Below are 71,348 nucleotides of genomic sequence, written 5' to 3'. Positions count from 1 at the left end.
AGACTTTTGTCCTCATGTTGCTTCCCATGAAGGAGCACAAAGTGCCTTTTAAGGCTTGTTTCCATACCTGGAAGTTCAGTACTTGTCTCCATCCCAGAGATGAGCCCACTGACCGGGGGCGTTTTTGTGAAGGTTCTGCAGTGCCTCAGAGAGGAAGGAGGAAAACACAAAATGAGCTCTGTGAATCCTGTGCCAAGCAAAAGCGACTGACATCATTAAAGTTAAAGTCTGTCTCTAGGAAATGATCACTGACATGGGTAAGTAGCAGCTCTTCAGGGTGCTGACCCATCACAAAGGGGAGGATTGGGCAAGGTGTGAATACAGGTGCCTTAAAACATCCCCTGAGCTGGGGAATCCAGGCAGCGGGGCTGGCCAGGGTGTGATCTGTTGGGGTCAGTGTCCACAGCTCCTGCTGAATTGCACGCGAGGGGCTGCTCAAATGTAGATCTAGGTAGGAGAGAACCGAAGGAGTTGCCAGAGGGTGGAATGGACCCCTGCAGCCTATTTCTAAATTTGTGAACTGGCTCTAAACCAGCCTCTAGATAGAGCTGGAGCCCTACAATAGAGTATCTCCAGCTGCTGCACATCTTAGGTGCTTTAGGTTTGTGCATTTACAATCTTTCCCCAAGTCCCTGTCACAAGGACAGTGTTTGTCTTGCCAGAGAGGCGCAGAAGTGCCACGTTTCTGCTCAGGTATTCTGTGCAGCACATTGTGAGCACCGGGAGTCACTCTGCATGCATGGGCTGTGAGCTGCATGCTTAATGCCTCCTAAGTTGCTGCAAGCCCTAGTCTTGCTCTGCAGGTGCTGCAGGGATGAGCTTTACATACCCAGTGGATATGTTCAGGAGTCCTTGACGCAGAACTGCCTGATCAGAGCTGCTGCAGAATCCCCAGAAACTCAGGAAAGTGTATGTGGTCTTCAGTTCTGCTTGGATAAAATCTCTTGGAAGGAAAAACAACAGCAACAACAACCAAAAAATCACATATATCTGAGAGCCTTAGATGAAAGCACAGCTTTGGGGGATTTATTTGGGGGTTTTTGTCAGGTTTTTTTGGGTTTTCATCACTGTGCTGTGCAGTGTCTAGTTTAGGCCTGAATTGTGTCATCCAAGTAAGACAATTTTTAAGAAGTGTGCAAGACTGTCTAAAAGGTTCCTCTCAATTTACTGGCATTATCCTCTAGGAAGTTTTCACCAATTTTAATGGACCTAGACCTCTTCCTGTTCTCAGTAAGCAAATATATGGGCCCATTTTCCAGCTTGATGGTTTCAGGGAGCTAAATTTTGTATGAACTGGCTTTATTATTTTGTTTTTATTTTATTATTTTATTATTTATTTGTATGAACTGGCTTTAATTCCAGAGAGTGAAGTTGTCTGTGAGTGTAAATCCCCTTCCACTTGTAGGAGCTAGCTGTGTATATGTGTATGGGACACAAGGAGGATTCAGCAAGTCTGATCAGAGGAATTTCCTGGGGTGAAGCCTGTTGCTGTTTTTCTGTACAACGACTGGTTCTGCTGGGTTATGACTGGGATCTGAGATACTCCTGCAATGCAGATGATGATAATAAAAATACCCCACATGTCATTAAGTGAGTCAAGGAAAACTCCACCAAAGATACAGTTAAATCTTTATCTGTTCTGATGGTGCAGGTAGGGATTTTTGGCTCCAAAAGCAGGAGTGTGGGGGAAGTTAGGGCAAATTCCACTGAATTCCTGTTTACCTTGGGCTGTTCTGTAGAATGAGATATTGCAAATGCTGTGGCAGGTAGAGATGTGCATTTGTCTCAGCTACTGCAACAGCCCAGAAATACAAATGCTTTCCATGCTGTAATTGTTTTGACTCTGGAGAATTGTTCTCTTTCCTGTGTTCTGGCTCTTCTGGGCTCTGATTGCCTGTCAGCCAAGGAATGTTGCTCAGCAAAGGGGAATGGCTTAGTGCCCATCTTTGTGGCTGAAAGACTATTTTATTAAATCTTTCTGGACAGTGTGTTTCAATTTCTATTGCTCCAGGGCTCTGGAATCTGAGCCACTCAGTGAAACAGGCTTCTGCTCCTCCAAGTGCCAGGAGTGATCTGAGGGGAAATGAGAGTGGTGGCCAAGGCTTGTGTCCCAGGATTCAGCCAGTGATTTTCCCACTGTGGGGGTGTTCAGAGAGACAGAAATCCCCGTGGGGAGATGCTGGGTGGGTCACGTGAGTCACCAGAGAAACACAGCCTCAAAAGACAAGGCAGAAAAGCAAATTGGTTTTCTACAGATGAGTTACCACACAGGGACTTACTAAAGGTGATCTATAAAATTTGCAGGATTTGGTTTACTATTTTATCCATGAAACCATTCTTTTAGTATTCAGCTCTTGCTCATGGGGTGGAAGGGATGTGAAAAGCATCTGCAGCATTATTAGCAGTCTCAGTGTAAAAGGGATCCTTTAGCAAGGTGTTGTGGCCGTCTGTTGTCTCCCTCCTGCTTGAGCCAGCCCCTCCATCCCAGTCTCTTTATTCCCCTGCTTAGTCAGCAGGTTCTAAACCAGGTGAAAGCAAACAGCCCTAAAAATGCTGACTTCTCAAAGTGCTGCACCCTGCCAGTCAGGCACCCAGGAACAGAAGTACTACCAACATCTTCCTCACAGCAGACTTTCATCTCCTTCTAAAGGCAGACACGTAAAAAGGAAAATAATTTACAAACAGTGATGCTAAAATTAAAAGCGTAGAAGAAATAATTCCTTATTCAACCTGAAGTAGGTGGCATACAGAAGAAAGAGGTAAAAAGCAAAACCAGTCTAGTTTTCCCTTCTCTGAATATATTACTTTTTTTAAAGCTTGGATAAATCAGCCTGGTGTATTAACCTTCCAGAGTGGTGGAGGGAGTGCAACTTGCAGCCTGGTTTTTATGTCTCCCTGCACTCGAGAGCCTTTGCTCACAGGTCCCATCTCTCACAGTTTTGTATTCCTGGGCGGAACAAACTGTCAGCCCTTTACAGCTGGAATGGGAATAGGTCTTGAGGAATGGCTTCTGGTACTGTTTTCTCCAGGAATCCCACAGGCATTCCCAGTGATAATACCATACTGCTCCTACTATTTTCCATTCCGTGAGCTGCTCCAGTCCCCTTGGCCTGGGCTCGGGGCAGCCTGGCAGCTCCGTGGTGGAGCAGAGAGGAGATCTGAGGCTGCACATCCTGAATTGGCTTTCCAGGAGTGCTTGGAATCTGTACTTGTACATGGGACACTCAGCTTTCTGGATTTATTCCACGTGAGACTCTTTCCAGCTGCAGACAGAAGTAAAAAAACCTGGTTAATCTTGATTTAACGTCCAGGCTTTTTCTGCCTTTTAGGAAGGCTCTTTCTGTGTAACTCAGCTCCCTCATTTCCCAGAGTAATTTAATTTTAATTGAAGACTCAATTGTACATTTGTACAGGTACAGTTGAGTACAGGTAATACAGTACTAGTCAATGAAAAGGAGCTTTATCAAAGCAGAACAGAATATTGTGGGGTTTTTCTGTTTTATTTGCTTTTGTTTTGCCAGTTGACTGAGGCACCAGGCTTTGCCTTTCCTGCTGCTGCCCTTCTCGCTGTGGGTCAGGGCTATCTATGAACCACTAAATGATGTATCAAGACCACTCTCTCATTTCTCTGCCTTCAGTGCAAGCTTGTCTTTGATGGATCCTAGCTGAATGGGATAAAATAATCCATGTTCACTGTGGAACACTACAGCTCAAGCCAGAAAAGGACCCCAGTAAAAACCCAAACAACAACAAACCCCTTCTTTGAAATTCCCTGATGTTTCTTACCCTCACAACTGCTTGAAGGGCCAAAGCTTTTAAAATCTTGTTTAGAGAAGATACTAATGGCACCTGATTCATCCCATAATGCTTCTTTAAACTGTTTTCCTGTTTTCAATACAAAATCTTGGGGTCCTGTACAAAGCAAGGTCAGCATTCTTCCCTGTTTCAGAGCTGAGGAAACTGAGACGCAGGCTGAGTGGATGACTTATGCAAGATCACACAGAGAGTTCTGAGACAACTACAAGAAGATGTCCTGCTTTTGAGCTAATTGATGCAATCTGAAATCCACATTATTTTCCATAACTGTCCTGGTGTGGGAACTCCAGCCTGTATTGCTGTATTAGTAGAGGAGCTGTTTTTTCCTGTTTTCATGGCGAAGATGAGTCTGGAAGTTCCTGTGGATCTTTGGGGGATGGCAGAGAGCACTTTTTGTAAGAATAAAGCCTTGTCTCACTGTTTCCCCTGGGTGACCTGAGATAGACTCTGCTCAAGGGCTCCAAAAGAAGGCAGGATATGAGCCCTGGACACACAGCTCAGGGTGCCAGAAACCAGTCCTTGCTCTGGGCCTCTGAAAATTGCAGAGGGACTGTCAGGAATGGAGGAATGGCTGGTGTGCAGGGAAGAGAGAGCTGGAATGGTGGGGGACAATGAGAAGGAAGAGGGCAAGAAAAATATGTGAGCACAAGAGGCTCAAAGACATTCTTTGGCTTCTTCTGCCTCCTGTGCTGGCTCAGCCACTGCTGGGGCCATGAAGACCCCTCTTAATCTACATTTCCTTTTCCTCTTTCACTGGGAATGGAAGAGTCATGTGTAGGTGACCCTGCTCGCCCCCTCTTTCCCTCTCCATTTCCTTTCCCAGCAGCGTCTCTCTGGGATACACAGCCATCTGGCTGTTTATTGCAGCATGAGCTGAACTCTTAGATGTGTCCTTTGGAATTTGGTCCTGGTTTAGTGATTTCTCTGTCATTCCTTTGCATTTTCCATACATCTCGTTCACGCCCCCGCAGCCACTGCTGTGTGAGTGCACTTTGTCCTTTTGTATCCCACGTACTTTCATGTTTCCTCTTTCCCCCAGAACTTCTCAACACTTGTTTGGTTTCTATTATTTTTATTTGATTTTTTTCTCATGTTTCTCTGCTTCCTGTTAGCACAGGGAGCACCATCCCACTCTGAAACAGTCAACTGAGTGTAGGCATCAGCCTCCCTCCTCCTCTAGTCCCATCCACCCTGGGTCAAGACACTGACCTCAGAGGCATTGCTGGAGGTGGAAAGGGAAGATGCAAACGATTCCAAAGGAAGTTCAGCTTAAGAAGCTTTTAAAGTTCAGCACTGGGATAATCAGCAAGACTCCTTAGCCCTCTCCCTTTGTGCTATGAGTAAAATGCACAGTACAGTCTGCTTAACTCCTTCACTGCCAGCAGCAAAGATGTTGGTAAAGAGATAGGGAAACAAAAAGGAGCATCTTCCATGGAAAATCCATCTGTTCTGTATTGGTAAGAAAGCACGAGATACTGAGAGTATAATGATGAAGTAGAAGTCTGTCCTGGGTACTTTCATACTCCTCTCCTCTTCCAGTATATCTCACAAGAGAATGTTAGCCCTACAGCTGCTGGAAATTGATTTCTTGATGGATTTCTCATGAACGAATGGATTGATGCTGGGAATGAAATCTTCATATGTGTCTGGTGGTGAGATAAATTATGACTGAACCTTTCTCTCCTCTCACAGATTAATTCTCTGATTCTTAGGGGTGTCCTGTGCAGGGCTAAGAGTTGGATTTGATTATCCTTGTGGGTTCTTTCCAGCTCGTATTCTATGATTCTGTTAGAGTGTTGTTCTAGGCTCTTTCAGTACGTAAGACTTTTTCCTTTTCATTTCATTCCTCTTGCTGTAACAGTGAACTTGCCATGGTTGTTTCCTTGTGCTGGACACCATCAGGGCAGGGCTGAAGGTGAAGCTGATGCTCCTGTGCCATCACACGTGTTCCATGTGATGAGGAGCACGCAGGGCTGGTCTGCTGGGATCTGTGCTGAGGAGGCTGAATGGCCACTTCACAGTGGCAAAGGATATGGACCCAGAATAATTAAACAACTGTGTCTCATTGCAGCTCATGACAGCTTCCAGATGCTGCTGAAAGTGATTCCAGATGTGTTCTTGGGAACCTCTGGCTGTTGAGAGCACCCATGTGTTGGCAGGGTGAGAGCACATCCTCTTTCCGAGATGCACGTGGCATCCCTGCCTTTCTCCCTGAGACATGAGAGGCCGGCAGCACTTAGAAATACCCCCACAGGGCAAAACATTTCCCTGTCCCTCCAGTGCCTCTGTCCTTCCAAGAGCTCACAGATGTGCACTGCTGTGCAGTTGAGCAGGGCACAAAGGGTTGTCTCTGCCTGTCACCTGTAAACCCTTTACCTTACGCACAGTTACTTTTAGGGCCCACTGTGTCCCGCCGTGGAGACATGCAGACCCAAAGTGACCTTAGTGATTCTCTCTTCTAGCAGCACAAGGCAGGAATTTCTCCTGGTTACCCGCATACCCTTGGCTTTCCTGGCCTGATACCTCCCCCTGCTGTTCCCTGTCTTTTTTGGCGCTCTGCATCCAGCTCCGTCCCAGCTCTCCGTCACTCCTGCTGGTACCTCCGGTAACTGCGGAGCTGAGCTCGGACTCTGGCGTGGCAGAGGAGCAGAGGCGGGACAGTGGGTGAGGCTCCCGGAGCGGGAGAGTGTCTTTAAACGGAGATCGTGGGCTTGGCATTCTGAACGAGCTCTGAGTGGGGAAGGACTCAGAAGTCACAGGGGCTCAGCTCTGGAAACCCCAAACTCAGCAGCTGAAGGCCACTCTGCTACTGGCTGCAGGCACTTCTCTGTTTCCCCACCTTTAGGACAACACCACCTCCCCATCTCCCTCCTAATGCTGGCTTTAAGAGATTTCCCAAGCTTTGCATGGTTGATTTTTTTTTTTAATGATAGTTTATGTGCTCAGTCCCAGTGTCATTAAAATTCTTCTTTTGTCCTTCCCAGCATGAACACTTCAAGGCTGAGACTGGTTTATATTTTAGTGGCTTTCAAGTAACAAATATAATGAATTATATAATTATGGGAGAATATAGGGAGGAAGAGGAGTGTTATTGGTGCTCATTCCAGCCCCTTCACTACACCATGCAAACCACCCAGTATGAAGCAGGCAGGCAGCTTTCCCAAGGAGTGTGCAGGGTAACAGTATTCCCTCTGACCTCTGCCCCGGAGGTGACAGGGGAGGAAAGGGGCTTCATCATCTATGACAATGCCCCAGAGAAAAGGAATAACATTAGAGTGTAAAATCTTGGTGAAAGGGACCATTTTTATTGGTTGAATCCCATAGGGATTCAACCTCCCACACAAAGGATGTTCATCCCAACTGGGTGCCAGCCTAGTAAAAGCACTTTTAAAAAGAAACAACTAAATGCACTACGAAGCAAAATAATAAGTAGAATTCGACACATTACAAATAAAACACCAAACAATCTTATTAAATCAGCACTTAGATGCTAGAGCTGAATGCATTCAAATTAGATCTAAAGCTTTGATATTGCAGTCTCAGCAGACGTGTGAATTCCCTGTTACAGGTTCCATCACATGAAGGCTTTTTGGATGGTTTTCTAAAGATGCTGTTTCACCTCAGAATCACCACCCAGAGCAGCCCAAGGACATCTGCATTGAGCCAGTGGATAACTTTATGGTACGTGCCTTGACTCTGTGAATGTGCTGCCATCGCTTGGTAGGAGGGGGACTGGAAAAATGGGATGAGAAGGCTGGGCTGGAGTTCAGATCATGTGGTTTATGCTTCTCTCCATGGCAGGAAGTGGCTGGTGGTTGTTGCATGAGCCTGGGGAGCCCTGTCTGTGGATGTTTGTTTAGAAACACAGTTGCACCAGTAACACCACAGTGCTAGGTCAGTTACAATGGAATTGGCTCCAATGGTTTCCTTTTCAGCTCAAATGTACTGCTCCAAACTGACCTGTCCTCTCAAACCCTAAATCAGGCTGTGCCCACTCAGTGTTTTCCAGTGCTTTTAGGAAAATCATACTTTGACTGATGGAAAGCAAACAGAGCTGAGGAAACCTGTGTGGACTGAAGACCATTAGTGTCTTCCCCTCTTTCTGGGACACAAGAATGTGATTCGTGAGGCTGTTCCTCTCTATGATGAAGAGCTACTCAGAAACAGGACAGTCCTGATAGTGCTGATGGGCAGGAACTGAGGATAAGGCTGGTAGTGACTTAGGAACAGAAGGAAGGAATGACCTAGATTTAGGCAAGATGGTTTCTATAACAAGTATAAAATACTCATCCAGGCTCATTCCCTAGTCTTCTATTCCCCAATTTTCTACGGTAGGTCTGTATTCAACACTGTAACTGTGAGCCTATTGTACCTTAAGTGTTTTCATAACTTCTTTGAGCAGAAGGATGCAGACTTTGGCTGTGATTTTATTTGGTCCAGCTGGTGAACCTGTCCTTGGCTTGTCAGGAGACAAGGGAAAATGCTCTATTTAGATCAGTAGAGATCCTTCAGGGAAGGACTGTGACATAAGACATCTGGTTACACTTGGAATGCTGCCGTGAAAATCACGCTTATTTCCCTAGACAAATCTCATCCTTCATCCTTCCCTCCAATTCCCCACATGTAAAAAAAAGGATAATATTGCCTGATCTGTGGATGTTGGGAAAATGAATCCACAAGTACTTGCAGGGCACTCAAATGCTGTGGAAAAAAGCTCAAAGAAAAGCCAACCAATAAAGAGAGTGATGAAGAACACAGGCCAATGTAAACCATTCCTTGGCCGTGGTACAGCTCCGTTTTAATGACTCATGGTCTCGTGCAGTGTAAAACAACACCTCGCTTTCTGATAGAACAATAGCTTTATGTTGCATCCTGCATCCAGTGCTCCCAGACACGCACAAGGAAAGGCAGTTTTATGTTTTATACATGTTTGCTTTTCAACCTTCAGAAAGATTTAAGGGGGGTTTATTCCAAATCTGCAGCAAAGCCAGTGTTTCTTCCTGAAGATTAGTAATTAGATCCTGTGGCAGCACTTAAATATTTTGGTGATGGGTCCTTTAAAAGCATCTTAGATTAGATAGTCAGATAGGAATGCATGATAATAAACTGAGCAGACAGGGCCATGTGCTGAGTTACTCATTATCACTTCAATCCAGGCTGAATTGTGTGAACATGCCGACACTAAAAAGGCAGAAAAGTAAAGTGGGCTTCTTAAAAATAATGTTATTTTTTGCTCTCCATAATTGATTATATACACATTACTCTAGAACAATCCAGAAGACAGGACAAGGAATATGTCATTTTATGCTTGCCTGTCTTTTGCTGGCTTCCTAAAATATTGGAGGTTTGAATAGACATGATGATACTCTGAAAGTCTAAATTATGTTCTATTAAAAACTTTATAAATGGGCCCTCCATGAAATAGCAGCTCTGATGGCAGCGAGGCAGGCTGTGTTTCAATGGATGTTAGTGGGAGCTCTGCTGCCTCCAAACACAGGATTGGGCACTTGTAGAGTGGAACCTGATCCCAGAAAGGCCCTGCGGGATGCCATTCACAGTTATGATTAGAAATGTCCCAGGAATGTGTGGGGAAGGATGAGTGCACAGCCTGCCTGAGATAGTGCCAGCATGGTCTTCAGCTCTCTCCGGAGGAGCCAGATGGCATTGTCTCTTTTTCCCAGTGATTTTGATTCGATAAGGTTGCCTTTTCCATGTGCTCCCTCAGTCTGGCTGCAAAGGACCTGGGAGAGGGGGAACATCTGACTTTACTCTTTGCTGTGGGATTCTCTCAGAGTTTGCTGCCGACCCCACTCCCCAGTGCTGGCATCCAGTAACCTACTGCAGCACTGCAACAGCACAGGGACACCACGCAGGACCTGCTCAGCCTGACAGCCAAATTTCCATTCCCATCTTTTTCCAGGCTCTCTGGCAGCTAATGAATCTCTACAAGAGGTTTTCCTTCCTTTTGTCGGTGTAATACATTTAAAGCCTTGAGATCACTGTACAAAGACCTAACAACACTGCAGCACTAATAATGTCGTTCTGAGGGCTAAGTCAGCCAACAAGTTACTGGCTGAGTATAATTTCTTTGACTATTTGTCATTATCTCCAAATATGCTTTGATTACTTTTTTCCTTGACATGCAGACTTGGTGATTTGTCTGACATGCTTTGAGCTTTATTTAGAACGAGCCCTGGATTAATTGAATATCTCAATTTTTAATTTAAATCCTGTTTTTAGAAAAGACTTGCAACTGCAAATTTTACCAGAAGGTGGAACTAAAGCTCCATCTCCCAGCAGCTGCTCCAGCATAACTGACAGGCATGTACTTAAAAGCCTTGGATTCAGTTAGTCCTTTCTCTCTTTCTCTCGAGGCAGCTGCTGGAAAGAACTCTGTCTAACATTGCGAGTGGATTAATTATTCTATTAGATCTGTTTAACCAAAATCTAATGTTCTGAACATCATATTGGGTCTGAAGGGACTTTTAGTACTTGTTTAAAATCATGAAGATTTTATTATTCCAGATACTTCCTGAAAAAACCCTTTTTTTGTTCAGTCTTTTGGTGCTTTAGCTTCTCAGCAGTTAGAGTTTATCAGGCAGAGATGTGACTATTTCTAGTAACACAACTCAGGGAGCTGGTACTTTTAGTGGAGTGTTAGTACATTTGGCAATGAATTATTGGGTCATATTATTCCATGAGAGTCCATTCCAGAGGCACTGATCAAGATGCAGGCCCCGCATGTGAGGTTGTTCCTTTTCAGCTGTACACAGAGCTCTCCAGAGAGCTGTTAAAGCAAAGAACAGCAACAAAAAAAGGTGTGTTGCAACTTTCCCGAGGTCACAGTGCTGGCAAGTGGCAAGAATTGCATCCATCTCCTGAAACAGAGTTGTTTTCAGACAGCACTGTGCCTTCCCAGGGCAATTATAATTTACTAATTGTTCAGTTTAGCAACAGATCCATTATCTGTCCCTCCTGTTTTTTCCTTCTCTCTCCCCTCCCTTCACCCAGAATCTCAAACCACAGCCAATTCTGTACCTCTTTTTGGGGAAGAGAAGTACTCAGAGAGACTCATAGCCTTAAATGTAATGGAAACATTTGCTAATGAATGAGCCCTCGTTATGCGTGTTACAAGGAAACACTTAATTGACAGTGGCCACCAGATAACAGGGTTTAATTAATAAATCTATGTGGCGTCACATACACCACAGGAAGGGATTACAGGGGTTAAAGTGTCTGCCTGGTGGACTTTTATGGAAGAGTTGTGTTGCCTGTCTTTTAACATGAATAACCCGCGTGTCTGTGACCCAGCACTTGCAAAGGGAGGGTCAGTTGGTTCTGAGAACACAGCAGCTCCGTCTGGCTGTTTGAACATGGCTTGGATGGCATCTGAAGCGCACCAAAGGCACATTTGTTTTATTGCCTCTCCAGCCAGCATCTGGGTTCCTGTGCTGCTGTCTGTCCTACTGCACACACGGCCCTGAGCAGGACAAACAGGCATCTCAAACTCAGCAGTTAATGACCGGGTCATTAGTGCCTCAGACAGGCTGTCAGCACCCACCTGCCTAGCGGCAGCAAGTTCCCAAAACAGGGACTTGATAACTGTATTGATAAACTGATGAAGCTCTGCTGACCTTCCTCTACTTGTACAGTGACTCCATACCCAATGGGGAGCAAGGCTCCAGAGATCCCACTGCAGTCTGTTAGGGAGGATGGATTACTGTCACTCTGACCTGCAAGGGGTTCTCCACGTTTGCAGTATGATGTGAAAAGGTCACAGAGAGTCCAGAACTCCTGATCAGTCTGGCCTTTGATAATGCTGGAAGGTTCCATGCCAATGGCAGGGGGTGGAACGAGATGGGCGTTTAAGGTCCCTTCCCAACCCAAACCATTCTGTGAGTCTGTAATTGTCATCCTCTTCTATTTGCACCTCATTTTAGACCTGGAAGTGTTTGTTTGTGACAAACAAAGGGGTAACATTCACAACCACCAGCAGCCCAGAAACACTCACCTTTAGCCACTCTGCTCCTGCTTGGATGCACATCACTCTCAGAAATCCCTGCAGAGGGGACAGAAAGCAGCAGCTGCCCACGTGAACCTTTGCCCAGGAGAGCTGAACCTCCCAATATCAGCTGGCCAAGCCCTGTGGAACCAAACAGAACCAGCCTCATTCATCCCAGCCCATGGGCCAGGCAGCACATCTCCTGTTCTTGTGCATGCAAAGTGATAACTGGGCAAGAGGGGAACAAAGGCTCTCTGCCTGAAGTGGTGCCTCAGACACAGAGAGCTCTTTGGGACATGGCAGAGTTGTTTGTTCTCCTGCACACAAGGAGCATCTTGTAGAAATGTGGCCATACCAGTTCTGCTGAGAACAATTAGGGACAGAAAACCCTTTAACCTGCTCTTTGCCTTCCCAGCAACCAGCTGTGGCTTACCAGTACAACCCCAGTCACCATCCTTTGCCTGAATGAAGATGTCATTGTCCTGCCTTTAGTATAGATATTAAAAAATAAATAAATAAATCACACTAAGTTGAAAGGAGCAACTTTTCTCAAGGATGCAGGTCTTTATTGTTAACCAGTTACTTATTCAACTAAGAAAACAGTTGGACCATGGAGACCTAATTAGCTGGTAATTATTCTCTAGCTTTGCCTTATCTGGATCACAAGACAGATCTTTATCCTCTATCAGTAAAATCCCATTGCAGGCAATGGAACAGGAATAATCTGTTAAACTGGATCCTGTTCACAATCCCAATATTCTGGAAGAATGGGGGTTTTCACATGCAGGTCTGCAGAAACATCTCACTGCAATTACTTTATTACTATTAATCACTACCAGGCTATGAAGGAGTAGTAGTAAGTTGAAAAGAAACTTGGTTTACTATGAAAAATTGTGTATTTTGATTTATTCTCTAGCTGCAGCAGAATCATCTCTTTCTGTTCTCTTAATAGGAGACTTTCCATAAGCCTTGACTCTTCTTCCATGTGTTAATGTACAGACCTACTTTTAATGCTTCTGTATTAATATTCTTCTGGACTTAGAGCTACAACTGTGGAAACCATAATTTTCTTTAATACACAAAGCACAGAATAGGACACAGAGAAGAATTAAGACTAGGGAGTCTCCAAGTGCTCCCTGACCCCCATAGCTCATAAGGAGATTTCCTGCCTACAACAGGGATCCATAGCTGGTGAAAATAAAATTTTGTGTGAGCTAGAAAGACTTCAGAAACAAAGTCTTAGAACATTCTTCTTTCTGTGCTAAAAAATACACTAACGGGAAATTTAGAATTGAGAAAAAAGAGCTCTATATAACAAAGGATGAGCTATAATAATATGCCCTTACTATAAGAGCTTGGACCTTTTTTTTTTCTTCATGGCATCCTTCTAGGCAAACATTGTGCAATTATAACTTATATAAGCTCATTTTACATTAACCTTGCCTATTTTAACAGTTAAAACACTTTATTTTCAGTTGCTGAGATTAATATTGAGCTACTAACACAATATAAGCAGCAAGCAGAACTATTCCAGCTCCCTTAGATGGTCCTGTGCCCTTCTCACAGTGCAGAGGGTACTTAGCACAATGACTCCTAGTTAGTGCTTGCAGGTGGAAGTGCAGGGACTTGGACATCTTACAAAAAGGGGAAGATGAGCTTTCCTTCAGTTTATTTCTTTTTTTTCTTCTCCTCTGTATAGCAGGAAGACTTTCACAGCAAAACATGAAATCGTCACTGGGGAAGGAAGGTGTTGCCCCAAAACGAGAGCATAAAATGGAGCTAAGCCATGAAGAATTTAAATGTAAAATATTAGTGTAGTTAAGTAGGAGCACATCTGGAATATGAAGAAATGTTAATGGTAGATTGGTGGCAGACAGGGAGCAGGGACAGGCTTTCAGGCTGGGTCTAGAAACCTTTCTTCCCTGTGTTAAAGATACTCTTCAATTGCTGCTGTTGTTTCCTCCAGCAAGAAAAGTGGAACTTTGTCTGCCCCGGGAAGTCTTTGAATGGGTGGAAGGCAAATGAGAACAATTCTGCCTTGCAAACAGACACGATGAGGATCTGTGCAGTCTGGGTTAAGCCCTGAGTGAAAGACACTGCTCAGGTACCAGCTGAGACAGCCCTGATGCTCCCAGGAGCAGTAAGATCCCTGGCAGTAGGGATTAAAGTCTTTCAGAATGCCATGGGAAAAGGACTGGGGAGAGTGGGCAAGGAAATAGGTACTGGTGAGAAGAAAAACAGCTCAGGGTCAAGCATAAGGCTGAGACTATGAGCAGAAAAATGGGACAAATGAGTTAAGGGACCTGAGGGTGCTCCTTAAATAAGGGGATTGGACACCCTGGACACATGTACCAGTTGTTTGATGTTTACTCCCCCCTTGCACTGATAACATAGTGAAAGCTCTGGGGCTTAACTATTGGCACCAGGGTCTTAACAGCTACATGTATTTGAACGTCCTAATTACTGGGAATGGCAATGGAATTAGAGCTGATTCCTCCCTGTTCCTCCCTGGCTGGTTTGTCTGATCCCGAGGCTGGGGTCAGGGCCTGTCTCTGCGTGGAGCTGAGATTACCCAAAAATCTGTCTGTGTTGCAGGGAAGGGAAGTGAGGCAGAGCCTGGAGCCGAGCAGTGGCACAACCTGATGGATTGCAGATTCCTGTGGGTGCCTCGGTGCTGTTAAGCAATCTAGAGTGTGACAGATTTGCTTCCAGAGCAGCACTGGTGCAGTCAGGTTGTTGTTCAGAGTCAAACCTTTTAGTCCAGGGTTGCTCTGAGGGTTTCAGTGTTCTGAGCAGTTCTGACTGAGCTGGGGCTGAAGAAGCTGAGTGCTCTGCAGGCAGACCCGTTGTCATGCAGAGTGTCCTCTGCAGCATTCCCAAACCCCTGGAGCTGGATGCTGGCTCCCAGCTGATGTTGAAATACCCAACTGCTGCAACCCAGGCAACAAATCCTTCTGGGAATGGCACAGTTCTCCAGCTCTGGCGATGAAATTGATTCCCAAGCTGTTCCACAGGTAAGGATTCTGTGACTTTGTGGAAGGTCGAGGAATGACACAGAGCATCATAGGGAGCTAAATTAGGCACTTTTAATAGGAGAGAGACTCTCTCCTCTGTGTTTCAAGCCCCAAACCCTGCCTTGGCTGGCTTCCACGCACACAGCCAGTCCTCTGCCTGCTCCTCAGGAGGGTAGATTTGGCCAGGACCTCTGGAAAGCACTTCTCACTGTAGCTGAGGTTTTCCTCTTTCCTTGTTTAGAAGGAATTAATCTATTTATAGGCATGATCAGGCTCTGCAACTCTGTCCTTCCCTTAGCACTGGGCAATGAAAGTCCTGGCTTTACCTGTGGATGCAGGAATGCTACAGTTAATTTTGGTATGTTCTGTTATTTATTGAGTCCCAGAGCCCCTGTGTCTCCTTGTTCGTTCTTGTATTAATTAAGCACAAGTTTATCTACAGCAGTGAATTGCAGCAGCACAGCACCTGGGCAGTGAAGAGCAGGTCCTGGGCTGTTCCAGCATACTGGGATAACTGGGCTTCTGGCTGGCAGCTCCTGCTCTCTGCAGCCTGTTGGGAAGGGAAGCCTGAGCGGTTCCTGTAGGACACTCAGCCCCTGGGCTCTCTGGGAATGGTGGTCCTGGTTTCTCTTGGGTGACTGTGCAAAGATCCATGGGCAGGTTTGGAGTGGGATCTTGCAGAGCCCAGAATGATGAAGGCTGTCTAGAAACCATTAATAAAGATCAGAACTTGATGGCATCAATAACTCCCTTTGGGCTTCTTGCAGGCTGAGATAGTGGCAGATTGTCAAAATTACTTAACATCCTGGAACACCACCCATTCCAGTATGAATAGGTTTCTTGTGTACAGCTCACATGACCCTGGTGTTTTCCTGGTGTCTCTATGGAGACTGGAGACATTCTTCTGGTCTATTGGTTGGGGATCTTTGCTGCTTTCAGGTAAATTGTCTTGTAGAAAAAAAAGCGCAGAGATAATCCTCTGAATAATGAATAAAGCATCAGTCACAGAACACCAAAACATCCTGGCTGTTTTATAGAAGGAGTTGCAAATATTTTGATTTTTCCTTTTTAACACGCTACCAGCTTGGCAGAGATTTAGCAATACTTGTGCAAAAAATAATTGGCCTTAGGCAAAGCTGGATGAAGCAGTGAGCATTCACATGTGGATCCTCATCCAAATGAGGCTGGAGCATGGATTAAAGAGTGAAGCAGTGTTAGATTTGGGAAGCCTTCCCTGCCAAAAATTGGGGATGCTTTTTGAAAGATGTTCCAATTCCAAACACTCTTATTCTCATGAGATTAGGTACTTCCCCTCACCATTGGCTTCAGTCCCTCTAGAAGAGTAAATTAAATGAGATTTTTGTTACCTTGGCCATATTCAAGCAGTTGTCTCTGTTTTCACTGGCATTCTGGAGAGGACAGCAATGTGGGTAGGAGGAAGATGATGGTTGGGTGCTTCCTTCCCCTTAAGGGTGGGTTGTCACAGCAGTGTGGAATTCACTGGAGAAAGGGGGCAAACACTGTTTATTGTCCCATGAATATTTGGGATGACTAGTAGGGGACCCGGTGCTTCTGTCTTGCCCAAACAGAACCCTCAGGTGGCACAGAATGCTCCTTTGCATTCCTGGTTGCCACTCCCAAACTCCTTAGCCCTAGTTTATACGTCCAGAATGTAGCCTCTTAGCCATAGCCTGGAAAAACAAATCCCACTTGCTGAAAGATGGGCTCTGTTCCTTGGCATAGCCTCTGGTGTACGTGGTGTCTGCACAACTCCCAGAAAATGAGAGACACCCCATAAATATCTCTTTAAATGCCCTCAGTTCTGCCAGTGGGTCTGTCTCAGGATCCATAGTGATTTATTACTTCTGGTTTGGTTCCTTGGTGCCCTCTGTAGTGGCCCAGCAACGCCCTGGGAGCTCATGGAAATACTCCAACTCCAGTGCCAGAGCCTGGTTGGGTTTTGGTAGCAGTAGTGCCTCGGGAAGGAGAAACTGCTCAGGTGCTGCTTGCCCTGCAAAGAGGTAACTGGAAAAAGTTAACACAGTCTCACAGCCCCCAGTGTGCTGTGGGGGAAAAAATGAGGTCACAGAGGAGAATTCTGGGATTCAGATTCTGCTCTGCCTGGAGAGGACGTGATGGTGAGTGAGGTCTGGCTTCTGTCCCAAGCATTAACAGAGGGAAACTTTGCCTCAGTTTCTCTGCATGTAGATCTGAGGCCATATTGAGGTCTCCTTTTTAAGGGATTTTGCAACTGTGTCATGAGCCTGCCATCAGCACTGATAAAAATGGTTATTAGCTGTACTATTACTTTAAATCAGAGCAGCTTTTAACTAATTTGGGGACTGGCCAGTGGCTCCAGTCACATGATGAATACTCTTATACTCTATTTCTAGATGATTCAAAGTTGGCTCTAGGCAAGAGAGATTAGGTTTACGACTTGAGGCAGAGCAGGAAATAAAACAAAGGTGTCCCAATTGATAGTTCAGCTGTCAGTATGATTTTATTGAAGAAAGTGACTCAAGCTTTGGTTTATTCTGAGCACATCAAGGACACCTTTGTAGTGTTGCTGCCCTAAGCCCATGGCTGTCCATTAAGGGACAAAACCTGCTGGTGGAGCCAGGAATGGTTTGGAACCACACAAATGCTGCGGCACAATGGGGGGGATAGGGAGTAGGAGGAGAATCAGTTGGACTTTACAGGGGAAATAATGTAATTGAGTATTTGAGACAGCTTTGGGGGCTGAAAAAGAAATTCAAATGAAACTGATGGACTTGGAGCAGTCTTATTCCATAGTCACTTAGGCCAGGAGTGAAATTTGGTTGTAAAGATAAGCTGGGAGCAAAGAGCCCCCTGAAGGCGATGGGGTGTGTGAGCTTGTGCAGTTGCTGCTCTGCAATTTCTGTTTCCTCGGCTGCCCAGAGGTATCATCTTCTCATCTGCAAAGGGGCCAAGGTAAAGTTCAGGGCCAACAAACACTTCAGTTTCTTTTCCATCCTCTGCCTTTACAAGGCTTTCCAGGAGATGGGGAGGAGACCCTGCTCAGAGGTGTCTTTCTCTCAACGAGCATTTCTGTCAGGGGAATGTACAGGGCTAAGGGTTCACTTAGCCACCCATCAGGTGGCTTTGCCTTCTATTTGCATGTGTGGGATGTTTTACACCGTCCCTGGCTTAAAGAAAACATCTTCCTGGGCAATGCCCTTTTCTCTGGCATGGGGCAGATACTCAAAACTCACTTTATTTATGTGAAGCAGATGCTGAGATCTTTTAGTCAAAGGGATTTTAATGCACTGAGACCTTTCACGCTGCGAGGACAAAGCCTCTGGATTCCCTGGAGCGAAGCACTGGCCCAAATTGTGCCTTCCTCTTTCTAGCCACACATTTGATTTTTCTATACTAGATCAAGTATCAAGCCAAATATCTTGCTGAAAAAGGCATACACTTGAGATCAGAGTGTCAGTGTTTAGCAGGATTGATTATGTCTGTACAGATCTGTTTCCAAAGGTGGTTGGATTTCACTGGAAAAGGGACTTTTCTAGTGAAAAACGTGGTAATGTCAGGGGCTTGTGAAAGGTATTTTTGCCCTTTCGATATGGAAACAGGAATTCAGACTGAGAGTCAATGCACTTTCAGGTCTGGCACTTTAGTTTGTTCTGTCCATTCTGTCAAAATGGGCTTGCATCTTGAATTCTTGTGGAAACTGGTGAGCTGAAAACCCAACAGACAGAATTCTTCTCTTTAGGCAAACAATCCCAGTGTGCTCAGCAATGTACAAATACAGCAGCAAGTGATCACCACCAGCTGACTCTGCCCTAAGCAGAGCCAGGTACTTGGGTGCTACCTAAACCACAAATTTAGTAATACAGCAGCAGCTTAATTCCTCTTGCCTTAATCACTGTCTCTTATGGTAATGGTTGTGCTGGGACTGAACAAGTCAACTCAAAGGTGCTTAATCATTTTCCCAAGATGCGCCACACCTGTGGGTCTCTGGCACTGCTCACAAAGGGCCTGGTAGCACAAATTGACTCCAAATTAAAACTACTTGTCTCCAGAAACCCCAGTTTAGAGAGTCTGCTGCCGTATCTCTCCTGATTGAACACAACTGCCCTCCTGGACAATCTATTTCCAGCTCTCTGGTGCCGGGCTGACCTCCCCGTTTTTCCTTGGAAATGACTTGTTACTGACTGACAGGCTCACAGCAGTGCTATTTTCCTCCCCAATTCTGATTGAAAAAGTGCTTTAATCAGTGAAATGCAGGATTGTGTCCCTTGGATTAATTCCCTCTTGGAAAAGGGCAGAAATCCTGGTCCCTGGCTGTCCGGCTGCCGTTTGTGCTGTGCAGGTGCCGGCCTGGCGTGCACAGACTGCGTCAAGTCTGCTGCCCTCCAAACCTTCCTGAATGTGCCTTTCACTTCCCAGCCTCCCGTCCAGCCCCAGCTCTCAGCCACAAGAGAAACCTCAGGGAGAAGAACTTACCAGCAAGGCTGTCCTACATGGGAATAGTCCTGGGACTCCAACAGCTGCTCCGGGTTTGAGTCCCCTTGGCAGATGTTCGCTATTCCAGCCGCTTCATTAATTTTGGAAACAAAACCCCTGATTATTCCTGACCAAAGCACCCCTTTTTGATTGACAGCCAGTGTGTGTTTCATACAACATAACCCACCGTATTGCTCTGGCCACTTACTTCTTTAAAAATCATTAATAAAAAGAAATAAAGTGTCTAGAGATGTATCAGTGTGGGCTAATGCCACCTGCCAGTTCATCTGCTTGGGCTCAGGTGAGGGCATCACATTTCTAGAGTATGGGCAGAGGTGCCAGCCACACACCTCTGGATATTCAGCCCTTTGGATGTGAGAAAGAAACATTTAAAGACAAGCAGAGTCTCTTGTCCCGCCGTCACTTGTGTGCGAGCTCGGTGAGCCCATGGTTTGCTTTCCCTCTTGATTTCTGGGCTGGATCTGGTCAAGCTCCTGGAATACTCTTTAGGAAACATTCCTCTGCTGCATCGTGGCAGGTTTTGCAAAGGCAAGAAAAGCAGGATAAATGTGAAGTGGGGGTAGGGGGGCTGCAGCTCCTGCCTGGACCCCGAGGAAACACAGAGCAGTAAAATGCCATTCAGTGCTGCTTTGGGGCTTAAATCAGTGGCTTGCTCAGGCTGTTGCTTCTGAAATATTCTTTGCAATACTTATCAGCAAGTACTAATTGCTGAAGTTAATGTTGCTGGTAATTACTTTGCTTCCTAAAAAAAAGAAAAAAAAGTGTCTGAAAAAGGCGAAGAAAATGTGCTCCTGAAATGGTTTATGTCTGAATGAAGAGGTGAGTACTCATAAAACTACATTAATAACAAAGTCAGTTCATCTGCTTAAATATCCGTAGTTTGTTTAGGAATTAATGCAGCAGTTTAAGTAATTTTTTAAAAGTTATATCATCATGGACGAGAGACATCCTTGAAAACCTTAGTTGTTATTATTCTAGTTAAATTCCTCATTGTAAGATCACTTTAGTTTCTCAAAATAAAATGAAATAAAACCATTTCCAAGCAATTTATTTTAAATGAGAATTTTGTCCCAATGGTTTAAAATGAGCAAAACATTTTGCTTTACATTTCTTTTAATATAATTTTCTGTGCCGTATTTTTTTAAAAAAAATGTAATGAGGTTTTAAGAAAAAAAGTTTAATGGATATATCAAAAGTTTGATATATCCTTGCATCTGCCTTCCAGTTTGGACAGTGTGTGGACAATGCAAGTGTCTTATTTTGATTTTGAGTCTCTATAAATGAGAAACTTTATTGCTGAAGTTAAAGTCAAATGAAACTGTGAATTGAAAAAAGAAATAGTGCTTTTACAAAAGAGGTTAAAGATAGCTTATAGTGTTTTGAAGGCTTTTAAAAAATACAGTTGAAAAAATAAAAGTTGTTCAAATCATTGATGAAAGTTTGAGATGGTTGTTGCCTTTTGCAAAAACAGATTGAGTTTTCTGTTAATAAAATAAGAGTTTGCTGCCATTTGGATTGCCAAAGCATGAGAACTGAAGGACGGCTGATAACTTTTTGCAGATTATATTTAAATCCTTGTGTGAAACCTGCAAATAATATTTGGGGGGGGGGGGGGGAGGTGGTAAATCTCCATAATGAGCCTCTCTTTACCCATTTAACGTTTGTGAGCTGGCCGTGGGTTCTGGAAAACCTGTAGCAACCAGTTAATCCAAGGATTCCTCCCGATACTCCTTTCCCTGAGTAGGGTGTCCTGGTGATTCCTGTCGGAGGCCAAGGAGACGAGAAATAAAACTCAGACCTCAGCCTGGAAGGAAAACTTCTTCCAGAGGGGGAAGTGTCAGCACCCCTCATTAGAAGGGGCGGAAAGCTCAGCTTTGCAAATATCCAGCTGAACTAAGCAGGGATCCACCAGAGAATCATCTCAGACGCGGGGGTCCCAGTAACGCTGCTCCGGAGAAAAAGATCTTCTCTACAGTGCTCCCACAAGGCACCTATAAATAGGTAAATAGGATTTTTTCTCCTCTGCCACTCTCCAGCACTTCGCGGCTCGGGAATAGGTTTGGTGCTGGTCGGGGAAAGCTGTCAGGGCCGGGGATGAGGCACTCTCCTCCGGCAGCCCGCATTTTAATTTTTTTTAGGTAATTACAGTATAGAGAACAGGAGGAGGGGGAGAAGAAAGGAGAGAAGCAAAAGAAATAAAGAAAAAGAAAAAAGAAGAAAAAGAAAAAAGAAAGAAGCCAGCCCCAATCTGGAACCTTTCACCAAAAGAAAAAAAAAAAAGCCAGCCACACACCCCAGTATCTTAAAATAGCGAGCAGGGAGGGGAGAGGAGCGGCGGATCCTCCCAGCCCGGCGCAGGGTAACAATGGTGCTGGCGGGGAGCAGCGGGCGCCCTGATTGACAGCCTGAGCCTCCTAAAAAGGCCGCGGAGCGATGGGAGAGATGCTTATCGGCGGCTTTATATAGCGGGGAGTCGGCGGCGCGCAGGGCGGCGGAACCGGCGGGCACAGCGCGGGCACAGCGCGGGCACAGCGCGGGCACAGCGCGGGCACAGCGGGACGCGCTCGGGGCGCCGGGCGCCCATGCGAGCCGGGCGCGGCTCTGGCCGCCCCGCAGGGGTCCCGCCATGCACGGCCAGCCCCAGCCCCAGCCCGGCCCGCAGCCCCCGGCGCGGCTGCCCGCGCCCGGCCGGCCCAAGGCAGGCAGGAGGCGCTACAAGACCTTCATGATCGACGAGATCCTCTCCAAGGAGACCTGCGACTACTTCGAGAAACTTTCCCTGTACTCCGTCTGCCCGTCGCTCCTGGTCCGGCCCAAGCCGCTGCACTCCTGCGCCGGTAAGCGCGACCCCGGCGATGCCGCAGCGAGGATGCGGCGGGCGCGGAACTGGGGGGCTCGGGCGAGCTGCTCCTGCATCTCATGCATTCCCCCGAACCCTGCCTGAACGAAGCCCGGCTTCACACCCCATCCCCACGGGAGGGATTGCTCCCACTCCCTGGGTTTGCCAGCGCAGGGATCGTTGTTAGTTACTATCGGTAACTAACAGCTATCAGTTAGTTACTATCAGTTTTTAGTTACTATCAGTGTGCCGTGGTGGGGTTCAGCCTAATCCTCGTCGGGGTGTTCACTGGAGCCAATACATACCCAGGGCTAATGATCACGAGTTAAGGAGCTCTACAGGAGTCCAGGTCTTGTAGAAATCGTCCTTCATCTTATGCTCATTGAAACCTCTGGTAGTTTTTTCATTACGTCTGAGTAAGTACAAAGAAATTAATAGAAATATTCTGAAAGGAAGAAAAAAATCTATAGAGGCACAGTTTTGCTACCCTAAATTCTCATTTCCTTTGAAAGAATGTAGGTTATTTCTAACAGCAAAGATGGGAAAATACTTGTAAAGATTTTGCAAACACCACAAATAAATACACACAAGCGGCTCTGCCCTGCACAGGCAACACGATGAGCGATTGCGTCTTGACCATGGGCATTATAAAATTTCACAAACAGACTGGTCTAGTGTGCGTGTTTAAAAATCCACATTAAAAATAAAAATAGTATTCTTAGAATGCATTCCAGATTTTAAAAAATATTTTTAAAAATCCCTCTTTCTGGTGAAGCAGGCAGTTTTCCAGGTTTCTGTTCTTCCCATAAGGCCACCCTTCCAGTGGTGACACATAGCGTGTCAAGAGAAATGAGACGATGAAACTGCAACTTAAAAATACATTCTTCAAAAAATCTTAGATAGTGAAAAATATTTGTAAAGGACTAATTACCAATAAAAATAATATCTATTTCAAGGTCACAGAATTCTATTTTTCTTCTTTCTCTTTGCTGGAAAAAGTTCATTTTGCCTTTGTATTAGGTTGTGTTTAAAAACTCAAGGCCTGTACTTTGGCTCAGGTTTGTTGGTTTGGTTTGTGGTCTTTTATTGCTGAATATACATAAGAAGGATCTTTTCAGCTCTTAGCAGAGCTGTGCTGATAGAAAACTTGCTGTTAGGGTACCCTAAGAGTTTGAGAAGTAGAGTAAATCCTTGGTCCAAGCATAAATCTTCCTTCAATCTCAATATTTATATTGTAAATACCAGTTATTAGAGATCCAGAAGGGATTAGGAGGCTGGATCAGAATTAAGACCCATGATGACCAGCTTTTGGAAAGAAATTGCGTGAGCAGTGTGATCCTCCACCAACATGTATTTCTTCCAGCCGATCTCTGCGTGACGTCCCTTGCCTTCCCTAACTAATTGCTGACATATTTTATAAAAGAACCAGTTGTTAATCAAGATATTGCTGACAAGGGAATTTTTGAGAGCTGATCTCTCGCTACTGCGTAGTGAAATTCAGTGCTTGGCCAGAACGTGCCGAAGGGGTTTGGTGTGTGGCAGTGACGCACAGAGTGCCCGATTCTGCCTGCAGACCTCAATCCATGTGGGCAAGGAAAGATGCTTTTCTCTCTTTCTGTAAAGAAAGAGGATGAATTAGAAAAGAAAGTCCCTTTAGCACCCAAAAGGAATATTAACCTGGATATTATCAATGTCCAGAAGCATGTACAACTACCTCGGCATAAAATAATACAGTCTGAATGTCACCTAATAGATCCTTGGGATTTTGGATGGGTGAGGCACTCCCCAGCAGCTGGTTTGACACTCACCACCCACCATGGGGAAAAAAGGAGAGAAATTTTTTAGATACATAGTTCTTCATCAAATATAGCAAGCATTGTCTCTGCAAGAGTAATATGTATTCAGTAAATAATCACTAATAATCCTCGTATGATTCAGCAGTGGAGTCAGAGTGATGCCAGTGAGTCTCTTGTGGTTACTCTTCAGTTAAAGCCTTATTTTCTCGTTGTGCTTGGGATCTTTAATGAATTCACCCTCAAGGTTGTGTTTCTAGCCCAAGCTCTGGCCTGTCCCTGTGTCAGGCTGGATTGTGAATATCTGCTTCTAATGGACTAAGCTCTATGGAATTGCAGTGCCTGTGAAGTGAAGTACAGAGAGAGATTGCTTGTGGGATTAAAATCATAGAGGAAACCTGCTACCAAAGTACACACTTCCAAACTGTCAGATTCTAAGGTGTATAGGCACAATTAAAAGTCTTACCAGTATTAGGCAATGGGAATGGTTTTTTTATGAAAGGAAACTATTGGCTAAGAAATGGATAATACCACAAAAGATATCTGAATGTGAAAGAATTTGAAAAGTACAAAATATAAATCTGTAACTAAAATAAAAAACCAAACCCACAAAGACCCACAGAGTGAAAATAAACAAAAAACCCCCTCCCAAGCTACTTGGGGACTAAAGGCTGCAGAAATACAGCACTATAGAAATACTGTATTGCACTTAACTTACTGCCTGAATTTCCTTTGCCTCCAGAGTTAATCAGGAAGGGAGTGAGCACTTAGTCTCTTCATGATCTAAGAAAATGAATCTTAACCTAAACCACAGAGATTTGTTACTGTACCATCGTAGCTGGGACTTGGGAGCATTTGAAACAGCTATGAGTAATGAGTTACTCCAGCTGAACATCTTCTCCGTGGCTTTTTCTCAAGGCAGGAGTCAGGGTTTGTAGGCGTTTTCATGAGCTAAAGAGTTAATATTTCTTTCATCTTGGGTGAAGTCAGAGAAGACTGATATGCCTTTATAATTTATTTGGAGCTGAAAGACATAAGACATTGTACGTGTGCAGCATGTGTGTTCAACAACATCCCTGGTTAAGTGAAGAGAGATCAGAAAACTTTGGTAACCCGATAGAAAAGAGTTTTTCTTTTGGCTGTGATGAATTGCTGAATATTTAACTGGGTGCAGCTGAATTGGAACAAAACAGATTTGTCAAGTAGAGGCAGAAGGAGGTGGAAGAAGCATTTGAGACTTTTCTGGTGCATCTTGGGGTCGAAGATCGACGTTTTATTTGTGAGTAGCGTTTGTGAGGTCTCGTGCAAAGCTCACCAACGTCGCCGGGGAGATTCCTATTGAAGAGAGCTTGGAATAAGCCCCAACCCAGTTTTGGTTTTTAGAAAGAAAACTGCAATTGCCTGTGAAAAGGTTCCATCATTAGTTTAAAGTTTGGTGTATGAACATGTATTGTGGTGTTTCTTGAGCCAAAAAAACAAGGCTGAACCTTGAATACCAAATCTATAATGAAATGCTAGTCTGGGTTCAGAGCCATTATGATTAAAATTAAAAAAAACTAGAAATATTTTCTGATGGTGATTAATGCCACTTTGATTTATGATTTTTTGGGCTGTGATGGCTGAGTGAAAATACTATTTACCTTGTTTCATGATATTTATATTTTTATTGGCTTTTCATATTATGTCACAGTTAATTAATTTGTAGAAGTAACGATACAGTGTTCATACGCTTGGTTTGTTACAGTGATTGCTGACAGCTGCTTTTTGACCTAGCAGAGTCCTATAGGAATCATTTTTCAAGTTGCCTTTATATCATTTTTCAATTAAAAATATTTGTAGGCGAGCCTATTCCTATTCTAGTTTGTTTCCTGTATTTTTCATTATCTTGCTTTAGCGATAGATTTAAAATCCTGTTGCCTTATTGGTAGCGTTGGGCATGATAAAGAATCAAAGGACACTGTCAGTGTGCGATGTTACAAGGTCAAATTAGAAAAGTTTCTTATTTATCACAGGAACTAAAATAGTTTGAAAATGAAAACCAGGCTGGGGTGTGGAGGGGAGCTGTGTGCCATCCCTGGTCTTAGTGGAATTTGTGACATTGTGTATTAATAATCAATAATACTGGTCTTGGATGGCCTTTTTAAACTCTCCAAATGAACTGAGATGGCTGGATTAAAAAGAATCACATCGCCTTCAGTTGCAGAGTTCAGTTATTTCAGCAAAGTCGGTAGTACAAATTGTTAATTGTCTGTGCCATGTATTCATTTGTACCAGGCCCTATTCCAGAACTTATAAAAAAACCTCAAATTTGAATGTGTCTTAGTGATTTATAATTTAAATCCTAATGAGCAGCAGAGTAATTTATGTCTATTCTACGCCAAGGTTTTTTACTAGTCCATATCTCAGGTAGGGCTGATTTCTCTTTAATTGCTATACCAGAACACCTTGCAAGGCAAATATATACGTGGGATCAGTGTGGCCTTGCTTGTTCCTGAGACAATTGTCTGCTGAGACATAAAATATTTACCTATGTTTTAGGGGAGTTGTGCTGAAGAGGATTCTACTGCTCTATGTACATTTAAAAGCGCTGCAACTTCGGGAAGTGAACTTAAGTTTGTCCACTTGGTTTTTTTGGTTTTTTAGAAAATTTACTACTGTGCTTGCTGGTCTGTGCAAAAAGTTTCCTTTAATGAACATCAATAATTATTATTATTTGCTCCCTTGAAATTATTATTGGGATTTTTGGTTTGGTGATTGGATTTTTTGGTTTGTTTGGTTTTGTTGGGGTTTTTTTTTGAGTTCAAGACGTTCAAGATTTGTGTGATTGGGATTTTAATGTAGGCAAGTGTTTAGTATAGAATTGCTCAGATCTTGTATTCTTCTCTTCCAGTTCCATGTCTGTCTTCTGTTGTTTTATCTTAGGATGAAATTTTGAGCTGTCATTTTCCTCATATAAAATGATATTTTCTGGATTAAACTCAGTGGTACTTGCAGCCGCTGGGGCCTTTGGAGAATCATTACTTGGGAGATAAAGTGTGAGCTTTGGTCCTTCTGGTCCTCACCCAGTCTCCTCAGCCTTTTTAGGAAACCATGGTGAGAAAGTAGATTTTTTTGTGACTTAAAATAGCTCAGTTTTTATGCGAGACCTCACAACAAGATTCCTTCTGATTCTCTTCCAAAAGGTCTTGATATGGCTTGATGGCAAGGCTTGATTTTGCTGTGGGACATTACTGAATATTGGTGTAGAAGCCATTTCTTTTGCTCAAATACTTGCTGAACCTTTTCCTTTAAATTGAACAGATATTGTTACAATTCCTGGGGGAATTCCTGGGGGAAGGCAGCACGCTTGGGAAAGGAAAAGGGAATCCACATAGTGCGTGTGTTCCAGCACAGGGAAAAATGAGATGGCATCCATTCATCATGTTTCCAGTCTGAAACATGACAGCTGGATAAATCCCATTGAATAAAGCTGATGTGCAGTGGTGGGTGCACCTTCTGCCAGACTCCCTCGGACCTGAGTGTGTCCCGCGTTCCCCGCGCCGGGCGCCTGAAGCTGGGTTTGGATCGTCATCCCCAGGACACCGCCGGGAATGCAACGGCATCCCAGGCAATGGCACAAGGCCTTGGGAAGGGTTTTGCTCTTGTGCTGTGTGAAGTGATTGCTCAGGAGATCTACATGTCTTAAATAGCTCCCGAGTCCGTGAAACACCTGTATCCCAAAATGTTGAGGAAAGCAGGCCAAAATGAATCTGTATGTTTATACAATAGGTGCCAACCTAAATTGCAAAGCTGAAACTGTCTCCATGTAGAAATCTGCATTGCTGCAAGGCTGTTTGGGATTTTTGCTGATTATTTGTGCAAACATATGAAGAAAAAAAAGATACTTTGAAAACTGCCTGTATTTATTTGGTTTAGCTTACAAAGATCAATAGAATTCTATAGGTGAGTAGCAAGAAGTAAAGGCAAAACCAGAAAGGAATTTTATTAATCCCGAGAAATACAAAGTGCTTCCTCTGTAGATGTCTTTGATCCAGTATTAGTGAAGCTACTGAGTATTTTTAATAGATATAAGATAGTTCAGAGACAACATTTCTGCCTAGAGATGGCAGAAGGTGCAGTCACAGTTACACTGCTGTCTCTGAGCATTTCTCTGAAAACCCAGAAAAGTCAGGATTTGCTGTCAGGACTGTGTCCCTGCTCCTGTAGTGGGATTTATTCAGCTGCAACATTGGGAAAAATCTGAGTTTTCTCAAATTCTCCATAACTCTCTGTCCATTTTAGCCCTACAAGGAAAAGCCTGTCTGTGGACGAGGAGCACTTTATCAACCGAGGTAAATAAAACAAACCTATGGACTGAAAGTGGATTCCTCTGTAACTGCTGTAGATTGGGCACAACAGTTAATTTTAAAGAGCTTAGTGTTTTTCAGGGTGGCCACCTTGGGTTTTAAGTGTTTTGATGTCTTTAGTAGAAAACCTAGTTCAGAAATGCCCAAAAATGGCATATGGGGGATAATAACGGGCTGGGTGATGATAAATAGATACTTGGAGAAGTGCCTGTTAATTTTCTTTGCTGGATTATATCCAGTACTAGACATGGCATTTCAGAAGGAAACTCAGATTTGAATCTGGATTTGAAAGCAGATCTCACTTGGACTTAGCAGACAAATCTGGCTCTAAAGAAATTTCAGTGCTAGATATTAAAATATCTGTAATAAAGACTTACTTTTGCTGTCTTATCTCAGTACTGTTAGTAGTGAATAAAAGGAATTAATGAAAGGCAAAACTACAGTGAACAAACCAGAAGATCACACCCCAGTGATTGCAATAAAACCTACTGTGGCAAGTAATCAGCATTGTGGTTGTGGTTGGGCATGAATAAGCATTGTGGAGGAATGCTATAATGGGAGGCATTAATGAATGTGGGATTCCACTGGGAAAATTGACACCTACGCCTCATTTTCTAAAGCTTCAAAGCTGGCACTGGAAGCACAGTTTAAATCCATCTGCTCAGTGATTTAGGTTTAAATGCAGCACTTCCATAAGAATTGTCCTCCATTTGGCCACTGCTCATGGAGACTGTGCAGTGCAGACCTAGTGCCATTATTATTTTGAGGACTTTTCTTTAACTTGCTGCTCTAAAATGCTGGAAAAGACCATCTCACCCTGTAGACTCAATGACCCCCAGCACTGCTGCCTTCAGGACAAGCTGGGCATGAACAAAGGCAAAAATCCTCGCTGGGGAAGGTGAGGAAAAGGAATGGAGAGTGTTTGGAGCTGATGTGTTGTGTAGAGCTCCTATCATCCCACCAGGCTCAGGGAGCAGAGCAGGGCAGTAACTAAGGAGACTTTGTGGTTTTTCTGCTGTTTCCTTGTGCTGAGCAGTCCATTTATTTCCCATCTGAGCATGGGGACAGACAGCTCGCTGCATCACAGCCCTGTAGCGTGTGGATGGGAGCGTTGATCCACCTTCAGGAAGGATTTTCTGCTGATAGGAGTGGAGCAGGTTTGGGTGATGGAACAAAATCTGTGCCTTTCCAGCTCAAAGCCACTTCCATGCCCTCGGTGGAGGCCTCTGAGGAAGGAAGATTTGCGTGGAATGCGCACAATGGATGGCAGAGCTGGAATTGATCTTCACATCAGGAACCGAGCTCTGGAGGCGCTTGCTCAGACAGTGGCTTGAGTTGTTTCTAAATCTACTGCTGGGTTTGAGAAAGGCTCTGCTCTCGTTGCTCAGATGATTTAATTGCTTGATTCTGCTGATCTGTTTCTTCTGCTCAGCCCTTGGTAACTTGTCCAATGTTAGACGTGACTGCGGCCCTGCTTGGAGCCACTGGAAACCTGGGTTTGCATTTGCAGGCCATGTACAAAATCTCATCACATCCAAGTGAAAATAGGAGAAGTCAGAAAAATTGGTGGTTTGGATTGTTGGTAGATTGAAAAAATAATCATTATGTGTCCTTTTCAGTTCAGAGTAAACCAAAATGTTATAAATTAAGCTTGACAAGGGAGAAGTTTAAAAAGTGTGTGTATGTGTAAGATCAGAGAAAATACTCAATCAGGAATAAAATACTGAAAACTTATCTTCTAAAGGCTGAAGCAAAACTTTATAGCACTTTCCTTTTAATAGATATTTGGCAAAGCAATGAAGTTGCTTTCAATATTGCAAAATTTTATTTATTTTTCTTTTTCAAGGAGAGAAAGTTACAACCAAACATTTTCAGTCATTTCTATGTAAGAATTGCTCCAGCTGGATTGCAGAACCCAGGACATGTAAACAAGAGCTTCACTTGCTAGGAAATAACAGTTCCTTGGAAAATTTGGGATGTATTTTGTGATCTCAGTTGTATTTGTGTGAAGTCTGTAATAGAATAGGATCACAGTGACAAGCTAATGGCAGCTGAGCAGTGCAAGTCTGATGTTATCCATTATTTCTTGGGTTCCCAGAATTGTGGGAGAATTTAGCTGAGAGGTTTCTATCCCAGAATTCCCAAAGCTACATTTTAATGACATCTTTAAAAATACAGAGATTTGGTATTAGGACTTGGCTGACACAGGAATACTTAATATTTTCCATTTTCCAGTATTTTCCCTTTTCCTCTAACGCACCTTTACATTTTGACCCATTCTTGGCCAGAACACAGCTCAGAACAACACCCTGTTACCAGCTGCAGGTATTTCAGGTGTTTGGGAACAGCTGAGATCCATTTAAGTGACTACAGAGAAGGGTAAAGAACAATCTTTCAAAAAAAGATCCCCATCTTCCCAAACATGGACCCCGGCACTGATATTCAAAATCTTTGGACTGCAGGCAGCACATCCAGAATATTTAAGCTCTGTCTAAAACACAGAGCCTGAAAGAACCTTAACAGATAAATCTGCTTTGTTTTTCATTTTCTGTTTTAAAAAATCACACTTTTTTTTTTTTTTTTTTTTTTTGAGTGAGAGGAAAAAAAGCAGTTTTCCAGAACTTCCTATACAACAAAATTACAATTCCCTTTGGAGATGTGTTGACAGAAAATTTATGAATATATGGTCTTTTTCTCCAAGCAACAACCTTCCAGCGACCTTAAAATGTGTTTGGATGTGTATGTTCAGGTCTTATCTTGTAAATTCTTTGACATGCCAGTGGTTTCTATTCATGTAGCTCGCTGTCTGACTACAGCAGGATTACTCATGCAGAGAAGGGATTGAATTGGAAGTATTTATATTTGCCCTGTATTTTGGATAACCTGACTACTCAAGTTTTGGATTTTCATCAGAATAAGAGAGTTTTCCATGCAGTCACTAAGTCAGTTTTAAACACTTGGCCACCATTTGCCTTTGAATATTTCTTTTAATGATTATTTTGCAAGTCACAGAGCAGTTAAAGGCTACTTTTCCTGCCAGTGCAAATTTTTGGGTTTTTTTCAAACTGGGATTTCAGCTTACAGGGTTGAATTTCATTTGAATTAAATTTTAATAGACATCTTGAGAACTAATGTTGGAGCAACAAGTTCCTGTACCTTTGAGTGTGCAGGTGCCTATTGCTACATCCAGTGTAGAGCTGCCTACGTTGATTCATTAAAAACCAGAGCTCTGTTGTGTAAGCACAGAAGGATTGAAGCTTTAATAAAAACACGTCCTTTTCTTTTAGAAGACAGAGAAATGTGCGTGATATGTTTGTGGTTACTTAAACAGGGTATTCTATGACAGATTAACCTGTCATCTTTGAAATAAAATTAGCAGTGGTGGTACTTTATTACGGAAAACATCTCCTTGCATGTCGCACATAACATGATATGCCTTATGGAAGGCCGAGTGCTCTGGGTGGTGTTTATTCCTGTGGCTCAACGAGGAAAAATATGAAAAGGCCCCCTGAAATAGAAACCAGTAACATAATCATTGATACAATAAAATGGTGAGAAGTCTGAAGCAAATGGGAGGTTTTTTCGGCCAAAAAAAATTAGCGAGTGTTTGTGAACACATTTCATTTCACCTTCTGCCTGTTTTGTTCCAAGCCTCCTCTTGACAGCTTTGCTAACAGTTCATTTTGTTCCTGTGGTGACTAAGCTGTGGAGGAGCTGATATTTGGAGGTTTCTGTGCATAGTACCAGGCAGTTTGGGGCTCAGCTGTGTTGTGCTCATGGCTTTCCTCAAGCAGGTCTGGTTTAGGTGGCTGCATATGGTGAAATTCTCCACTGAGGGTTAGGAAGCTGTGCCAGAAGTTAAAAGGGTTGGTTTCACCTTGTTGCAATAAATTACAAAGCAATCATAAATGATAGGAAGGAGTTTGATGAAGTGGGTGAGGAACAATTGATGGATTATTTTAGTTAAAATTACTTAGAGCCCAGTCCAACTCCCACTGAAGTCAATTAAATTGTAGCTGGATCAGGGCCAAAATGAGTCAAATTCAATTATGCCTTAACTGTAAACATTTTAAAGCTCATCACTGTAAGGTAGTTCAGCACTTAAATTGCATTAAAACAAAAGCATTTATGAAATCCCGACTGATTTTATTTTATTTGTACAGCCCTACTGAAAGCCCTTTTTCTTGTGGCTGCAACAGAGACCTCTTTGGCTGGTGCCTAATCCCCAGAGCACTGGTCTGTTGTGAAGAGATGTCACAGCCATTGATACTGTAGATGAATTTGCCCATCACAGACTCGCTGCTGAAGTGATTGCATCAGAAGAGGCAGCGAAGATGACTGAAAGGAGATTGTAGAAATCCCACTGCTGTTTCATCTAATTGTCAAGATTTAGAGAGCTTACTTGTGTAAGTATCAGCTCATAAATTAATGAAACTTTTTCATGAGCTAATCCCAGAGCTGGAATGCTTATGGGTATTCATCTGTTTCTCAGCTGAACAAAGTACAGCATCCAACATATTATTTAAAAAGAAATAATCTACATGATAAAAAGGTGGATTTATAAATACATTCAAGTGTGGTGGTGTTTTCACAAAATTGGGCAGGTTATCTTTTAAATCATTATTGTCTTTTAAATTGTGATTCACAGGTTTCCTTTAAGACAATTTATGTATTTTTAATACATTCTGGATTGATTCTTTTCATTCTGTCCTCAAAATTTTTCCTTCCTGTCCACTCTCCAGCAGAGCCAGGGAGCAGCTCCAAGTCGCAGATGTAGGGTTTTCCTGGCTTGCATTTGTCTGACTGTCTTGGGAGGTCAGAGCTCCACATCCCAAGTGCCATCCCATCAAAACCTTGGGTTATGGCAAGCTGTGCAGACAGCAGGGAATGTCTGCTCGCTGGGATCATTCCGTGGGTGAACTAAATTCATCTCTGCACAGATGATCTCCCAGTCCATGCCAAGTGCTGAGAGCGCTTCTGCAGGTGTGGGATTGGTCTGGCTTGGCTTCTGTCTTTGTAGCAGTGGTGCGAAAATGAAAGATAGGGCCTGATCCTGCTTTTAACGGCATGACATCACTTTGGCTCTGTGAGGTTCTTTGTGGAGGATGGAGGTGCTGGACACGTGTGGAAATGGAAAAGATGGATTTGACTGCATGCCCGGCTGGCACAGGAGTGCGGGAGTGTCTTATTGCTGTGTACCTGGCTCCATGGACTGGGTTTTCGTCTGGAAAACTCAGTTTGGCAAATCATTTCCTTTTCTTTTGTGCTGTCACAGTTTTTGTAATTGTTTTTGCCTTTCTGTTTTCCATGTTTTCTCTTAATAGCAGGATCAATTAATAGCTTCCACTGTCACATTCTGCAGAGCTGGCAACTATGAAAGAGAAATCTGGCCTTCGGAGAAGGGGAAAAATTATACCCATCCAACAGCTTTAATCAGGAAAAGGGACAGAACTGTGATAAATGTTAGTACAGGACTTCTGTGGCACATACTCACCCAAGGAAAAATATTGTCCCTTTTCTTCCCTGTCACTGAGCAAAACCACTACCATGAGAGCAACAAGACACTTTCGTAGCAATTGGTGACTCTGTGGCTTTAATATGTTTGAAAAGGCTGATTTCTGTGATCCAGGCCTTATTTCTCCCTTTTCAATATTAGCACAATTAGTCATGATAAAACTTGTAAAAATGCATTAAAATCAGTTGGCAGCTTTTCAAAACCTGAGCATTGCTGTTCCCTCCTCACAGACACTGCTCAGCACAGCCTTGGCGTGGGGGTTTGACTCATTAACTCACGACTGAGCTCAGCTTTGGGGGTGCCTTTGAAAAAGCAAACCCAGCAATAAAGTTCTTACCTGCTGGTGGTTTTTATCTCTGAGCTTCCACCCACAAAATAAAACTGGTGCTTTCCTGTAGTAAATTACAGGATAGAAAATCCTTCTGGCAATGAAGGATAATGAGAACCCTTTCATTCATCACAGTGTCTCGTTGGTGATTTTGGTCGAAGAAAACCCTTCCTTTAGAAGAAATACCTTGGGAAAACTCCTGATATTTCTTCTACTTCTAGGAAGTAGAGCCAATGCTGAATTTCTGAGTATTTCAGGTGTGATTTTGAGGGTTGCCCTGTGCAGGGCCAGGAGTTGAATTTGATGATCCTTTTGAGTCCCTTTTAACTCAGGATATTTTTTGATTTTAACTCCTTGCTGATGATTTGCTGGGACATATCCCACTTTACTCTGAACCACTCATGCCTATGAAGTATTTACTGAGTATTTCTTACATATGGAGTAAATTATAATGGAATTGCTGCCACCACCCATTGCTGTAATGTTAATTAACTGAAAAATCCACCCAGAAGAAAGTTAAGTGTTCATTTCCAGTACCTGGTGTGTAGCTTTGGTGTAATTTGAAATGTGATGGACTATTAATTTGTCTTCTCAAAATGTTTGTTTTCCCCAAAGTCAATCATGGGTCATTTGCCTCCAGTAATTGATACTAACATTGGAAATACTTGTCCAGTTGATGACAAACTGAAGTGTTTGACAAATTACCAGCTCTGGTTAACCTGGGGCCAGTTTACACCTCAGGAGAAAATTCAAATACACACCTCATCTAGATTTTCTCCATAAGAATTTTCTTCATTCAGGTGTCTCACTTGTTACAACTATCAGTAAATAGTGAGGCTTAGGTATTTTTGCCTGCTGCATATGATGTCCAAACATTGCTTTTCTCAGTACCTCTTGATTTTCCTCCTGTCCTCACTTATTTTCTCCTTGAAGTCAATAGAAGTTTTGGGTGTGTAGAAAAAGAAAAGGAATTGCATCAGACTGCAAATAAATTACCATTTTCTGCTGAGCATTCATTTATCTGGCAGCTTGGGACACACCGTGTTGGGAGCAGGGATGTCTGAGTGGAGCTGGGTTTTGCAGAGCCCAGAGAAGAGCTGAGAGCTTTGCAGGCAGCGCTTGGTGCTTGGGCCATCCCTACTTGGCTTTGTCCTTGACTTCATGTATGACATGGAGCCAGCTGAATTCCTCATCCTTCCCGTTTTTTAGAGAAAAGTGGTGCTTCATTACACATTTGTGCCAAGTATTTTAAAATTCTTTGCTAAGAAATGCAAGAGAAGCCCAAAGTCATATGGCCAGTGGGGACTGTGTATGTGTAATTGTGTGTGTGTAACTGTGCTCTTCATGAGTATTAATTAAGTACAAATAAAATCCTGTTGTTTTCTCCCAGCAGAGAGAATTCTGTAGGAAGGAACAGACTTTTCCACAAACCACTTTAAGATAGGTATTTATTACTTTGCAAGAGTTTCAACTCTTTCATCACCAATTTTTATCCATCCTTTGGTTCTTACTGGGGTTTTACACCCTGTCTATGCCCTGTAGGGTTCTTCAATTTGCTCTTTCACTGTCTTCCTTCCCTTATCTCCCCATGAGCTCTTTGCTCCCTCAGCACAAACTGCACCTGAGAACGTTCAAGTTCAAGTCGAACTTTTGAACCCATGATGTCAGGTTGGTTTGGAATTAGGCAAAACCAGTTTGCCCATCCCTCGCTGTAAAAGGGTTAATCCTCTAAACTATTGAGAGACAAGGGCAGGGAATTATGAAAGGAGCCCCTGTTTTATAAGCATTTGTATTGCCAGTGCTTGAATGCCCATAATAAGCAGGTTGTGCTGTGATTAATGACTGTGTTTTACACGCTGGCGATGGATGATGTGTCTCATTGGAGAAGCCAATTTATTTTTATTCAGGCTCCTCACCCCAGCAGCACTGGAAATGAGATGTTAACGTCCTGGTGGGAGTGCGTTTCATTCTCAACAAGTTAATGAAACGTGACCCACTGAGAGGAGAAAATAATTTAAATGGTGCCTTTTCCTTGCCTCTTTTTAATGTGTGAGAAGGCAACTTACAGGATTATTTTTTCATACGGGATTTTTGTTTTTCCTTTCAAGATTCTTACTTTGTTCTCTCCAAATTGGAAACAAGTAGGAATGTGTTGTCATTCTGAAACTTAATGCATTTGGAAGGAGAAAGCTATTCAAATGCCTTAAACTTTGTTTTCTTAATTTATTTTTAATAAAGGACCAAAATAATTTGAAATCTTTAGGTATTTGAGCCAATTTTTATATCAGATTATAAATTCCTTATTTTGCTGCAGTTTCAACTGCACTCTTCCCTCCACTTTGTCATTTTGTACGTGTGAAGGATGTGCTGGTAGAGTGTTTGTGGTGGTTGGAATACACAGAGTAGACACAGAACTCATCTTTTTATTAACCAACTATATCTTTATATCCATATGGATTCAACGTTGTATCCATCTAACATCAAGGCTTTAACTTCTGTGGAATGGCTTTAAGAAAGGAGGAAAAAGACTCTAAAAAGCACTTTTTAATTAATGGGAGAAGATCTATTTCAAGGCAGCGAAATGGGCTGCAGCGTCCAAGCAAATCTTTCAAAAGCTCTACATAAACTGAAAGTCCTTGGGTCTCCTTCCCAGCAGACCTCCTGGGATGGAAACAGGGACAGCTGTGGGCATGGCATCAATACTTCAACAGAGAGGAAAAAATGAGCAGGATGTTTAAAAAAAAAAATTTAAAATTGAAACCGTTTTTCATATATGGTTCATATTAAGGCTCTTGTGGCTCTAAGAGTATAAAAGCTCCCTCAGAACTATCACACCATTGCTGAGCAGAGCAAACCAATTCACGTGATGGGTCAGCAGTGTTGGGTGTTTTCACCACAGAGCAGTAAATGCCAATAATTGCCTAAATTCTCTGGACAGCTTAATAACATTCCAGGTGGGATACAGCCCCTATTTCAGAGCTTAATGCAAACACTGTCAATGTAAAGATTTTGTCTGTTTGCATGTGGAAATGCCAAATCTAAGATGAGCTTCATCCCAGCAGTGCCAAATCAGTCTGGTAGTGGTGAGATTTGGGAGATATATAAAATATTCCCTGCAGAGTTATTTAGATCAGCATCATGTTAAAATTGGCAGCCACAGCTGATCCTGGGCAGAATGTCTTTCTTGGGTGAGGAGAACTTTAAAACAAGTTGAGCTGGAAAAGGCTATTTTTGTTGGAAAAGCCACACAGTGCTGTTATTGAAGGAGTTCCCGTGGAAACACTGCTGCTTGCACAAGAGCAGGACACATGCATTGCTTCAAAATTAACATATATATTAATGGCACATTAAGGAATTTCATAATCGTATGACACAAAGAGAGTTCTCAGCACAGCGCTCATGCAATCTATTAATGGGCAATGTCTGCAGGGAGCTGGGAGCTAACAACACCCTGCCTCCCCACATGGCTGCTGCTGAGTCCTTTCCAGGCCATACAACTGGTGGGGTTGGTGTTATCTCCCTTGTTTTGCATGTGGGGAAAACAGAAGTCCAGTGGGGTTCAGGCAGTTGGCTGAGATTGAACATTAAGGCAGTGCCAGGGGTGGAAATATACTGGGCCTGAGGTCGTGTTTCCCCAAAATCTACACCTAAGTGAACAGAACTTCATTCTTTTGGTGCTTTATGGGACAGAGTAAAGTTGGTGAGAATGTGACAATATTCCCATCAGCCCAGAGCTGTTTCCTATGCTGGTGGGAATGATACCCCCACCCACGTGTGAAGGGAAGAAAGGGCTGTGTTGCTTTTTGCCTATTGACTTTTATGACTGGCATTGGAATGAGATTGGGAAGCCCCAGCGTCCCTGTGGAACACAGCAACACCACATTCCCCAGTGACAGGGGCTGTAGGGAACTCAGAGAAGAATCCATGGGTGATGAAACCAGAGGTGGGTGATAACCAAAGCTTTGACTCCAAATTTTAGATTGAGGGAGGGTTCTCCATCTGGATCCCTAAACTTCCCACTTGGATCCCTAAATTTCCCACCTGGATCCCTAAATCAGAGCGTTTCCAGGGGCATGTTTGTAGTTCTGGATTGGAGCTGTTTGGAACAGTTGTCCTGTTTAGAACAGTTGTAACATTTCTGCCCATAAGGGCATTAATTCACAATTAATGCTGAATTTGAGCACCGTAGAAACTTAATTCCATCCACTATGACTAATTAGGGCCTTACCTCCACCCAAAGTCCAATCTAAATTTGTCTGGAGATGTGGAAACCGTGTCTCCTTGGCTGACTTCCTATCAGAATGAAAAAAAATCACACAGATCAATGTTGGACATGAATGAGGGTTTGCATTTGGAGATCACTGAATCATGGAATTCCAGAATGGTTTGGGTTGGAATCTCATCCAGTTCCAGCCATGGGCAGGTATCATGGTATCCCGCAGTGGTGGGGAGGAGGAGAGAGATCCAGCAGGCAGGAATTGTGCAGCAAGATTGATTCATTTAATTATTTTACAACTCTTTTATAGACTTTTTTCTTCATAGTCTAATTGGACAAAGGATCAGCCACCCCTTGGGGTGATTGGCTAAAATCCTAAAACATCCACTGTCAAAATATTTTCCTACTGTACCATAAACAAAGCTCTGCAAGGTCGCAGGTGTTCATAGCTTATAGAACTCTGCTGATATCTTCTGTGAGAGAGAAAAGTATCCCACGAGACTGGAAAGAAGCAAGAGAAATTCTTACTAGCAGCATATTTGTATCCACAGGCAGGGACACCTTTCACTATCCCACGTTGCTCCAAACCCCATCCAACCTGGCTTTGGACACTTCCAGGGATGGGGCAGCCTCAGCTCCTCTGAGCAAGAGGAGGTCAGGACAGCTAGAGCTCACCAGCTGGAATTTCTGTCTCATCCTTCTGTCAGGGCTTTGCTATGGACAGCCTGGTATCTGGGAAAACGTTGTCATCACTTTTCTGGACCATACCTGGTTTCAAGCCTCCAACGTGCTTTGCAACTCTGAGGCTGACATTTTGCTCATGGAACTGCCTTTTCTGGATGTGTCCATTTGGGGACTGCCCATCCTTGAGACATTTTTCATCTTGTTTTTGAGATTAGATGAATTCCTGTAAGAGTGAAACTCACTTTGTGTTTCAGCTGAAAAATCCCAATACGCCACCGACCCTGGAATGAAGACACTGGGTCCTGGCTCCCATCAATCAGTTTGCTGGGAGACTGGGGTGTAACTGATGGGAGCATCCACCTCCCCACGTCCATATGGGACACTCACAGCTGCAGGAAGAGGTGGAGATGGAGCCATGACTGAGGGTTCTTACAACATCTTCAGCTCATGACTGACTTTATATAATACGGAGAGTCCTGAAGTCAAGGAAGCTGCTTTGGGAATGAAGTTGCCAGCGCTGGTTTTTATGTTGCAGAATGGCTGGCAGTGAAAAGTTTCTGTAACCTGGAAATCCAGCTGTGTATTTTCCCCCATGCAAAAAGTGAAAGCTTAGCTGTCCTCGATTCATTCTGTTTTGGTTAAGATTGGATCTGTGAGGTGACATGGGTGTGCTGTTACTTGATGTGAAGAGGATAAAAATAGCCATGCCCTGTGCTCATGGAAGCTGTGACATAATCAGCTTATTCAAACAAAAAGATCAGGTTTGGAGGAAATCCTCTTCCAGGGTGCTCTAGATTCTGTTAACAGGGTTTCAGCTTCCTGGAATAATACTGGGATGTGCATTTTGCTCGGCTTTGTTCCCTCTACGTGTCTCTCCTCCTTACCCCAGCCACCAGAGCTGGGTTAAGACCACTGATCTAATTGGCAACCACAAAGGACAGGCAGGCTGTGAACAAAACCTGCTCGTGTATCAGTTGCATCCTTCTAAATTGCATTGTTTGTGCAGCTGCTCAGCCAAATCATCCACAGAGTTTATTTTTGTCCATAGAGGAAACAGAGATGGGTTTTCTCTGTGTTAGGGCAGATGCAAGATCAAAGAATCATATATGCAGCTCAGAGAGACCAAGCTCTCTGCTGAATGTGTCCTGATGGGGGAAAAATTAATAATAAAGCAACCCTTGAGATTGTAAGCCACAGCTCTAAGAGGCAGAGGCTTTGCCTCTATGACAGGTCTGTTTCAGGTTAACACTGGTACTTGCTGAAGTCCCCCTTTCATTTCAGTTGGGAAGAAAAGAGAGAGATGTCTGTGTATTTTAAACACTGATCCACTATTCTCCTGAGAAGGAAAAAGCGTTTTCCAAAAGATCCATCAGGCAAAATTTACACAGTCTGGTGTTGAGAAACAATTGCACTCTCTTTCTTCCCATGTGTCACTCAGCAACATGTTTTAGAGGCTCGGGGCAGGAAGAGGTAGTGATATTTATGGCCAGCTTTCTGCTGGAGCTCACACAAGGGTGGGCTTGAGAAACCTGAAAAGTGCTTTTGTGTGCATGGCCAGTCAGCTGGCCAAGGCTGGTGTTTGCTTATGGATGCAGTGACAATAATTAACAGAGCAGGAAGTGAGGGACTGATTGATTTATGCACCCATGGCATTATGTGTTTGAACTTGGACAGAAACTGTGAAATCCTGAGAGAAGGCACAACCATTTGTCAGATGTGTGAGGATATAAGAATGGCCATAATGTGTTGGCCCAAGGTCCATACAGACTCAAAGCTTTGGCAGTGGCCAGGGAGAGATGCTCAGGGAGCAGAACAGAGCACAGGACAGGACTTACCCTTTTATCAAACTCCACCCTCTCAGCTAGGACGAGCTGTTTCTCCATCAAAGTCCAAATCTTGCTCCTTGACCAGTGACACCATCCAGACAGAGGAGTCGGTCTGGCCTCTCCCAGTGTCCCACTATGTCTGGTCATGTCTGTCATTGGTAAACTGTTGCAACTTAAGCTGAGACACCCTGAGAGTTTTGGCATCTCAGTGCCAATTTCCTCCTCCATCCCCAATAGCCAAGACCAGAAACTTCCTGTAAATCCACTCCTTAGAGCTGTTCCATTCTCTCATCCTTTGGCTGCTCCACTTGTGAAGTCTGGGTGCAGTGGGTGATGAGCTCTGGTGCTGACCCTTCTCAGTGATGGAGGGAACTCTTGGCTGAAGTATTTAACATGACTCCGTTCAAAAGAAAGAGTTACAAGCTGAAGTTGGCTTAGTGGAGCCGAAGTGTCCCTTGGTGCAGATCTGGGCAGGCAGCTGGTGGATTGTATCCCAGGAACTTCCCTGCACTGCAGGAGTGCTGTTGTTTATGGAGATGTGCTGGTGTTTCCTTCTCTGGGATTGATGTGGTCTGGGCTTAGAATTCCCTCTGAGTCCAAGCAATAAGGGTCTGGAATGGAGGTTCCCTTCCAAACCTGCCTTCCCTGGGGAGCTGTTTGCAGTCATGATGGCCTTGGGCCCATGTATCCAATAAATATTAGGGCAGATCTGCTTGTGTTCAGAGCACCTCCTTTCCCACTGAGTAGAATTTAAAGGAATCATTTGCTAAAGATGAGGAGTCTCAGACAGAGTTCCTTTTGCTTAGCCATTGACAATGAGCAGGGCCTCTCTGAGTCATGCTCAGTTTGGCTGAAGGGGGTGGGTTTGAGTCAACAGGGGCTCCCATCAAAAAGGCAGGTTGTCCTTTGAGTACGTGAAGCAGAATAATTCAAAGTACAGAAGTGGTGTCTGTTCTGATTCATTTTCTGCTGATGAAGCCACAGTGCCATTACATTTGCCACAACGAATTTCTTGAGTGCTGGCCAAATAGATTCTCTAAATGCTTCTTTAAAACAAAATAAATCTTCTTTATATATAAATTTTCCTCTTCACTGAGGATCTGACAAGGTCCTGGCACACTCCTCTGCTTCACTGACAGCCTGGAAGAAAGGCTGCTGTGTGCAAGGACAGCAGCCTATCACACCAGGTGGTGCTGGCTCGTGTCTTTCCAGCAACTGGGAATAAACTCAGCAGCTGGCCATTGTTATCCCATTGTTATCCCAGGATATCCCAGTGATCGCCCCAGGACACCACAGCCAGGCCTTCCCACTCCAGCTTCAAGGTGCATTACTACCTCCTCCCCCGCTGAACGCCCCTGAACAAAGCCAGTTTGTCAGAATGGTGATCACCAGCCCTGCCAGAAGATCCCTGGTGCCATCCTTCAGGGATCTGGCATTCCTGGAGACACTGATGCTCTAGGTGAGTTTTGGATTGTGTTTTTAAGATGGATAATTGCCCCACATCCAGCCCTGTCCAAGGCAGTGTTCCTGTGGCAACAGGGAGTGAGACAAGTCTTGTTCAGGGAGGCTCCCAGGCTTCTCAGCTGTTTAAGGCCAATTACTTACTTAAACATACAAAAAAGCACGATATGAATATCAACTATCATTAATAAGTAAGGATTAATTATTTTTCTGTTGGTTTTTGTGGAGACCTGCAGCATGCACGCCTTGCATCATTCAAACTTATTAATTGCTGTTACTATGGAGAAGTTATACAGCAACTGCTAATGGGGACAGACTTGAAAAGGAAAACCTGGATCCTACAGCTCCAAGAGCTGAGGAAATTTCCCCTGTGGCTTTGAAATTGGGCTGAACTCAGCCACAGCTCCAAGTGTCCCAGACCACAGGGAATGGAAGCTGGAGCTGTGTCCAGCGCCAGTCATCCCTGGGGAGTTGGACTGGGATTTGCAGAGTGGGAGATGCTTTGAGGGGGAGCATCTTTTAAGTCATCCTCTAGCAACATCAGTGTGTTTGTTTGCAACAGATTTAGCTAAAAACCTGCTCCCCCCAAAAAAGTGATTGAAGAGAAAAGGAACTGTTCTCTTAGGGAAGTTTAAACATGACTCCTGGATGAGCCCACATTTTCTCCCATCTGAAAATCTGAGGTCAAAAATTGCCATTTGATCAGATGCCAATTTTTTTGCCCACTCCCACTTGGCTCATATGGAGGTATGGACCCCTGAAGAACTGGCCTTCAGTCAGAATGCCTAAAAAAAGGTTCATTTTAGCTGTGCTAAAATTAGCTGCACTAATTTCCTTTTTTTTGTTTTATTTTCTGTTTTCTTTCTGTGGGCACATGCGGGTGAAATCCTGGCTCCACTGAAGCTGATGGGCATTTTGCCATGGACATCAGTTAGGTCTGGATTTTTTCACAATGAACAGAAGCCATTTGCTACACTTTTTGCTGTGTTGCTGAGTTGCATTTAATGTCTGCAAGACTCATGGTCCTTGTCAGATTAATAGAGTTACTGAAGTGGCAAAAGAGTCTGGTGTGAATGTACCTGCAGTCTTTGGTTGAGGAGCAGTTAAACTTTGCTCCAAGGAACCTCACTGGTGCTATTTTGGAGTACCAGCAGTGTCTGTTTGTATTCCAGCTCTGCACTTAAGATTTCAGGGTTGATTGCTCTGCTTTCCTGTAGCTTCCGTGACACAATTCCTATGGAAATTTTGTCTGTGTGCATTTGGGCTGAGTCTTGAAACTATTTCTGGAAGCTTTCAGAATGTCCCAGAAGTGCCCTTCGCCTCTGCTCTTATGCAGAGACTTAACAACTTTGGATACAACTGATTTCCACACGTATCCAAAGAAAGAGAGCAAGTAGAAAAAGAAACCAAACCAAAGACAATTCTCCTCTTCCAAAACAGGGCTAACTCTGTCACTGAGCTTTGAGGTGCTGGAGAAGAAGAATGGCAACAAAGAGCATTTTCAAGCACTCCCAGTTCCAGGATTTCCATTTAATGTCCAATAGTCACAGAAAAATCTGCTTATAGAGCTGAGCTCTGGCACTTGTAAAGGCTCAGAGGATTATCTGCAGGTTTTCCAGCTCTTCCAATACTGAAAGAGGTATAGGAAATGTAAAAGAGTATCTGAGGGTTGTCTTACAGAAAGACTGGAAAGGATGAGAAGAGAATCAATGCCTGAACTAGTTGATACAAAGGGTTTCTGACAAATTACCTGTCTCCACCTCTCTGGCCAAGCTTTGTTTCTAGGGGTGCTAGAAACATCTAATTCCATACTTAGGTACCACCTCTAGGCTCCATTGCCTTGCTCAGGGACAGCTTAGGGATGCTTTGTTGCTGTGGCTGGACTTCCAGCTCCGAAGGACCGTCTGTGCCAGTGTGTCCCAAGGGCTGCTCCGTGCACATACACGGACTCACGGCTGGGAAGTGCCAAGCTGCCAGCACAGTGATCACAGCCTCATTAGCCCACCTCTTCCCAGGCCATAATTGGCTCAGGAGCAGTCATCCCCTGGCATGGCTCTGCTGCTTCCCATTCTGGTGACAGTGGAGGGATCTGTTTCCACCATGCTGCATGGCAGAAACATCACCCAGGTCCTTTTTTAAACTTGGGATTCAAGTGCTCATGACAGTGCTCCTGTGGGCCAAGCATCTTGGAAAGGGCTGGATCAAGGATGTCTGGGACACATGGAAATTCCCCTCAACCCTCTCCTAAGCACTTGTTCCTGAGAGGATATGAATTTTTCTGATACGTGCACAGCCTGTTGCTGTTCTTCCCTTTCCTCCTGCCTTTATTTATGTCTGTCTCAGGGTGCTTGGTGGAGCACAGCACTGGTCTTGGGAAGAATCCAATGCCTTCTAATAACTTCTAATAGTTAATAAGGAAGAGTCTCCCATGTCTGGGGAACTTCTCAGTACCTAAGCCTGGTATAAATGGAGCAGAGAAGGTTTAAATCCAAAGTCACCAAAAATAGATGGGGTAAGGTCTAACCTGAGTGCAAGAATTGCTTTCCTGCACTCAGTGGGGTTTCTAATAGACAAGAGGGGTGCTGCAGGTCCATGTGCTGCCTGAGGAAGCTCAGCAGAGGTACACAGCCCTTGCACAAGGGTCAGGTTTTGTCTCTGGTCAGCTTTTGGCAGCTCTGGCAACCATGAGGCAAAGTAGCCCATTCTGACTGAGGGGATGTCCTGTGTCCTGCAGCACACTGTGAGTACCTGGATGTTGTCTTTAAGCACTTGGCACTTTAAGCACTTGTTTAAAGCACTTGGCTCCTGGGCCACAGTGAGTTCCTGGACTGTACCAGGTCCCTGCTCAGCTCTGGATGCGGTGGTAAAGTCCAGCTGAGATCCATGGTTGGAATTGGTATGGTTGGAAAAGCTCTGCTTTTTGGGATCTGTGGTGGAAAAGGTCAATGTAATGCCCTCCCCACTAAACAAACTGTGTGTAGTTGAACTAAAATTCTCAACATTTCCATGCTTCTTTTATTTTCCTTGCTCCACTCAGGGTTTGCTTATTCCTTTCAGTAGGCTGCCTCCTCCTTCAGCAAAATACAATTCTTTCCTAAATGAACTCAACTCCTTCTTGGTTCCCTTTGTTTTGACACTCAGGAGATGAGAGATTTATAGACCTTCCTGAGTCATAAATTCATTTTCTTTCATTATTTACCTTTCACTGCAGCCCATTCTGAGTGAGATTTCATTCTGCCTCTGAGCAGGGCTGTCCTGCCAAGAGGAGCTGATCCATAAATCTTTCCTTCCTCTTTCTTTCTTGCCTTCCAAAACAACATTTGGAAACTGAGTTTCCCTGGGAGGAAAACTGTTCTTCCATTGCCGGCAGTCAAACCGCACAATTAATTAGTGCTTTCCCTTTTCCTTCTATTCTGTGTCTGCTGGGCTTGAAATTAAGCCAGGGAGGAGGGAAGGAGGGGGTAAATAAGGGGAAAAGATTTGTTTGAAGTATTTATTTTTAATTACAACTTCTGCAAGGTGATCTGGTGCAGTGGTGGTGTATCCACTGTGTCTTACGTTGTGGTCAGAAGAAGTTTAAAGTAAGTTTCTTAGAAATGTCCCAGCAGATGAGCAGAGATGGCTTCAGGTTGGTCTTCTTGATGTAACATCTTCTTGGTCTTGCTGATGAAAACAAACGAGAAGAAAAATCTTTGGATGCATCAAATCATGATACATTTGTAGCAGAAATATTTGACATATAATTAGGAAACAGGAGTCCAGACTTCTCCCAGACCTGTGTGGCTTGAGTAAGCCAATTCATGCCAAGGTGGAGTGGGCAGTGCTTACTGCAGACCTGTTATTCACTGTACAGTGGCTGCCAACACTGATTTAAATAGCAAAGCAAAATGTTTTCAGATCATAGAAAATGCTCTGCAGATCCAGTATCTATTTTATTTTTAGCCCTTGGTTAGTTCTAGCAAGAGTGGCCAGATGTTTGCTTTCTGGGGTGGACAGAAATAAGAGCTTTCTTGCTGCTTGAGATTATTCAAATCCTTAGAAAAGAACTACAGGAAAAATTCTGTTGTTTAGGCAGCACTCCTTCAGTTGTGCATGGTATGAAATATGGAATTATGCTTCTCAAGTATTTGAGAAGTATTCAGCAGCAGAGTGAGGCTGAGACTACCCTAGGCTTTGAGGTGATTAAGATTATTCTAGTAGATAAAACTGGGACTTTTCTGTAGAAAGCCACATAGTAGGGGACCACTGTCCCTGTGAAGAGCAGTGAGATCTCCTGAGTCCTAAACCACTGGTGATTTCACCATTGGAGTGTGGGTCCTCTTGACAGTTTTAGATGGAAATAGTAAAATGCTTTAGGTGTGTTTCTGGGGTAGAAAATTCCTCATTTCCTGGCTTATGTGGGCAGCTTTTGGGTTTTCATGTGCAAAAGAGCAGTGGTTCAGAAAAGGTGCTCACACATCAGCACAGCACAGGTGAGAACGCATTCAGTGGAACCATTGTGAAAGGCAGGAATGGAAAAGAAAGAGCTCTTCACTCCCGTTCATCCCAATCTGGGAGACAGCGCATGTTCACAACAGTGCTGAGCAGACAAGAGCTGCTTGCCAACATTTAATTTGTTGAAGATCAGGAAATTATTCCATTATTACAATACCATGTCAGTCTAGAAGTACCTTTGAGCTCTGGGGGATGTGAAGTTTAGATCTTGCCTCAGATTTCGTGGTGTTTGGAAGGCAAGGCTTTATCAGGGTGAGAACTGTACGGATGGTTTAAGGGGAGTCGTCAGCAGTGTACCTAGAGACAATGGACTGGTTCAGCTTCAGCTGCTTTGAACTTTGGGACAACTAGATCTAGAGCAGGACAGTGAACTTGGGCTTTTTTCTCTGGGATCTGAAAGCTGACTTGTGCAATGCAGAGGTCAGTTATTTCTGGTTTGCTCTGCATGCAAGGGGCTGCTAAAGCACTGCCCCCTTTCTGACCCGTAGCTTTCCCCCCAAAATATCTGCAGCCTTGAACCCCATGCCTTTTCTAGATGCCATCCTTATTCCTTACTCCATGCCACAACCATCCTGTGTCCTCACCAAGCTGAGGGCACAAAGCTGAGCAGTCTTGTATAAGCTGGGCTGATCATGATGCTTTCATTACTTATGATGGTTTCTAAAAGCACTGTCACAACTGTTGGTGTCAAACCATAAGCAAAGGTTACTCTTACAAGCACAAATGATAAGCAAATACATGACACTTAGTGTCAACAGCCTCACAAATCTGTTCAGCACCTGGAGCTCGAATCAGCTTGGCAGTTGTGAACCACAACTTGTGCAGAAGCAGCACCGCGGTTTCAGAAGGGCTGTAAATAAATTTGTGTCCTGACGTGAGCACCAGAAATAAGCATGTGCTGAGCTTTTCTGACTGTTTGGTCAGGGCACAGCTGCTGGCTGCTGAACATTTTGGAAAATGTATCCCCTCATTCAGGTGCTCAGCACTTGAAAACACAGACCCAAACAACTCTGGTGTCATCTGCTTCTCTAATAACCACTGTTGTACCCTGCAAAAATAGCCAAGGCCTTGCTGCTGATCTGGGACAGCAGTTCCTTTAATCCTGATCTTACTTGACTGTAGATACAAAAATGCTGCTAGAAAGGATTTTCTTGCTATTTTCTAAGTCCTTGAGAGACTTTTCTCTCACAGAAGAAGTAGCAGAGTTCTGTAAACGACCAAGCCACCTGCAACCTTGAAAAGTCTTGTTTATAGTACAGTAGAAAAATATTTTGACAACGGATGTTTTAGGATTTTAGCCAATCACCCCAAGGGGTGGCTGATCCTTTGTCCAATTAGACAGTGAAGAAAAAAGTCTATAAAAGAGTTTGTAAAATAATTAAATAAATCAATCTTGCTGCTCAATTCCTGCCTGCTGGATCTTCTCTCTTCTCCTCCCTATGGCTGCGGGACACAGTGATATACCCTAGGGCCTAGGCCTGCAGTAATACTTGACTATTAGAAAAATAGCCTGAAGAGACTTTTCTCTGTTTGATGAAGGCAGATCTTAAGCTCTGGGACGATTGTAACCATCCTCCCCTGCCTTGAAACCGTCCCATGTGCTGCTGCCATGCCATACAGGAAAGCAAATATCCCTGGTTGCTCTGATATCAAATAACTTTGCTGACCTCCCTTGAAGAGAGTTCCCTGTAAAAATCCTTTCATCCAGAGGTTTCAGTCACTTGGAGTCTTGCAGGGGCTTCTGAGCTCTGGTGATGTATTATTCATGAGTAATTTTGTGCTTTATGGAGAGCCCTGCTGGAAATATCTGGAGGTACAAAAGTACTGATTAACCAGTGCTCTGGTGCCAAAAGCTACCCATGAGCGAGGGCAGGAATGGGCTATGGGATAAGGCTTGGAGGATGAACCTGTAGAGGAGCAGGAGCTCTGTTATGGGCAGGTTTGAACCAGGACCGATAGCAGCGGGATAAGGGGAGGGAATAAGACTGGACCCACTCCTTTCTGGAGTAAGCTTATGGACTAAGAACGGGTATCAGTTTTCAGTCTCCTCATGCAGAACAGGGTGGAACTGGGATCCAAGAAGCCTCTCGGAGCCTGAGTGACCAAGAGCAGTTGTGTACAGGGGCTGAGTCCCAGGACTGCTGCAAACGAAGACATCAACACATGAACTCATGGCTCACCCAGGAACACCTCTGATGGTGGAGGTGGCCTCAGTGTTCCTGCATAGGACTCTAAAAATGGAGGGACCCTTCGAGGAGGCAAGAGAGGATGATTTTTGGACAAATTTGGCTGAAAGAGAAGAAATCATCTGTTCTACGGGTGGGTCAGCAAGTTTTTGTTATCCCACAGTGTCAGAAATTAACAGTGGTGGGTTGACAAGGAGGACATAGGCTGTGGGAGCAGCATCTGCTTTACCTTCTGTGTAGCTGGGTGGTGTCAGAGGGTGCATAAATACCAGCACAGATTTAGTGTGTAAAGCAAAGGACAGCACACTCTGTCCTAATTTATGATCTTTGAGCAGCCACTGAAGTTGTACATCAAGGCAGAATTTCCACCAGGTTACTCGGTGGTGCTGTAGATCAGCAGAGTCTTCAGCTGGAAAAAATCCACAGAAAGGAAAGGTAGCTAAAGCTTGACACAAGCTAAAGGTTGGCTTGGCAATTCTGATCTCATCTCTCAAGTGCTTTCTTGGTGGTTTAAGTGGACAGCTTTACATTTAATGGCAATATTTTGATTTTTAGTGTTGCAGAGTTGTGGAGGAGAAAGCAAGTCTGAAGCCCCGGTCTGCCTAAACCCCAGTCTGTAGTCACAGCTGTCCTTACATCCCAGTCTGTTGGGATTTGGGGTTTTGACAATAGTTTTCCAAGCTTGCTTTGTAAGTGGCTGGATTTTGTACGACTTGCTGTGGTTGAGGAGAGAAGCGACGATCAACAACCTTTGTAGTTCTTTGCTGTACCTTGGGCACCAGAGCTCACCTAGGGCCTGGTTCCTGTGATCCCAACCCTACACTTGGGGAGAGGGCTGAGGAATACAGGTCACCAGCAGGCCAACCTGGCAACTCCTTTCTTCCACTGTGCAGTTACTCACCCCAACACACTCATTGAGGTCTAGAGATCATTATTTTCATTAGTGGTGATTCATGTGAAGGGTTTCTCAATCAGGCCTGCTGGTGTAATATGTTCCTTTCTACGGTACCGTTTATCTAAAGATCTCCGAATACTTTGTGTACATTAAATTTTAATCCATGTTTTACCACCAGTGATGTAGGCAAGGAGGATTGCTTCCATATTGCAAATGAGGTAAACTGAGGTACAGAGCAAGCGACTTGCCCCAGATTCTGCAGGTTGTGTATCTCATCTTACAGTGAGTTTATGTTTCTCGTATGTAGCTCAATTTCCCTGCCCAAACTTTAAAGGAACATTCGATTTCCTGGGGCTAAGGCTGAGCAGGAATTTGCTATAGCTGTAAATCAGAAGGCCTGATGTGAATCAGAACTTCCTCTAGTGTTTGGGAATATTTGGATTTGTCATCCCAGAACAGCCCTGACCTGAAAGGATTGGAGCAGAACTGGTTTGTTTTTAGGGCTGGTATCAACTGGTTGTGTAAGATGCAAAGTTCAGTCAGTGAAGAACTCTTGGGATCTATGCATCCTCATCTTCCTGCATGGTCAGCGGGATCAGTGTGAGCAATGGAGGATGAAAGTGGTTCTGATGCAGTGGCCTGTTAGGGGATGGGATGAATTGGACTGAACTGGACTCTGTTGTCTGTTACCTGCAAGGAGAGGGGAGGTGACTGTCTCAAGTGAGCCCTGTCCTAGTTTCCCCAGGGAAACAAAGTTGGGAACAGAATGGGGATAGATTTCATCTTCTGCTTGGAGTCTAATCTCCTGCAGTAATTAGACAGATGATTTCAATGGTGTGTGCTATAATAGCTCCTAAAAAAGGAGTGGAAAGGCAGTCCTTCCTTTTCCTGTCCTAGGGTTAGGGTCAGGGTCAGGATCAGGATCAGGGTTAGGGTTCCCCAGCCCAAGGGAAGCTACGCAATTTGGGAGAAGGTAGCAGGTCCAAAGCGTGGAATATTCTGCCTTGTGGTCCTTTAACAAGCAAATGGCAGACCCAGGAGAGCTATTCCTGTCTCCCTGCTCTCCCCAGCTCAAACACATCAGCACTGAACTGACCTTCATCCACCTCTGCTTCCTCCCTGCCAGGGTCCCCTTCTCTTCGGGCGTATCCTCTCATCTCCGTCATCACCCGGCAGCCGCCCGTGGTGCCCCAGCTGCTCCCAGCTGCCGGCAGCTCCCGGGTGCTGCCAGCCCAGCCCTGCGTGAGGGTCACAGGCACAGAGGGTTCCCCCAGCGAGGCCCAGGGCAGCAGCGAGTCGGAGGCAGAGCAGCCCCTGCCACGCTCAAAGAAGCCGCGCCGGAGTAGAACCATCTTCACCGAGATCCAGCTCATGGGCCTGGAGAAGAAGTTCCAGAAGCAGAAGTACCTCTCTACGCCTGACAGGTAGGTGGGTTGCTCACACCAGGAATAGGGATGAGCAAAAGGGCTGCTCCAGCCCTGCTCAGCTGTTCCACACTGAACGTTCCCTGGCTGGGGGGTGCTGCCTATGGCTCCACCGAGGTGCCTCTGCCATTGGCCACGGCCATGGGCAGGTAACCAGATGCAGTTTCAAGGCTTCTTTTCCTGGGATCAAAGGTGACACAAATAGGTCATATCAATGGAAATGCCAGATGATGATACACGTGCCTGGGAGCAGGTCTCCAGGCTCAGAGACCTTCTCAGAGCAGAAGGATCTCTGCCTTTCCCATTCCTGCTGCACACTTGAAAAAAGACAGAGCCTGTCTCCCCCGGGATCTGCTGGTGGATGGCTGTGTGTCCATGGCTGCTGTGTGTCCATGCTATCTTCAGCTGGCTCCTGAGCTGGGTTTTGTCCAGCACCGTGGGCAGCAATGCAGTGGGAAGGTGGTGGCCTGTCCATCAGCTTGGAAAGCAGAGCCTGGGGTTGAAAGCTGCCTTACAAAGGCACAGGCAAGTTCTTAGGCACTACTTGGTACTCCATGGGCAAACCAAACTGAGGGAGGTTTTAGCTTTTTTAAGGGCTTTGAATCCTACTCTGCAAATTTAAATTGTAGAAAAATGATCCATCCAATTCCTAGGAAGTTTGTAAACCTGGAGAAGGTTTGAAAGGTATCAGTCCCTGCATTCCACAGAGGGCAGGGTCCCAATATTTAAATTGATTTTGAAGACGGCATTTTCTGCTCCTACTGCCTGTCACCAAATTGCAGCAAGACCAAATTTCCTGGCCCTGGCCAGCCTGTCTCATGAGTTTCAGAGCTCCTGCTGTGCCTGCACTGACTCCTCACAGCTTCACATCACCAGATGGTTGACACTTTGCTGAAGCACTCAAGGCTGGTAATTAACAATCTCGTATGACTGTTCCTTGGCTTCATTGGGGCCGATGAGCAATTCCTGCCCATGTACCACTTCCCCTGTGTTTGTTTCCTTGGGTTTCCAGGCAGTGCTGTTTGCACTGAAGAGTGTGGCAAGAGATGGCAGCTGGGTGCAGGTAATCCAGGTGTTACCAGACATGTGCACTGAGGCACGAAGGGTTGGCTAAGCTGTGCTTCTCTCTGCCAGCTCATGGCTGGAAACGTGGTGGCAAAGCAGTGGACTGTGGTCTGTGTTCACTCCTGCAGCTTTTGGCCTGGATAGGAGATTGTACCCCTGGGAGGGCACCTGAAGGCCCTGGTTTATCCATGGTGAGGGAGTGCAGGACATCAGGGTAATGACTCTGACATGTTCTACTCTCAACAGTAATGGTGTCTTAAATCAATGGCTTCAGATGTGAGGTAGTGGCATAACAAGCCTGCAGGTCCAGAGTGAATCCAGAACTGGGGAGAAGCATGAATCCTTGAGTGTGAGGTGGAGCCCAGAGAGCTGGTGTGGGGTATGTGGGTGTTTACAAATGTAATGGTTGCCCAAGGAGCCCAGCTGTTACCAAGGTTTTATTATGAAAAACTTGGCCGACAAACGTGTTCCCCCATCCAAAGGCAAGGAGATACTTGCCAAAAAGACAGAGAATCCAGAACACTGGAATGTGGCTCTGAGTTGGAGCTGTCCCACCTGCAGGACTTGCATGACTCTGAGGGGCACTTTCCCAGCATGGCTGAGGATTTCCAACTCCATCCCTTGTGCTACTCCATTGCAAAACTGCCAGATGCACGGTGCTATCACCTGTGGGGAAGGATCAGGAGCTACTCTGAGCCGCATTTGCTTCATATCCTGGGCTTTAATACAGAAATAATGGATGGGTTCACATGAACTTGCATGGGTTGGAGATTTGTAGAGGATGAATCAGGGCTGTCTGCTACATATACCCTGCAGCTAAACATGCAAAAAATAAATTCACTTAGAAGCCTAAATTGCCTAAATAGCAGAATGTATATGAAATTAATAGATTTAGACATACTACTACTCCATGAAAAATGAGCAAGTACCATGATCCCCATTCTGAAGGTAGTGACAAAGAGTAGCACTTTCAAAGGCAGGCTGATGCTGGGTGTCTGTTCCTACGTGTTTGCTTCAGACACCAGAGACCTGTTTTCCACGTACGTGTTGTACTAGTAGCACCTAACTCATGCACAAACATGGAGTATCAGCAGTGGGAGTGCAGCAGGTTCATGTTTCCAAGAGGGCAGAGAAACCCTGCCACTTCCAGGAGGAGAAAAGATAATAGAGAGCTTGCAAACACCTGCATCTTCCCTAGGAGCATCTTTGCATCCTAAATTCATGGGTTTTACCACTTTTGTGTGACTGTTCTCAAAACAACTGATCACAGAGACATGCTGAATGCTCTTACAGTGTTGGACTGCCTGGACCTGGCACCTGAGCTCCTCTTGGCTTCTGTAAACCTATTTTGTTATCTGGTTTGTCTCCCAGGCTCGACTTAGCCCAATCCTTGGGGCTGACTCAGCTCCAGGTGAAGACGTGGTACCAGAACCGCAGGATGAAGTGGAAGAAAATGGTGAGTGGGTCCTTGTAATTTCTCCATGGCTCTTAAAAACTGATTGCAAAGAACAGATTTGGAAGCTGAACATAGTGGAGTGACTTGTGTCTATTTATACCAAAATTTGTTTTATTCCTGATCACTTCTCACAGAGATGGTCTTTTTTAAAGTGTTCATACTGCAGCATATGTGGTGGGCTAGAGGGGATCAAAGGCAGTAGGAGGAGAACAAAGCAAAGGGGTGAAAGAAATGAGAATAAAACTGAGAGAAGAACCAAAATATCTCCTTCTGCATTTTTGGCATTTGTGTGATCTCAGTGCTTCTGGGATTGGTTTGATGCACAGACAAAAAAGACTGTGTTGCTTTATGGAAACAGAGCAGTTTTGAGTGCTGATATCATTAATTTTTGCTTCTCATATCTTCCTTTCACCTTTGACTTATTCTCATCTTCATGGTCCTTTTCCAGTTAAAATGCTTTTTATAAAGGACAACCACCCAGTAAATGCTGGTGGGAACATGATGATGTGACATTATCTAGTGGAGGTGCCCATGTTTTCTGATCTGGGAGAGGGGATGCAGTTCCAGGCTGTTCCTTTGGTGTATGTGGCACCTTCAGAAGTTACTGTCACTTCAAACAAAGTTGGTATTGGCTCGGATACAGATCCTTGGCTGGAGTGTCTTGTTGCTGCAGGGATGGTATGAAGAGAGAGGGAATTAGACACAGGAACAGGATGCCTGAGACCAGCAGAGTTCAGGATCCTGACGGGTCGTCTCTTTGCTCCAGGTGTTGAAGGGTGGACAGGAAGCTCCAACGAAGCCCAAAGGCCGTCCAAAGAAAAACTCCATTCCCACCTCAGAGGAGATCGAAGCAGAGGAGAAAATGAACAGCCAGGCTCAGAGTCAGGAGCTGGAGGGATCTCAAGCGTCCGAGGAGCCAAAACTGACGGAGGAGAAGCCAGACGAAGTCCCGCTGGAGACAGAGAAGTCTCCAGAACATCTACCAGAGCCTTCCTCAGAGGAGACTACACCATTAAGTTAAAAGGGAGAGAAAGGAGAGGAAAAGAAAAGCAAAAAAAAAAAGATAAAAGAGAAAAACCAAAACCAAATATATATATGTATATATATATTTAAATATGTATGTAATGGTGTGTGTGTACATATATATATATATATATATCTATCTATATATATATATATGTAGACCTTGTGTATAAGTCTAAAGATTGGTCACTTTGTGCCTTTGGGACTCAGCCATCACGGGCCAGGTGGAACAAAGACACCCTGAGGGAGTGGTGCCAGCCTGTTCCTCTGGTGGGTGCCTGAGCCTTCCTGCAGAGAGGGCCAGGGTCGGGATGTGTTTCCAGGGAAAACCACACCTAGAACTCCAAGACAGCTCCCTGAGAAGCCCAGGGCTCTCCCAGGCAGTGGGAGGCAGGTGTGTGGCTGTGTTGGAGGATCAGTGTGTTCCCTTGGCTTTATCCTTGCCCTGTGTGGTGCCAGTGGACAAAGAGCTTGGCCTGGGCTCAGATCAGGGACAGGAATGGGAGCTCTGACAGCACCATTTCCTCTTGTAACCAGCACTTCATTCTGTTAGGGATGGGCCCGACTTCAACCATTTTAGGAAACGGTTCAGACCCCCAGGTTTGCTTTGGCCCAGGTAAGATCAAAGCTTCTGAAGGGAGATCCATACCTGGGTCAGCTCCAATTGCCTCTCCTCGGGTTGTTTGGGTGCCGTGTCTGAATTTGCAGTGGTCTGGGATAAAACTTGGAATAAGATGAGCATTTGGATATAAGTCTGCTCCAAAAGCTTTGGGATGCTTGGATCTGGGACTTTTTCTTTGGGCCCACTTCTAATTTTTGTAGGGATTTTTTAAATGAACCATTAAATGTTTTCAGGGTTTGGGGGAAATGATGGATTTCCAAAGTTGCTGCAGGAAGTTGGCATTTGTTTAAGATGTGTGCCAAGAAAAGATGGGCATCATGTTTCATAGAGTCTTGTTAAGGGTGCATTTTGCCCAAAGGCTGCAAGAGATGTATTAAGATAACCTTTATTTTTTAATTAAAAATAAAATGTATAAATCAAACAGTTGTTGCAGTTGTTTCTCTTCCAGAGATTCTCATTTCAGAACATCAGGCAGGGGCTTTTCTGGAATGGGTTTTTCTATTCCAACAAAATCTGGAGAAAATGGAAGTCATCAGATTTTCCTTAACATCACTGCACAACAGGCTCTGTGTAAACTATTTGTAGCACTTGCTAAGGGAGGTGAGGGTGTTGTAAATGCCACCTTGTCACTGGGTGAATGTGTCAGAAGGAGGGCACTATTTTCTGTCACCTCCTCCAGTTTTGGACACACCTTTATTGGCTCTTTGTGGGCCTGTGAGGATGATTTCTGAATATCCCCCTTTTGGGGTGGCAAGGATTCACATGCAGTGTTGAGTGGGGAAAAAGGGATTCTTTTTCCCCCAGTTTCTTGCTCAGTGGTGTTTGGAAGTGTCTGATTCCAGCTCTGCATTAGCTCTGTGTTGCATCAGGTAACTTAAAATAGGCATTTGGTAAAAGATTTGTGCAGTTTATTTTCATGGATGAGTGTCCCAGCCTGGCAAGACTCTTTTCCACGGCTGCCATGCATCAAACCCTTCCTATTGTTTGTTCTCCATCCTGTCAGTGACTGAAGATGTGCCTTGAAACTTGAAAATGGCTTTCAGAAAGGCAAAAATAAACAAGTCATATAAGCCACAGTGATGTTTGTGGGACATCCTGTCCTAGAGCAGTGCTAATGTTATAAAAGGTGGGTAACTCCTGAAGAAATGAATCTGTATAGTCCTGCCTGGGGACTAATTTTTGAAATGGCTTAACAGAGAAATGCTCTCCAGGTAATCCTCTCTGTGCTACTCTCCGTGTGTATTTACAGTGTGGGAGACAAAGATTACAGCTTCATGTGGGGAAACTCTAGCTTTAGCCAAGCCAGGGTGGGACATGCTCCACTCCCTGTGTGTCCAACACACAAGAATCAACTTGGAAAAGGCAGCCACTGGTTTAAGTGCATCCACAGGATTGCACCTAAACCTAAACCAAATCTGCCAGAACTGGGCAACACTCGTTTGCAATGAACTTGGAAGCTACCAGGTATCTGCTACCTTTTAGCTCCTTTTTTCTGTGTCACAGTGAGCTAGAAATGGGATGAAACATTTCCCTCTTGCCTGTTGTGTTAGAAACACAGGTTGTGAGCTGCAAAGTGTTTTCTCTGCCATTAAATGCATCAAAATTTAGTTGTCTTTGAACATTTTTCTTTCCCCAGAGCCCTGACATGCTCGTGACACAGCCCCAGTGAGAGGCAAAGGTGCTGAGGCAGGATTTTGCTGCTTGTCTGGAGCTATGAAACAATGTCTGAGTTGTTGCACATTCTTTATCTGTGGATGTCGGGTTTTTTTCCTCTTCTTTCCAGAATTGTGCTGTAGTTCAACCATATCTATTGGACTAGAAATGACATTTAGTTTAAAAAGGCCTATGGCCTGTTTATACAGGAATTAGATTAGATGGTCTATGAAATCTGTAATCAGCCTCTATTGTTCTTGGATAGTGGCATCAGCACTCTTATCTGCACAGAAGATGTTTCCACAAGCCTTAAGTGCTGCAGTACTCAGGGAGAGTGAAGAGAGCAATTGACTGGAAATCATTTGTCCAATAATGAGTTTCACCATCAGGTTGCAAAAAAACTCTGCAAGAGTTTCTATTTAGTTGATTTGTAAGCCTGAACAGCTGATTAAATCAAATTCTGTGTGCAGATCATTCTAGAAATGAAAAGCTGACTGTCAGGGAAGGCATCAAAGATATTTCAACTTGTCTGAGTCAAAGTGAAATATTTTGTAATGAATCTGTTCTCTTCCAGGCCAGGCTGGACGGGGCTTGGAGCAGCCTGGGACAGGGGAAGGTGTCCCTGCTCATGGCAGGGGTGGCACTGGATGAGCTCTAGGGTCCCTTCCAACCCAAACCATCCTGGGACTTTTTTAATTGAAAAAAACCCCCAGGCAATCAGAGATGTACTGTGAGCACAGCATTTGGAAACTTCAGTATTTTCTTCAACCAAAAGGTTTTTCATAAAATGGACAATGGAAATGCATTTACTGGGTTTTTTTGCATTTGGTACCCAGAGGATTTGTCCAGCTTGAGGAATTCTGATAGATTTACATAACAGGGTGGGGAAAGAAAAGTAGAAACAGGAAAAAATATCCCTTTCTTGCCCTGAGATAGGAAGTGGTGTGTGGTGTTTCTTTGCTGTCCTAGGAAATAGATAAATATCAGAATAAAAAATTTCCAAAAATTTTAATGAGAGGTTTCGAAGTCCCAAGGAAAGCAAAGCTGGCCATTTTCCAACAAAGGGTAAAGTAAGTTTTATGAAATGACATTTCCCACTTCCCAGATGCAAATAATTGCTTCTGACTCAGCCCCACTTTACAGTGGGAACAGTTCCAGTGATTTTTTAATTTTTTTCCCTTGTTAATCCCATTCTAATCACTTATGAGTCAATCTGGGTAAAAATGCAATTCTCTTACTGTCTGGGCTAGTTTTTAATGAGTCCATAAGACACTGAAGATGTTTTTGTTCCTCTTTTGGCTGAGGAGCAATCTTAACGTCTTATTTTTCAATGTGATTATTTAAGTGCAGAATCAGCTCTCAAGATGCTCTCTGCTGCTGCTTTACTGAATGACTTTCACTGGTAATCTCCTGAGTGATCATGGAAAGCACATTCAGAACGTGTGATTGGATGGAGGGAAAACAGCAGGGAAGAAACGGGGAAATAATGGAATTGCTTGTTGGCCAAATCCTTTCATTCTTGTCTGTTGCATGCTACGTCTGCAAATGGAGTAAAATTACAAATTCTAGAAGGACTAAACATAGGGATCCCAGCTACTCTTGGGAGGCAAGGGCTCCTTTTCCTCTTGCTTTAAGGTTTTTCCTGCTTTGGGCTTATTTTTGGTCTGGTCACTGAAATGCCAAGAACTGAGTGACTCTTCCACTGCTCTTGGGCTGAGCTGAGTTGAGTTTGAAGGCTGGGTTGGGATTTAGCCCTTAACAGGGGCTGTGGGCTGAAAGTTGTGTTTGCCTTGTGCTCCTAAGACCCAGAGGAACAGCACAAGCCTGACTTCTGGCACCTGGGGCGCTGCTCCCTGAGGAAATCTGCACAAACAGTCCCATCCTCACCCCAGTGACAGCCAAGGGCTGCCTGGGGGCCTTTGGGCTGGTCCTGGAGATGGTTTCATTCCTTTAAAAGCCTCTTGACTGTTGTGCCTCCCAGGATCTGCTGTCCCAGGACTGCTGGTTGCTCATCCCAGCAATCTGGCCGGAGACAAGAGCCTTTGGGATTGAGCCCTGATGATGTTCAGGGGTATTTGGCTCCCAGTCCTGACAGAAGGGAACAAGCCCTGATGTCGAAATCCCAACTCCCCTACAGGGATGGGAAGTGTTCATATCCGGAGTTCTGGCTGGGACCCACCTTTTATTGTACCCACTGCTGAGATAATTTTGCAAAGCACTGAGCTCATCCTGCAGGATGGTTCCCCCAGGTCCCAGCAAGGATGAATAAGGAAAAAAAAAAATAGTCTTTATTCATTTAACTTCAGGCCAGTACAAAGAAATTTGGTGTTTTTCAGTTTTCCCCCTCTCAATCATCTTTTCTCAGCAGCAAAATGGAAAAAGTACAAAAGAATGGACTGAAAAGAAGAGGAGAGAAGAAGGAACTGAAAGAAAAAACAAAGGGGAAGAGCTTAACTGCATCAACCTACATGGAAAATAAAAACCAGAAAGAAAAATAATCATGGTGAAAAGTCAACCTCTTTTTTTTTTTTTTTTTGGACAGATGAAGCTCTAGTTCTGTAAAGAGGTATTTTTCTGTGGTTTAGCTCTATGTGCAAGGATGATGCATGACTGGTTTTTCATAAGTTTCCTTTTATGCAGTATAAATTAAAATATAGCTGGGTAAAGAACAGTTCTTGGATTAAACTTAAGCTACGATACAGGATTTGGGCCCAAATCTCGACAAAGGCAGAGGTTTGGCGAAGTCTAGATCCTGTAGAATCTTAGATGTTGGGCATGAATATCCTGTAAGAACCTCACTCCTCTTTCTTCCCAGGGTCTGGTACTGCCAGGTAGGATTTATCAGGTTTTATTGTAAACTGAAGAATAGGTGGTTTGGGGGCATCAATCTTTGGAGCACAGTAGCTTTCCATTATTGTATTGTAGCTGCAATTTAAATCTCTTAAATTAGTGATATTTGGTTTAAATTACAGTCTATAAACAGGCTAAAAAAACCCCCCAACTTGTCCCTTTTCTTGTGTCTAGGAATCCACAACTGGGTACAAGCCATCGACCTTGAAGTCCTGGACTTAAAGTTCATGAGGGTGATTTTCAATGCAGGGATTTGAACCCTAAAATCTAAATATATTTTTCCCTGGCAGAAATAGATCAAGTCTGGTTGTTGCTTTTGTTTAAACCAGACACCCTGTGGTTTCTAGGCTTTCCCCACTAATTCCAGTCCCCTCCTGTATTATAAACCTCATAGTGTCCCAATGCAGTGGAATTACAGTCACTGCTCAAAAGGAAGCCTCTGGATCTGCTGGGATCCATGGGTAAAACGATCCTGTCCCAAAGGGAGAGTTGTGGACAGCTGCCAATGCACAGGGAACCCTCTGCAGGCTGCTCTGCCAGGTCCCTTCACTGCTGGAAACACTGGAGCTCCTGTTTTGTCAAACAATTGAGAGTAATAGAAAGTGTTACTCACTAGGAGAAGTTCTGAAATCATAGGCAGCCTGCCTCCTGCACGCAGGTGGGAGTGGGGACTTTCCCTCCAGAGATTACCAAAGAACAAATCTATCAAGGAGAAATTTCAGGAGCCAAAATTTCCTGGGGAAGAAGGTGGTGGAGGCTGCCGAGTGCTAACAAAAGCAGAGGAAGTGATGGTACTCCTTGGGCAAATGCTTCTAATATTTGCATAAACCAAAGGAACCAAACACTCGTAGAGAAAACAACAGTGAAATATTTCAGGCCTTCTATGCTTCCCAATGGACCATTAATGTCCTTCCCAAGCAGGAGTCAGCCTTGTCAGGTGGAGAAGGTTCCAATTTCCTGGACCCTTCAGACTTCACCCTTCTCACCACACCCAAAGCCAGCTCTCACTTCGGCCAAAGCAAAACCTTCATTAGCTGCAATACCCAGTTCTGATACTGATCCTTGCAGACCACGATGAGTTCACGTGGGTTTGGTGAGGACAAAGAGTACAAGGGACCCTGAAGCCCAGCAAGGTGTCACAGAGGCTGCTGCAGAAAAGGAATTAAGTGAAAGCAGGTCTGAGAACTGTCTGAAATCAGTCAGGTCCTGCTATTTATGCTGGAAGGAACTCACTGTGAGAAAGCTTTCAGCAGCATTCCTTCCTGTCCCATCTTGGGTGGCTGTTCCAGCAGTGTCACCTTGTCATTACAATGCCATGGTAGTACTCTTAGTTACGCTTACTCTTATAAAAATAATGAGAAAAAAGAGAAGTAAACTGTCATGAAAACAGCAGGGCTCCCTCCTTGAGGCTGCTGGATACAAACCCTGCAGATTTGTGTGGCTTTCAAGAACTTTTTAGCAAGCCAACATTGAGGGTGGGGGGTTATTTGTAAAGCCAGATCACACAGCTCCCTGTGGCACTTTCCTGGTGCCTCTGGAAAATTCAGATTCTCCTATAGATCTGGTAGCTCAATGAGGAGCAAACAAGCTGAAAGTGGTGGATTAAAAGTGATAAATTCACAAGTAGGTCACAGGCTGGGAGTTCTTGCTCACCATGATTCTGCTGAGAGATGGTGGCACCAGATCAGTGAGGAGAGACTTCTCCATCATCCATCCCTGTCCTTGGCATGTCAGTGCATGCACAAGCCTTGGTGCCTTGGGTCCAAGGTCCTGCCAGGAGGGATGGGAACTTCCCTCTTCTTATGGACCTTTGGATAGCCCTTAATTCTGTCTCTCTTCCCACCCTTCCTACCTTGGACACTTCCTGATCAATGTTGTTCCCACAGGAGGTCCTTTGGCAGCTGGGGAATTGCACCTCCTGGGATTCCCAGAGCTGTGACCCACCAGTGCTGCCAGGTTTAGAGCAGCAGACACCCGAGTGTGCTCCCAAACCACAGGCTGCCACACCAGGGCTGGTTTCCACATCCAGAGCAATTGCTCTCTTCTTCCTGTGCTGTGCCCATCCCTGGGTTGGTGTGGGAGGATCAGGAAGCATGCCTTCGGTCTCAGAGGATTGATCCCTGCCAAACAAGGGATGCAGAGCATCAGCTCTCTGCAAACCTCAGCGAGAACAAAGCTCTGGAGTCTGGGCCACCTCAGGAGGGACAGCAGCTTTCTGTGCTGGGATTTGCACACAGAAGCTGCTTCATGGTGAAAATTAACAGCAGCTAACCCATAACGTCACCTGCTCCTCCACATGGAGATATTTCTATTATTTGGGTGGGGAGCATGACTCAGAGAAACTATTTCCTCTCCTGTCCACGATTTTCATTACTGGAAAGACAATGGCATTTTCCCCCGTGTTTCATTTTGTGTTATTTAGGATAATGATACTGATAATAATCCCTGATAATGGGATTAGAAGCCCAGACTGGGAGTTACCTGCCTTATTCTCCATGTGCCTCAGCGAATATTTACCCCGGAGGTAATAATTAGATCCGTTCCTGCAGTGAAAAGTCACCATCTTGCGCAGTGAGATGAAGATGTCAGAGAGCAGAGGATGGCTTGGCGTTTGTTCCAAGCTCTTGTCAGGAGAGAGGGAACAGCTCATTTTTGAAGCATCAGCCAATCCTTTACCTGTTAAATCTGAGGTTCATTGTTCCCCTTCCCCAGGCCCTGCCCCTCTCCTTGTGCCATGTTACCACCCTGGGATAAGCGAAAGCCCCTGAACTTTATCCTCCCCTTGATAGGAACTGATTAGAAGCCGTAGAAGAGTCCCTACACCCTTTCCCAAGGAATGCTCAGCTCCCTGGCTCCCAGCCCTGGGCTGGATCAAGCCAAGCGTGCTGACCTTTCGGGCACAGCATGGAGCCCATCTGCTCCAGCAGCAATTTGGGAGCCCGAGGCAGCAGAGTGAGATTTTCGTGATTTATTCAGCATTCTACGCACCTCGTGTGGGACATGGGCCCAGGACAAGAGCCAAGATAAGGTTTCAAAATCTGAATTTGAGACATTTTGGAAGAAAAGCTGATTTTGAAGCAGCAGACAATGCTCCCTCTGAAGGTGCCAAGCTCCTTGGAGCGTGTCACACACTTCTCCCTTAGCCTTGGTCCCCCAAAATCAGGAGTTACTGCACATCCAGCCCCTTGCCTGCAGAGGCAGGATGGTTTTCTTCCTTTCAGAAACCCAAAGCTTTCTACATTTTAGCTCTTTTTCAAGATCTGCTCTTAGCAAAGAAACTGAGCTCTAGTTGTGCACAATAAATCTGGAGCAGGTGAACAGGGGAGTGTTGCCAAACCATTGATGCTCCCTGAGTGCTTTCCAGAGCCGGGTGTCCTCCTCCTTGGATCGTATTTGGATCAGTTTCATTTCCTGCTTGTTCTTCCTTGCAGCGAACATTGATTCAACTCGGTGTAGTTACAGCAACAGCAGAGCAGGAAATGAATGGATGCTTGTGAAACAGAACACAAATATTCCCCTTTTCCCTGTGCAGGTTCTGTGCAGGTAGTGCTGGGGGTGCCTTCTCAAGCTGGGATCATGGCAGGAGATAAAAGTCAGGATTAGCAGGGTTGTTTGGGTTGCAAGACCAGGTTGTTGCAATTCCATGCTTGTTCATACTTTCTCTTTCATAAATATTTCTGTCTCTGATAAAAACAATCGGAAGGGTTTTTAGGTTTCTACTCCTCTTGGTAAGCTGTGGCAGAGGCCAGTTCCTGTGGCAGCCCTTCATTAAATTATCTCTTGAGGTCTCTGTGTGTCCCATTTCATGGCCTTTTTTTTTTCCTGGCATTGTCCACTGCCACAAGCAGTTCTCCCTCTCTGCTTCTTCTCTCCTCAGGCATTTAAAGCTGGGGATCAGATCTCCATGCAATCTTCATCCTGTCAGGCTCTTGGAGGCTTGTCCCATGAGATAATCTCCTTCCCAGGATCACTCCCATATCCTTTTGCTGTTTCTGTTCCAGGCTGAATTTATCTCTCTTGAACACAGGTGATGAAAACCATACACGTTGCTGTAGTGAACGTCTTACAGCAGCACCACCTCCGTCCCAGATACCGCATCTGGCTCATTTTGGAGTTTAAATTGTGGGGTTTTTTAAGGTGGGCCACCTGATTTTGGTAGCCAGAGACCTCATTTAGTAATTTAGTGGTTTGCTTCCACATGGTTTGCTTCTGCCATATCTCTCATCCCTGAATCTCCTGTTTTCCTGTAGGTTGTACAATTCCTTTGGTAATGGCAATCTGACTCAGCTTTTTGTCATCAGCAAACTTTGATGGCTCAACTCTGCTTTTACTGCCCAGGGTTTTAATTAAAGACTTATATAAAATTAATCTCAGCTGGAATCCTGAACAACTCTGTTAATAAACTTCCTTGAGCCCACTTGCCTCTCTCTGAACACGTTTTCCTTTTATCTCCAACCACCTCTGGACCCTCTCATACAAACCCTGCTTTTGTCAGTGAAGATACTAATTCCCTTTGCAGAATTGGAGAATCCATACAAATTTCTGGTGGATGACATTTCCCTCATCTAGAAAATCCTTATTGAAAAGAGATTAGCCACAGCAAACATCTTTTCACATTATCCCATTTCCCTGAATCTCTTCTGCTTTATTTTCCTAAGCTGTTAAAGTCTGCTATATCAAATTTTCTTCCCAGTTCTTAAATATAGGTGACCATTTTTCATGCAAAGCTGGTTTATTAAAACCTTTGCTCTGGGGGGTCTGTGATAAATCATCTTGTTTGTGACATGAGAGTTGTTTCTTACGGGATTGTCGTAGCTCCGAATTTTCTGCCTGAATTTCCCTCCCTGAGTCCTGCTTTCAACAATTTGGGGATTTGCATTCATTTTTCCCATATGGAATCAGGGTTACCATTTCATAAATGCAAATTTTGCTTTCCACGAGTGTGGCGATGCTCTTTGTCTAACCCAGGAGGTGCCAGTGGATGGGGATACTTGCACGGAGAGATGGATCTGCACCGTTCACAGCAAGTTTGTCTTACCAAATACAGAGTTCCCAGACATCAGCCCAGCCCTGTTTCTTCTGAGAATTCAAAGGTCAGGCAAATAGGGAGGGAAATGGGAGCAATGGTGCTCAAACAGTTTTAATGACAATGTCCTTTCATACCTGCCAGTGGGGTTTTTAAATTTTTTTTTCTTTTTAGCTCTCTGCCATTGTTAATCTTTTTTTTACCTCTCGTCCTCTCTGTTTATTTTTATTGCAGATTTATTAGGTGCACAGTTAAGTGCCATTTAGCTTTGCAGAACTGTCATCGCCAGCAGTTTATGAATGGGATCATTCACTGACAAACTATTTAAACACTAAAAGGGGGGGAAATTTACTGCTCCAGGTCACTGAAGAAGCCAAGATCAACTGAAACTCAGCTGTGTTTCTCCTTGAATACAGGAATGTGACGAAGGTGCTCAGAGTTTTCTTTAATGTATTCTCATCCTTAATTTATCCTCACACGTCAAACCAAATGTCACTCTGTTTTGCAGTGCTACTTTTCCTAAAATAATGCCTTTTTTTCTGACAGCTTGCAAGAGCCCAGAGATCTAAAAATGTGGCTAAACAGGCAGTCACACACCTGCTAATTAAGGCTATGAATAAGCTGTGACCAGTCATGCAGGCACTGACAACCAGTTCCAGGCAGGGAAGGTTTTTAGATAGAAAGCCAGGAGAGTTTTGCAGATCTAATGCAATCCTGGATATGGGAGCCTGGGAGCAGGTGTCCCTTCATAATCTTGAAAAAACAATCTTACTGGCCTTTAATATTTCTGACCCAGAGCTGCCACAAGTGCAGAGTGGTGTGTTCTTTCTTCTGCCAGTAGATTCACAGGAATTCCTCCCTGTGAGGGTGGGGAGGCCCTGGCACAGGGTGCCTGGAGAAGCTGTGGCTGCCCCATCCCTGGAAGTGTCCAAGGCCAGGTTGGACGGGGCTTGGAGCCACCCGGTCTAGTGTCCCTGCCCGTGGCAGGGAGGTGAAATGAGCTTTAATTCCCTTCCAAGCCAAACCGTTCTGGGATTCTTGGATTCTATATCAGAGCTGGACTTTTCCCTTGGTCACCTGTTCCACCCATGGAGCCTGGTATTAATTCTATGGGTCAGTGCATGGTTCTTACAAGTGGTTATCTCTGCCCTCCTTCAAGCTCCTAGCCCAGGGAAGTCCTGCAGGACTGCACTTGCTGTATTTTCCATGCTCCTCTTGCAAGGGAATTTTCTCCCTTTTTTTTAGCCTTGTAATGTATATAACCTTCAAATAATGGTGCAAGGTTGTCTGTTTGCACATGTGATTTCATGTGTTTAATCATGTCCTTCACATCCTAAACTTTTGGAGTTGTATTTAATTCCTTGGGAGTGTGTAAATACATATTTGTGTGTGTGTGTGACTCTAGGTTTGTAGAAGCGCTGGACGGGCTCCAGGAGCGCAGCCGGTGGGGACTGTGGGGTGTTGAGTGAGGGACCAAGGTGGCCTCAGCTTTCCTGGCTCTCATGTCTCTGATGCTCTGACCCTTTGAATTCCACTGGTTTTTTCCCAAGTGAAATTTTCCTCTTCACCTGATCCCAGGATATTGCCAGGCTTACAGCTCATTATACATGGGGGGATCAAGCTGTGTTGTAAAGCTGACAAAAGTGACAATTTTATATGTTTTTCTCCAGCAGTTCCACATTGCCGTGGAAGCTTTTTGACTAATCCACTCAGATTTGGAGTTAATCCTCCTGCACTTGGAATATTTGTGTGTAGGTATTTGAGAGATTTAAATGGACACCACTAACCCCTGTGGGGTCTCGTTTCTTAAAATACCTTAGAAACTCAATCTGTGGAGGAAGATGAGACACAAAGGCTTCTTTTTTGTAGCGATCTGCTTTGATTTTACTCTCTTTACAGGGTGAAATCAAGAAAAGAAGGACTCCATGGCTATGATTTTAATGCTTTAGCAACTTTAGTTAATGCAGATCTTCTAAGTTAGGGGAAGTGCCCATTTTATAGATATGGAAACTAAATGCACAAAGAGATGAAACACAGTTCTCAAAATAACAAAGACAAAAGTGGCAGGAGTGCAAGCCCCGGGGGTCCTCTGTGAGAGCAGTAAGAGTATGGACATGAGCTCAGCTGCTCATAAGAAATGTATTTTAATTCCTTTGAGAGGCTTTGACTGGAGTTTCTCATAAATTCTCCCAAATTTATGTGCTTTTGGTGCACTGGGAAATATTATAACGGCCTGTCTTTTTACCACCTGCAATTCAGCAGGTGCAGGATGGGAGCAAGCTGGAGAATCCAGGTCTGGAGCTGGATCATGACACCCCACAGTCAAGTGGAGTTTGCTGATAGGGGTGAGCTGGGGAAGGCACCCAAAGCTGGGTGTCAATAAAATCCCCCAAGTGCTCCTGTGGGACTGTTCTTCAGTGTTGGAAACGTTCAGGTTGAAGCCACCAGCTCTTAATGTCTGAGATTGGATCTCCACCCCCGGCAAAGGCTCGGTCGGCTTTGCTGTCCAGTTTGGGTCTGAGCCGTGTCAGGTCCCTCAGGTCCCACTGCTGTGTTGCTGTAACTCACCTCCAAATCGCCTTGTCAGTCACGTTCTGGAGCCTAATGAGCCAATACCAGTGGATTTCACCAGGATTTAATGGATTTAATGTCATCATTTCTTGATGGAAGTTGCCAATGATTTACACAATTTTGCTTCTCCTCCAGTTTTGGTTGGTAGTTGGTTCACTTTGTCAAATTTTTGTTGCTTTTAAGGTGTGCAAAAAATGAGCCCTTTCAGGACTGACAAATCAAAGGTGAGGAAATCAACTTTTTGTCCACTTCTATTTTTTTAAATTAAAGCAGATATTTTTATTCTCATTTTGATAGTCTGTTAGGCAACACTACACAACAGCAGATTGAAACATTTCTTCCTTTGCATGGGGCTCAACACACCTGACTTTGACCATCTTAAAGTTTGCTGTTAAGTCTGAGCTGACCATCTCCTTCCATCTGTGGCCAGTGTGGAGAATGACACAGCTTATCCTGTCTCCTGCAGAGGGGAATCATTCTCTGGAGACACCACTAACTGTACGCAGAGTTAAGATCCTTTCCTTAATCTCCTTTATGTTTCTAGCTAACAGCTGAAGCCACCAGACCTTGACTTGCATGGAAATTGATGCTCACTGGGCATTTTTAGCAAAAGCAGATGTCTTAGAGTTTGTTTTTAGCTGAAGACTAGCACAGAGTGGTCTAGAGGAAGGTGTCCCTGCCCATGGCAGGGGATTCAATGAGAGTTTTAAGGTCCCTTCCAACCCAAACCATTCTGTGGGAAAGGAGAATATGGAGTAATGGGGAGTAGTTTAGAAAAGTGGCTGTCCCAACAGCAGACTGCAGTGTGTCCAGCCTGTGTCACACTGGGTGCCAAGGGGAATACGAGGAGCAGTTCAGACAGATGCAGAGCAACCTTTCCTCCTTCTCCTGACCTCCAGCAGCTGGCTCAGCCCTGGTACATGACACCGTATCTGCCTTCCAAATGCTCCTTACTCCTGGCTGTAATGACCCCAGCTATCGTTATCCACAGAAATTACACTTTGGCTCTTGGGTTTCAGAAGCATCGTGTGGCAGGGAGTCCTGCAGCCTCATTAGGCTCTCAGTGCACCCTCCCTCCTCCCTCCTGATCTGCTTCTTGCTCACTGAGGATGGGGACAAGGACGTGCCCTGGACAACCCATCATGTGCCTTCAGGTCACAGTCCTGCCCTCCTTCCCTCACCTGGCACTGTGTCCTTGTGCTGGCAGTGGGTGAGAGGAGAATTGAACCCATCATCTCTGTATCTGTTGGGGTTTATAATTAATAAAAATCAATTTTTATCCAGAGTTCTTTTTTCAAGAGCTCTTGGTACTTAACTGCATTGACAGATGCCACAGTAAAAATAGGTGATCTCACTGAGCAGGTTGTGAGTGGTGATGTTGTGCTCAGCCTTTGTTTTTAACTTGGGGAAGGAGCAGAGAAATCACCGCAGTTGCTTACTGGGGTAATAATCACTTGCTGTTAGAGCCATTCCATTTGGAAATACTCCCCCATGCTCAGGGTCAGGGGTTTTGAATGGAGGCAGAGTTAACACAGCTGAGGCTGTACAGAACCTTTTGGCACAGGGCTGGGCTGTGCCAAGTCCCCTCCAAGCAGGGCATTTATTGTCAGGGAGTTCATCAGCTCTTGGGCTCCAGTCACAAAGAGCTGCAGTTGCAGCCTCCAAAGAATCATGTCTTTGAGGAAGGGTTTTTTTCCTAATGAGCATTATAATTTTTCTTTTTTTTTTTTTTTTTTTTTTTTTTTTTTTTTTTTTTGCATTCAAACCTGAAATGGCATGCATCTCATTTTTAAATCTACTGGATTTTCCCTAATGGAGCAGAGGGATGATGGAGACGTTTTAACAGTGCAGCTAATTGAGCATGGAGAGTGTGCCCGGGATATGGTGGAGTTTCCATTACTGGAAATGTTGATATCCAGGGTAAATTTCTCTTCTTAAGAGACTTCCTTTAGTTAAAATTAATTCTGTGCTTGTATTCTAAGGCAGATGAAAAGAGGGGATCACGCTGGTTCCCCCTCATGGTGTTATGTTGCCTCCCAGCCTGGCGCTGCTGGGATCACAATGACTCTTCAGGAAAAGGATGGGATAACTCCCAGGGGCTGATGGATGCTCTCAGCTGGGTCTGTGGCCAGTCCCAAGCTGCATACGGTAGGGGATCCACGTTTCCTCTTTCCTGCAGAATCGCCTGGAATTGCTGCAATGACAGAGGCTTAATGCTGTCTTGGCATCGCGCTTGCTCCCGGCGGGCCTCCCTGGCAATCTTGCTTTATAAACAGAGGCAGCAGGATTGCCAAAATCACAGGCAAGGAGCATTTCGGGCCCATGGCATGGTGTCACCATATGTGAATCTGCCGAGGATGAGGAACGGGTGGCACAGAACTCCTCTCATCTTCAGCCTGGGGGCATGGCACACCTCTATCAGGTTTTTGGGATCAACAGCAGGAGGAAAAGAGGGAATGGACAGACATCTGTAGGTGGGGCAGACTGGAATGATGGAAAAAGCAGAGAAGGCAGCATCTGTTATTATTGGGGTTTGTATTTCGCCCCATTTCTATCGATGTTTCCAGAAAAAAACAGATTAATTTATCATTTCATTATCTTGCAACACCCAGTTTCCAGCATTCCCAGCACCCAAGGCCTGGAGTTTACAACTAAAACACTGACAGGGTCATGAAGTTCATCAGCCCAGTTGGTCAGAGCACAGTGCTAATAATGCCAAGGCTGCAGGTTCAATCCCAGTATGGGCTATTTGCCTAAGAGTTGGATTTGATGTTCCTTGTGGGCCCCCTTCCAACTCAGAATATTCTGTGGTTCAAATTTCTTCAGGAACCAGGAATGTTTATCCAAGTCTGATAGGGAATGTATATCTTTGGGGAGTTGTTGTTTTCTGGTTTGTTTAGGTTGTTTTTTAATTAAGTTGGTAATATGCATTCCATTGGGACAGAGAAGGGAACAGGCCCTCATTCTTTTCACCTGTTCCAGTAACTTGAAATTTTTGCTTAGCTAAAATTCCTGGGCTCAAGAGTAGCACAGCGCAGGGCTGTACAGGAACCAAGAGATGTGCTCAAGTTATATTTTCAGCTGACATAAATCAATGGGGAGCCATTTATACCTTCTGAGCATCTGGCTGGGGATTTCATGTGTCACCTTCTGTCCTCCCTGCGAGAGGCTCATCCCATGAACAAGGAACAGCCTTAACCTGAAAATGTTCCCAAGAAAGGTCAGGGTCACACAGAGCAGCTCCTGAAGAGCCACTGAGGGTGGGAATTTGCAGCTCTTGATGCCACATCCATGGGAAGTTTTTGTCTCTCTGTTTTGGAGAGGGAGGGGTAGAAGTGAGTGCTCCAGCAGTGGAGGCAGCGATGCCGTGGGTTTCCCAGGCTGAGGGACAGGACTGGGAACCATCACATGGAGAACATAACCTACAAGAAAGCCGGCGCTGGGAACAACAGGAGCTGTATTATAGCAGATAAACACTGGGAAAGCCACATGAATCACGAGCCTGGGAATTGAATTGTTGCAAACATTTTGGAGAGGCGAAAGAGTCTTACTGGTGAAGCCTGGCCTTGGCAGAAGAAGCTGTTCCCATCTATTATCTTTTGAGGCAGACAAAGGGTGGAAAAAAAAGGGAAGAGAAGGTAGAAACCACATATAAGCATTAATTAATGCTCTCCAGGCTTCTTCTTCTTGGTCATGTTAAACCTTTAATCCCTGGGATTTAATAATGCTGTGGCTTTTTATTCATGTCC

At 44.5% G+C, this 71,348-nt stretch overlaps 1 protein-coding gene across 1 annotated transcript; it reads left to right on the top strand.

Moving 5' to 3' along the window:
* The first annotated feature begins 21,902 nt into the window (after positions 1–21,902).
* BARX2 (BARX homeobox 2) lies at positions 21,903–54,937 on the top strand. Its single transcript, XM_048329006.1, has 4 exons — positions 21,903–22,163; positions 51,036–51,333; positions 53,770–53,854; positions 54,621–54,937. Exons 1-4 carry the CDS (start codon positions 21,953–21,955, stop codon positions 54,873–54,875), a joined length of 849 nt encoding a protein of 282 aa, XP_048184963.1. The 5' UTR covers positions 21,903–21,952; the 3' UTR covers positions 54,876–54,937.
* The last annotated feature ends 16,411 nt before the right edge of the window (positions 54,938–71,348 follow it).

This window comes from Corvus hawaiiensis, chromosome 25 (genome assembly GCF_020740725.1).
Source record: "Corvus hawaiiensis isolate bCorHaw1 chromosome 25, bCorHaw1.pri.cur, whole genome shotgun sequence".
Taxonomy (NCBI): domain Eukaryota; kingdom Metazoa; phylum Chordata; class Aves; order Passeriformes; family Corvidae; genus Corvus; species Corvus hawaiiensis.
Note: the sequence above shows the minus strand (reverse complement) of the source record. Positions and strands in the feature narration are given on the sequence as shown.

What these genes read in the sequence shown, in the direction of transcription:
- BARX2 (XM_048329006.1), top strand. Translation starts at nt 21,953, where the DNA reads ATGCACGGCCAGCCCCAGCCCCAGCCCGGCCCGCAGCCCCCGGCGCGG. An exon ending in GCCGCTGCACTCCTGCGCCG is followed by an intron (nt 22,164 to 51,035) that starts GTAAGCGCGACC and finishes CCTCCCTGCCAG; the next exon opens with GGTCCCCTTCTCTTCGGGCG. An exon ending in GGATGAAGTGGAAGAAAATG is followed by an intron (nt 53,855 to 54,620) that starts GTGAGTGGGTCC and finishes TCTTTGCTCCAG; the next exon opens with GTGTTGAAGGGTGGACAGGA.